A 60,948-nucleotide genomic window follows, 5' to 3' on the forward strand; every position below is an offset into this window, starting at 1 on the left:
CACTTGGATATTGCAAATTTAGGTCTTACTTTAGCCTTCCCTATTTTAGATAATGACATCATTATCCCCACAGTTGTTCGGACCCCAAAGCTAGAAATCATCCTTGTGTCTACCTTCCTGGTCACGTCTCATCCAATCCACCAGCAAGTCTTGTTGATTTCAAAATAAATTCTGAATGCAATCACTGCTTACCATCCCGCCACTGCCTGGTCCAGACCGCTATCACCTGTCCCCCAGACTACTCCAGAACCTCCTCATGGAGCCCCCTGCCTCCACTCTTTTAACCCCGCTGCAGTCAGTGTGCCCTTTTAACGGTGTCAGTTGTCAGTCACGTCCCATGATTTCTCAGGCCTCAACCTTCCAATGTCGTCCCACTACACATGGAATACAATCCATACTTCTGCCTGTCCCCTGTCACCCAGGGGACATCTGGCAGGCTCTGGAGATAAATTTTAATGGTCACAAGTGAGAGGTGGGGGTGGTGACACTGGCATCTAGGGAGTGGAGTCCTGGGATGCCCTAAATATCCTACAGTCCATAGGACAGCCACCTGCAACAAAGAGTTACCCGGCTCCAGGTGTCAGTAGGGTTGAAACCCTACTGGGAGAAGCCCTGCCTTTCCATGGTCTGGACCCTGCCCCTGTCTCCAACATCCTGGATCTCTCCTCTCCTTGACTGCTATGTGGCAGCCACACTGATCTCCTGGCTAGGTCTCTGGCACACTAATCTGTTTACTGTCTCAGGGTCTTTGCGCTTGCTATTTGGGACTCTTCTGCCCACAGGTCTTCTTTGCATGGCTAACTTTTGTTAACCTCTGTTCAGAGGTCACCTCTTGATTGCCTAATTTAAAATATCTATTTCCACTCCCTACCAAACCCAGCCACCAGTAGACTCTAGCTAGCCCCTTCCCGTGCTTTATTTTACAGTACTTAATTCTAGTATTCGTCTGTTTGTGTGCTGTTTCCTCCACAGGAATGTAAGAATGAGGGTTGGAGCTTTGCTGTATTGAGCTCAAAAAGCATTGGTTGAATGCATGAGGTTGGTAAGTGTGGCATAGACGTGGATTATGACAGAAGGCTAGGAAAGGAGATGCGTGGGATCTGCATTTTGGAGGAAGGCTGCCTGGAGGAGGCATGACATGGGCTGCACAAATAGTTTGTGGAGTCCCTTTCAGCTAAGGGGTCGCAGGTAGAGCAGGACTGTGGAGGCTTGGCTGCCTCTGGTAAATGCACGGCGGCCCGGGGAGCTGTTGTAGACCAGAGCTGGATGTGAGCTTTAATATTCAGCAGGACAGAGAGCGAGGCTGGAAGGCTCTGAGACGTGTGACTGAAGAGAGGAGTCAGAGAAGGGAGGTGAGTGGGGGAAGGACAGGAGCAGGAGGGAAAAATCTAAACTCAAGTGGGTCCTGGTCAGGGGCAGAGCCTGACCTCCCTTGCTCCCTCTACCTGAGGGAGGCTGAGACCTGGGAGGGAAGAGCGGCCATCTCCAGGGGGAAATCTCTGGATCCTGAAGATCAATGGAGAAGGGCCACTGGTCATTCCTAGGGAAGGAATGGGGGATCTTATGCCATCACTTTCAGGAGCTCAGTGAAGGGCTGAGTAGGACCAAGTGTACCAGAAAGGCCAATGAGGGGTGAAATCAAGCATCCCACACAGCCCAGCAGAGACTGGGTCCTGAACAGACACACTGGCCTGTATTGAGTTAGTATGATTATCATGCGATAATTATGAAAATTGTGGTTCCAGGAGAGCCTTCAGTGTCAGACATTGGTCCTATGCTTCAGTTAAAAAAAAAGGAATTCCCATAATGCCACCTGCAATGATGGACGGTCCGTGTTTAAAACGTGGTAGATGAGGCAGGCGTCCCCCAGCCCTAGGTCAACCCCTGTTCTTGAGGTGGGGGTGGGGGATGTTTCAGACCACGGATCCTTTTCCTAGGTCTCAGGATCCCGAGGGATGTAGACCATGGAGTCTCCTGTGGGAGGGGAATGCCCGGTCCCAGATACACAGTTCTGGTCATCCCACTACTCCAAGTGACACAGGATGGTCAGGGTCTGTGCCCTCAGGGCCACCTCAGGACAATTACTCATAACTGGTTCATTTTGCTGCCTGGATACTTCTGAGGATATGACTACAGGGGATTAGCTGGCCGACACCTCATTTTATTAGTCTGTTAAATGTAGGTTTAAAGTAATACACCTCAGATGGAGACAGCTTATTCCAGCCTACCAAAAATATCATTATGAACATTTACAAGGTCTAAAGGATGATGTCATGGTGATGAAAGTCAGATGTGTTGCCTTACCCTAATGTCTAATTTAGCCCTGACTCAGTCCATAGAAATATGTATTTCCCCACAGACGTGGTCTCATAGCTGCTTTGTAGGGCTAAGGTGATGAGGTTGTCTGTCACATAGCTTCGGAAGTCATAAAACACTCGAGCTGACCAACCCTTTCCGACTCCCTCAGAGAACTGCTCACTGACTTTGGCTTTTTGTTTACAAAACCTATCGGCCAACTTGCCGGTGGGGCCCCCCTTCCATCATTAGGTCCCCTTCTTGGTATGCAGAGGTTTGATGCTTTCAAACTTTGGCTCCATCAAAAGGTGATCTCTGACCCTTCATCGTACTAAGAAATGCATGCTGGATAAGGCTCAGCCTGATGCTTCCGTTAGGGGCAAATGCTTTTAGCAGCCGTCAAATTGTCTCCATTGGAAGGCAGTGAACCACTCACAGACAACAGCGCAAGCAAAAGGCTGGCCTTGGTCCTTTCTTCCTACTGATGGGTGACTTTAAATACATCACATACTCTCCCTTTGATTCTCAGCTTCCTCAACTGTACAATTGGAATATAATAACAATACCCCCTTTTTGAAGTGGTGGTTCAATGAGAGAAAATATGTAATCGTGCAGTATTTGGCACTTAAAAGCTCTTCAACAGACAGCAGATATTCTCCTTGAATTATTACAATCTTAGAAAGTTAAATTTCAGACATCAGTCAATGACTCATGGAAATATTTTGGAGCTTAAGGTCTTTGTAAAGGGAGACGGAAGGGAATGGAGCTTAAATCCCCAAACAAGGAAGACAGAAGGTCAGTGTCGTGGCGTTGCTGTGACTTACTGCTCATTTGTAGAGTGAGCCTCAGTTAAGCCATCTGTAAGATCAGGGTAGTAATGCTTATAAAATGGCTAACATAGCACCTGGCACTTAAGCCTTGAAGGGTCTAGCATTGTATGTTACCACAATCACAACCTGTGTTCCTCATGCCAGTATCTCTTTCAACCCTTTCCTCAGGTCCAGCTTCTACATACACAGTTGCAACCAGGTTCCTAAGCCCCATTCCAGAATTTAGGCCAGGACCGCTCCCCACCACCCGTCGGGGTCTGTTCCTGCCACCGGGCATTTGCAGCCAGCTAAAAATCACTCCCATAGATTTCTGGGATCCACTCCTTGCTGCCTCCATGTGGCTTTGTCCCATGGAAAGGCAATGTCATGTTCTGCATACATGGGGAACAGCCCCTTGTCTTTTCTTTCCTACCAGGGACCTGGGGGTGGTCCTACCTGGCCCTCACCTCTCATTCCTGGGATGGTCACAAAAGCAAGGGAGCCGTGGCCCCTGAAATGAGCCAGCAAAGGGAAAGTGGCCCCAAACTTAGCTTTTGCCTTTGGCTTTGCCGGGAAGTGCTGGGACCGGGACAGAAGAGAAATCCCAGAGACAAGCATCTTCTGTGTTTCTTAGAGTCCGGGGAGAAATACATTGTAGGTGGTCGCCTTTACGATCAAAGCTACCAAAACCTATCAAATGTTCTGGAGATGTTTCTGTTCATGTGTCCCTAAGCAAACATGTAAAAAATGGTGGGACTTTTTGTTCCCTCCAAAACTGGTATTGAGGACGAATTTTCACTGCCAGGGTGAGGTCTGTCTCGAAGCTAAGTGTTTAGCAGGTGCCTCTGAGTTCTCACTGTGTGCACTGCCCTGTTCTGGGCTTTAGGGGGCCGCAGGGCCATTTAAGACCTAGACCTGCCCACAGGCACTTACGAGCTGATTGGCACCTCTTAGTTCCCTTTGAATTCCAAGGAAGCCTTGAGTCTTTTGGGAAAACAATGACGGAGATTAATCTAATACCGCAGGGCTGGCTGTCAGATGGATTCTTCTATGACCCGGTGACCTTGGACATGAAAAGGAAACAAAAACATTTCATTATAAGATTTTCTTCTTCCCTTCTTCTCTCTCTCTCTCTCACACACACACACTTGCAAACACACATATGCTATATGCACATCACACATACACGTACACACATCACACAAAAAAGTGGACACGTTGCTAAGGTGGGCTGCAAACATTTGCAAATCACACTGCCCTTCTGAAATCTTGCATTCTTTTTAAAAATATGTATATGCAAATGGAGGGCGGAGGGAAAGAAGGAAAAAAAACCAAAAGCTAGAGGATAAAGTGCCCTGGTTGGGTAAGATCACAGAGCTCGGAGCAAAGCCCAGGACAGGCCTCACCTCATTTCTTTCCTTGGTCACCAGCTGTTTACTAAACACCAACTTGGTGGCAGGCGCTGTGCTGGGCACCAGCGATCCAGGGACACAACTATAGAGTCCCCTCCCTCGCAGGGCTCACAGACGAGCAAGGAAGACAGGGATCAACAGTCACACGAAAAGAGGTTCACATGCCCCTAGAGAGGGTGCATTAGCAGGGCAGGGGAGCTCCGGCAGGAAGGTATTTGAGGTTCGTTTGAGACCTCCAAGGCAGGCAGGGGGAGAAGGGGAGGTGCCTCCAAGATAAAGGAAAGTCCTCTTTCCCCGTCCAGGAAAACGCTTCGTTCGGACGGTGTTGGGCTGCGGCCGGCTCACCCGGGCTTGCACCTGCTCCCCTGTGAGCTTCTCTTCCCCGCTCACACTCAGTGAGGTCACACCGGTAGCTGGCACTTGGCCATGGTGGGAATAGTCACATCACGGGAAGCAGCAGGCGCTACCAATCAAGACGCCTCTCTCTCTCTCTCTCTCTCTCTCGCTCTGGAGAGCCGATTTTACCAAGACACCAGGGCTCTGCCTATTTCCACCTGCTTCCTCGCTGTGGGTAGCACAGACCCTGCCCTTTTAACCAAATGCCCGATCCCCTTCCTGAGAAACTCCACCAAGAGCCTATTCCCAGGAAGGACTGTCAACAAGCGACTGGAGCCTCAGGGCTGTTTATCTCAGACCCTGGGCCATCTGGCTTCTCCTGGGATCCAGGACACCCCAGCAAGTTAATAGCAAGCAACTAGAAAGCAAGAAAGAGCCCATTCTTGTGGTCTTCGTCACGCCCCCTGCCATCTAATGATATTTTATCAACCACCCACGCCGGCCCAGCTCTGCATGAGACACTTGGCCAGGCAGATTTCAAGTCAGGCTTTGACCCCTCAGGAATTCGGGGCCTGCCCAAGGCTGCTAGGCCGACATTGTTCTTCCTTAACATAACTTGGTCTGCTCAGGACCCGAGAACCAGGCGCTGAAGGAGACTGAGAGCTGGTACCACTGCTCTTTCCCCTGCTCTGTTCCTGGGCACAGGAAACCCCGAGTGAGCAGAGAGAGGTCGGAGTTCACCATATAGGTGACATGGCCAAGTTTTAAACACAACTGATGCTGCCACCCCGGCGCCCTCACTGCCACGCCAGCCCTCTTGAGAGCTGCCAGAAGAAAAAGTGGGTTCTGAGCAAGGCCGGGTGGGCGTCCCGGAGGGTGAGATTTGCCGGAGAAGCACCTTTGTTTCCCGGGCGTGTGTGCACCTGTGTGTGTGTGTGTGTGTGTGTGTGTGTGTGTGTGTGTGTTGTGTCTGCTGTGCGTGCAGAACACAGGGGACAAACGGTGCCTGTGGATGGTGGTGCAGGTGCATGTGAGGCGGATGGGGCTGTGAGATGGAGAATCCCAAAGGAAGAGACCAGCCGTGGCATCCAGTTAGGAAAAGAAGCTGGGCACTGGAGATGGAGGGAAGCCCCTTCCCATTGATCTCTCCCAGTTCCTGGGCAGGAGCCGGTAACTACCACAGCTGGTCCATGCTGGGGAAGTACCCCAGGTGCCATGCAAGTACTTCCTTGACCTCTAATCTGACTCGAAAGCTCGGTGACACCAGGAAGTCTCCCGGCCAGGATTTGCTGTGAAAGCCGGGCCTGTGCACGCAGGGACTGAGTCCCGGGGTGAAGCCACCCAACATTATCTGCCCGGAGCCCCGCTCCAGGCAACACCACCTGGGTTGACAGTGAGCCTCCAGAAGGCTTCCATTCAAAGCAAAGCCAAAAGTGATGAGGGCAGCATTACCTACTACTAACACCAGGTATCGGATTCACTTCTCAGAGGATCAGGCTGCACACCGAGGGAGACAGGCCTCCGGAAGCGGGTGTGGGAGGGAGGCCAGCAGGGGGGCTGCCAGGGTGGTGGGGAGGGGCTGCTGCTGGAGCACTTGCGTTTGTAGGTGCTGTGTGTTCAGAGTACCAGGGAGACCGCGAAGGAGAGGGTGGCTGGGATCGCAGAAGTGGTGGGGAAGGAGGTCTGCACCAGGGGAGCCGCCCCAATAACGCAGGAAAGGCAGGTGGATGTGAAGCCCGCAGCTGCCCTGCAGAGAAGCTACATCCGCTTCCCCCTCCCCCCCACCCCCGTAGCTTTCCTGACACTGCCTTGGGGCCCAAGGATGTCTAGTGGTGCTTCTGGCCACTCGAGGGTCCGGGCCCGGGTACCGCGAGTCAGAGAGGAAGTCCACAGGGGCCCTCTGACAAGCCACCAGTGGAGGGACAGCAGGCAGTCTCCGGTACGGTTGTGCAGGTTGTGTCTCGTATGGCGTGTCTAGCCGAGGGAATGAGTGTGGACTCCGCGTACCCAGCCACCCCACTGGCCTGGGGCTGCCTGTGGAAGGGGCACCTTCTCCTAATTCACACAAAGGCTCCATATGGCCCCGCTGCAGCCTGATCCCGGGAAACCCCTCGGACCCCGCAGGGGAGGCCTCTGGAGAAGATGGAAAGTCCAGAGAAGGGGGAAGGCAGGTACCTCAGGGGACAGGGAAGGGGCCGCCTTTCTGGAAGGGAAAGGTGAAGACCAGTGTTGCTCACTTAATGACTCCTGGAGCCAGAATAGGCTTATCTGTTTACTCCGGCGAAATGCAGGCTGAAGGGTGGCTTATCCCCGTTAACAAGGAAGTAGTTAAGTTGCTTATATCATTATGTTTATTGTCTAAATATTATTAAATAAAACATCTTCTTGCTGATAATTATCCGGAGATCACAGTGAACACGGGGCTCCTGCCAGCGGCAGGGATGCATTTCCAGTTACAGGGCGAGCCCCCTTCTCCGTGGTCAGATCCCAAAGTATGTGGGTGATCAACACAGTGGCATTGTGTCCTTGAGTGAGTCTTGTTTTCCATACGTGGGAGGAATTCCAGACTTGAGAATTCTGCATCCAGACTTCATAGATTTTTTTTTTTTTCTAATTGAGACGACATAACTAATGATAAAGAACAATGCTAGCCTGGCATCTAAGCTCCTCAAGGCCCTGGGTCAAAACCTGACCTCCGTAGGGATTGGACTAAATCCAACAGCAACTACTGTCTTCTCTTGTCAACCCGGACCCTGGGCTCCACGAGACCAACTTTCCGTTGGCTTCTGGAGTGTGGAAAGAGAGCTGCCCACTAACGCACTGTAGGATGGAACCACTCTCCAGGCTTATTGAAATCAGATGTCCAGCCCTCAGGGCTGCCCTGCAAACAGATGGTAACTCCACGCAAGCGCCACCACTTTGGAAAATTACAAGAGCCATGACTACATCTCCTCACTGCCATGTGAAACTCCATTTTTACCAACTGGGCAAGAAGAAAGGACTTCCCTTCTCAGCACACGCTTGGAGGGCCCAAGGCTGCGTCAAAAAGAAAGAAAAGAAAGTCCTTCTAGACAACTAAAGTAGTACAAAAATGTGAATGCCATAGATGATTCTAGAAGATTGTGCCATAAATGTTAATATTAGTTATCTCTGAGTAGGTGGCTTTGGGACAGAAAACCAAGATGGCATATCTGGAGTTGCGCATACTTGTTCGAGAAAATTCCACTCAATCCCCAAAGAGTTTTCCGAGGCTTCCTGGTTTTTTTTTTTTTTTTAATATGCAACATCCTTCAAGATAAATGTAGCATAAAATTCTAGCGAGTTAATAAATGATTTCAATTGCTCTAAGAATTAGAAGTGTAAGTCATATTGACTTTTCTTTGAGATTTTCTAGGTTAAAACTATGTAATCTGGGTAAAACGTGAAGTTGGTGGGACTCTGTTGGTTATTTGGTTGATTTTTGACATTTACCTAAGCAAATACATAAGTAGCCTCAGTTTCCTCCTCTGTGCACAAAGCAGACAACTGCACTCATACAACTACTCTGAGCATTGAGGAAGATGGTCTACTTAAAGTGTTTCTAATACATGGCACATACCAGGTATTTGGTAAAGTTTAGCTATCTTTAGCCATATATATGTATATATGAAAATTTCATTTGGATGAAAGGAATATACGTATTTCGTTTTAGTTTCCTTTTAAAGATGCTACCAAGAGCCGCGAAAAATAAGTGAGCCAGAGAGCAGATATTGTTTCTTTTTCTGAATGTCTCTCATCTGGAACAGATGTGAGTGTAAAACGAATATCCAGAGCCCAGCTCGAGCCCTCCGGACTCCGTGTAATGCTTAATCTGGGGAGGCCAGAATTTAGGACCACAAGGAATCTTAGAGATGATCGATCCAGACCATTTTCCAAATGACACTGACTCCCCACTGATGCCTTGTACCACTAGGTAATATTGCACAGCGTTCAGCACAGCCCTGTGCGTGTGTATGGTATATGGTCTTGGTATGTGGTCTGCTGGTCCAGTTCAACAATGGTGCTTGGCTTCTGAGTTGCCAGGTACTTACCCCTGCAGTGTAAGGGATAGGAAGCTAAATAAGACAGTCTCTGCTTTCAGGAAGCTTCCAAAGACGGACTGGGGAAGGCACAGCAGGGGGTGGCGGGGGGGGGTGGTCTCAGAGAGGGGAGACTTGTTTAATTTCCTCTACAGAAGATTGAAGGTCAGAAATCAAATCACATAATAAACTTCAGTGCACTTCTCCAGGCTCCTTATCCCAGATGAGTTCCACAGCTAGATATTTCCAAAATGTATACTTACAGCCCTTGACGTCTCCTCTGAACTCCCGATTTCTGTGTCAGCTGCCCACTCAGACTTTCCACTTGTAGACCCCATAGGGATCTCAAGTGTAACATATCCAAACCGAAACTTTTGGTTCTGTCCTTCAAACCTGCTCCTTCCACAGTGTCTTCGGCCCAGTTGGCAGCTAAAACCTCGGAGCCATCCTCGATTCTCCTCTTCCTCACTCTCCCACCTCACAGTCCAGTAGGGAATCCTATTTGCCTCTCTCCTAACACACAGCTCACTCCCAGTGACCTCTTGCCGCCCCTACACCGTTATCCTAGCCCTGACCGTGAGTCACCACCTGTCACCCAGATGATGACAGGCACCACCTGAGCCGTCCATCTTTCCACTTCTGCTCTTGTTTTCGACTTTGCAGGCTCAGCCAGAGTGCTCCTTTAAAACCTGAACACCTCAGCTCACTTTCCTGCTCGAAACCTTCTAATGGCTTCCTTTCTCCTTTAGAATTATGTCCAAAGCCTCACCAGGGTCCATAAAGTTCTAGAAAAGCTAGCCACAGTTGTGTCTCAGAGCTCATCCTCAGCATTCCCCTGGGCGAACATTCCGCCCCAGCCACAGGGGCATGTTCACGGTTTTCTGCCAAGCACGCTCCTGCCTCAGGACCTTTACACGGGCCATCCTCTCTGCCTGGAATGTTCTTCTCACATTTCTGCACAGCTCTCTCCCATACACACAGGTCTCTTTGTAAACTTCACCTCATCAGAAAGACCTTCTCTGACCAAACTAGGACTTTCCTGACTTACAGTTCCCACGCCTTACCATGCATTGTTTTTTCCATCACTTACCACCAAGGGACATTTTATTGGCTGTTTTTTTTTTCTTAGTTCTCTGTCCACCCCTACTAGAATTTAAGCTCCCTGAGAGCAGAGAACTTTTCCACTCTGTTCACGACTGCATTGCCATACCTGAAGCAGCGCCTTGCCAGACAGTAGGTGCTCAGTATATATTTGCTGCATCAGTGAATCCACAATATACTTTGTGTTTCTGTTTAGTTTGTGTACTTCTCTTCGTGCCCCGACTAGACCAGCCTTATTCCCCTCTAATTCCTGCACTTCTAAGCATAGTGCACCTGCATGGAACAGGTGCTCCTGACATGTTTGTTGAATTAAATGGAACAATTGCCAACCACTAGCCACAAATTATGTGACTTAAATCCAGTTCGTATCATCTCCAGGAGGCCTTTTGCCCAAAGGCTTTGTTAATTTTCCTGAGAGACGGTCCCGGTATTTCGTTAGAACTTGGGGCTCTGGGGGCCTGGGGGGCAGGGCGGGGGGGGGGGTATGGCACAAATGGAGCTTTGTGTGATCGAGAAAACAGGGAGGTACAGACACAGCACAGCTCTTTGCAGCGACCTTTTGCCAGGCCTGAGCATTCAGAGCCAAGCTCTGGGGAAAGCAGCAGAAGCAAATGTGACCAAAGGGGCTGATTAGACCTGAGCCACTAGGGTCACGGGGTCCGTCTTGGAGGGGAAGGGTAAACCACACAGCCGCCACAGCACCATGCAGACAAACCTCGGTGAGTCAGACACACCAAGATTCGCGCTCCTGTCTTATCCTGCTACACTACTGCGGAAGCTGACAACTTCGTTCCTCGGCTTTGAAGTCTCTCCCATTTATTTGCGGTAGGGGACTGGGCCATTCCACAATGCCACCCTCAGGACCCATCCCCGGAGGCCCTGGTATGGGTGAGGCTGTGCTGTGATGAGTCCCCTTTCCCAATAACCAGCGCCTTTGGAAGGCATCCAGAAACAAAATTCAGGATTATAAGTTGGGATAGAACATGACACAATATACTAGGAATCGTTTTACAAATTTATCTTAAAATCAAAGCTACTTGAGAGAATGGATTTAGCTCTGCCTCGACTGTATCCTCAGGCTCAAATGTTTAAATAGAAATAATTCACAAAATGTGTCACTGCTTGTGTTTTTTCTCCTGGTGGGAGCAGAATGTTACTCAACCCTCCAGTTCACCGTCAATTATTTTTAAACTGCTTTGACTTTGAATAAAAACCCTTTGGGATCTGGAAGGCTTGTTTCCAAAGTTAATGAGAAGAGGAAAAACAACTATACATTTGAAAGGTATATTAAAGTAAAAAAAAAAAAAAAAAAGGAAAAGCTTTAATAAGGTAAAGAAACTTAATATGCTAGGTATTTTTGCTCTTACCTTTTTAGTGAGTTGGTGCCCGTAAGTGATCCTTATCATTGGAAACCGTGCAAGGAAACCCACCAAAATGAAAGCAAGTGCAGATTTACAGAGAAACAAACAGCAGCTGTCCCAAATCATCCAGGGCTCCAGGGCCAGCAATCTGCTGAGAATTTATCAAGTCCAATTGAGCAGTTCAGGGCAAAAGACATTTAAAAAATAAAAGTACAGGCCCATTGGGAATATTAAGAATAGATTCATCCAAATTTTTGAAAAATGTGCATCCAGGGCTCAAGCCATTACAACAAGCCAAAGCAAGACTTTATAAACCAGAGCTGCAAAGAGGTGACTTAGAAAAGCTACTTAAGGGCGGCGTAAAAAATAGCCTGGTCTCCCCTTCACATGGGCCTGGCTTAGAACAGCAAGACTTCCTTTTTGCTCTCTCTAGAAAACCTGCAAATCGCAATTTTCGAGGCTCCATTATACTGGTGATCACAGCATTGGTGAATTCAAGAAGCCATTTTCTTTGGATAGTTTAAGCTAATTATTCTCAAACTGAATTTTTTGGCATATTGATTCAAATTTATGTTACCAAATCTTCAGCAAAAAATGTTTCCATGATCAAGTAAGTTTGACCTCACATAAGCGAATCCTTCTGGAGAGTCCCAGTGCATGCTGGCATATGTAATGCTTTGATAAAGAGAGCTGTTTCCAACCCAATAATTCCAAAATGCCTTTGACCATGGAACCCTTGTTTTACCAAACCTCTTTTGACATCCTAGGGGTGGGAACCCTGGTTTAGACATTCTTGTGACCCCAAGGCTGAGATCAAGGTCCACTTCTTACCAAGATCATTCATTCACTGATTAAGTGAACACTAATTTAATGAACTCTCCAGGTCAGACTCTGTCTGCACTCCAGGACAGTTACAAAGAAGAAAGTATCTAGGTCCCTGCACTCCGGTCAATGTAATGGGAATGATAAATGTGACCAAATATGAACAATTTCATATGATACAGTCTTCTCTGCACCCCATTGCTGCTGACAGTCTATGTAGCACAATTTAGAACCCAGGTTATTCGCTAAATATTTCCTGTGCACTGGTCTTATCTCCTTCCCTGTGTTGTGTACTATTTGAAGGCAAAGCTCATGCTTTATACTTGTCTGTATTTATGGTACTGAGCATGGATTTGGACACATAGTAGGTCATCCTGTGAATACTAGTTGATTGATTAACTAGTTGATTTCATTAACCAAATGAAAACAAATAAAAAAGCCTAAACTAGATGATCCCTTAGTCTTTTTTAGTTTTGCAGAGTTTTTAAGAGCATTTGTCAAATATTGGTATAACCCTATGCCTACAAAATTATGGTGAACCATAAAAATATTGAATAATTCATAGCTCTAGTTTTCCAGGAGCTGTCTTAATGCCATAGAAGTATCAAAATTAATGTGTGCTACCCCTCCAAATAAGCAAGCCGCAGCAAACTAAAGCCATTTACTCTCTGCTTATAGACACATCTTAAGTGTTAAAATTTAGTGCCTCGACCTCGTAATCGGAAAACAGCCAAGTTTCTGATTTTACATATGGGAATCCTGACACTCAAGTGAATGCTTAGCTATTCATTGTAGAATTTAATACAGATTAGGGTTAAGCCACAATTGGTAACACTTGGGGAGTTGTTAATTTCTGGCTGGCAATTTCACTGTAAACTCCCTTCATAAATTTTAGATTTAAACTTGGCATTGTTGTCTAGATTTTATGCACATTTATTTGATTTATGTATGCTGAGTGGTTCCTAATTGTATGATCAGTCAACAGACAGCACCTCGGATGCTTTGTGTATTTCAGAATTGTTCAGAACCACAGAAACTTAATTTCGTAAGTGAACAAAGAAGTGAATGTAGTGGGGATAAGTTACACTGGGCTCTATTACGACATGGCACAGCTTCTCAACCTCAACACATTGTGGCCCAGATGATTCCTTGTTGTGGCAGGTGGCCTTCTGCACAATAGGATGTGTAGCGGCATTCATGGCCTCTACCTACAAGATGCTAGCAGCAACCCCCCACCCCATTATGACACCAAAAATATCTCTATAGGTTGCCAAATGCCCCCTGGGATAGGGTTGGGGGTCAAAGTCACCCCTGCTTGAGAACCACCGATGATAAAAGAACCCCCTGGTGATTCAAGTCAGTTCTAGCTATTTTTCATTTTGTGGATTGTCCGTTAGTATGTGCCCAGAGCATGGAGACCAAGGCTCACTGTGCTTTGGAACTAGATGATTCCTTTTTTCTAGCCTGTGTGGCTTAGGAGAAGTTACCTGACCTCTCAGAGTCTCAGTTCCCTTGTCTGATGAATGTAAGTTAGCAGCATGCTGAAAAGCCCCTAGTATAATACCTGGCAAGTTGCAGGCATGTATTAAATGTCGGTAGCTCCCTTCCTCCTCCTCCCACGCTTCCCCCTCCTCCTCCTCCTTCTGCTCTTCCTCTTTCCCCAAAGTCAGGGGTGAACAGAACCAAATGATGTGCACTACAAATAGCTTGGTGGTTTGTTTCCAATTCTTTCCTTCCATAGAACAGATAATCAGGAGCTGACATTTTATCCAAACCTTATGTGAGCTTTGGAGGATGGAACTGCCTAAGTCAGCAAGAGATAAAGGAGAATCGGAGTCCTCCTTTGCATCCATGCCCAAGAACTGCTAAATATAGGGAATGTGTCCACACACATCGGAACCATTCATCCATTTCTTATTCTCTGTTCAACGTGATAAAACTGTAACTTGAGTAAAGAAAGAGCCTGCTCACAGATTGAGCGTATCCCCAAGCCGCACCTACCCAAAGCCGTAGAATAAGCCTGGGGGCTCAGTCAGTGACACTGACAGCACCAGTCTAGAATGAAGAAGCCCAGACGAGCCACCACGGTGGGGGGGAGCACTGACATGGGAGCATATCTGGTATCGCTCCACACCTGAAGGGTTTACAGAAAGAACACCTGGAAAGGTTTATGGACTTTATTCTCATTATACAGGCATTATAACAACATTACAAACCACTGGCAATATGGAGGAGAAGAGAAGGAGGTCCCCCAAAGTTCTCACACTCAGTGCGAGTGTTCTCATTTTACATATTTACTTCTAGGCCTGGTTCCTTTGCACGTGTGATTTCCCTTGGCTGCAATGATTTCATGCATAGTCTTCTCTGACCTGTTTGCCCCCCATATTGTACTAGATACACAAGTGTTCCCCTTTGTTCTTTTGTGTATTTCTTTCGAGTGAGAGAGGGGGGCAGAGAGAGACATGGGGGAGAGAGGCAGAGAGATGGACAGAGTGAGAGAGAGAGAGAGAGAGAGAGAGAGAGAATCCCAAGGAGGCTCTGCCCACATGGGGCTCAAACTCATGAACAGCAAGATCATGACCTGAGCCAAAATCAAGAGTCAGACACTCAACCGACTGAGCCACCCAAGCGCCCCACCCTCTGTTCTTATTACTTTCAGTTTTCTTATTTAATGACTACTGAGACATTCTTTTTTTTAATGTTTTATTTATTTTCGAGACAGAGAGAGAGACAGAACATGAGCAGGGGAGGGGACAGAGAATCCAAAACAGAGAGGGAGACACAGAATCCAAAACAGGCTCCAGGCTCCGAGCTGTCAGCACAGAGCCCTACTCGGGGCTCAACTCACGAACCGCGAGATCATGACCTGAGCCGAAGTCAGATGCCCAACCAACTGAGCCACCTAGGCGCCCCACTACTGAGACATTCTTGGAAAAGGTTTTCCACGAAGTAACTAATTACCCTATTGCTGAAGAACACTTGGCTTCTGATGTTGCAATTATAAATCATTTAGGAAAAAAAAATCATGAATATAGCTTTTTCCCTTTTAGGATTACTTTCTTAGGATCAAGTCTCAAAGGTGGGATTCATAGGTAAAATCTGTGAACATTTCTCTGCAGTGTTAAATATGATTGTCCAAAATTTTAAATGGATCATTCTGATTATAAAAGCTATCTGTGGCGCACTGCAAAATATTCAGAAAATAGAGGAAAGTATACAAAAGAAAACAAAAATCATTCCTAATCCTTTAACCCAACTGCTGCTAACATGTGCTGCATTTCCTTCTAGTGTTTTCCGTGTCTGTCTTTAATATGTGCAACTATTTAAAATTAGTTTTGTGGTAATATTGTCAAGATAGGGCTTTCTGAAGAAGCAGTTATAGGTGATTCTGGCCTCAACTAAGACAGTCAGAGGAGTAATTCAAGTTTTCAATATTCGAGTAATTTTCAGTATTCAAGTAATTCAATATTTAAGGGGTCTTGTTTGAGTGTGAAGGAGGCTTGGGGGTTACCATAATTGCTTCAGTACACCCGAAGCCTCCTCCACATCATCCACCTTTTGTGAAAGGCCATCTATCTGCCCTCCTTGCCAACCTTCTCTAGCATGGGCACTCCTATCAGACAAAGCCCTGACTGCTTTCGTGCAGGGGCTGTGTTCTAAAGTCAGTGTGGCATCGACTGATGAATGGACAAAGATGTGGTTGGAATATATAGGAACAAATCTCATATATATGAATATATATGAACTTGGCAATGAGAAAGAATTAAATTCTGCCATTTGCAGCAACATGGACGGAACTGGAAGGTATTATGCTGAGTGATATAAGTCAGTCAGAGAAGGACAGATATCATATGTTTGCATTCATATGTGGATCTCGAGAAACTTAACAGAAGACCATGGGGGGAAGAGAGGGGGGAAAATAGATACAAACAGAGAGGGAGGGAGGCAAACCATAAGAGACTCTTAAATACAGAGAACAAACAGGGTGGATATGGGGGGTGGGGGAGAGGGGAAAATGGGTGATGGGCATTGAGGAGGGCACTTGTTGGGATGAGCACTGGGTATTGTAGGTAAGCCAATTTGACAATAAATTATATTTTACAAAAAAAATAAAGTCACTGTGGAAGAAATCTGTGAAGTATAGCCACATGAACCTTCAAAAACCCCTAAGGAAGGGGTCTTCTATGTTGGGGAATAACATAATGCCCCCAATAAGTCCAACCAGCTAGTTTTCCTCTGGTGTGAGAACAGATCGCTCTTCCTTTGGTTGAGCACCAGATGAAACAGTTGACTTGCAAAGGGGTCGTACTGTGTAAAACATACAAATCTCTGGGGCGCCTGGGTGGCTCAGTCAGTTGAGCGTCCAACTTCGGCTCAGGTCAAGATCTTGCAGTTCATGAGTTTGAGCCCCACATCGGGCTCACGGCTGTCAGATCCTCTGTCCTCCTCTCTCTCTGCCCCTCCCCCCTCTCAAAAATAAATAAACATTAAAAAAAAGCATACAAATCTCTGACAGTAAATTCACACACAGGCTCACAGAATGAGAGGTCACTGGGGACTGACACTGATGAAAGAATGGTCTCCATCTCGTGTGTTCATTGGGTGGGGCCATGTGAAGAATCACCCTCACTGGGAAGGGGTCATCTGTTCTCCCTCTTTCCTTCTTTCCTTCCTCCCTCCTCCTTTTATTTGTTCTAATTGCTTACAACTGAATCCACACAGGTTTCACGCTTTTGTAATGAGAGGCCATTACAGTTATGCAGCCTGCATTGAACACGGCTCTTGACAGGGAATTTACCTCAGCGGATCACTCGTTGTGTCTCCTGGCGCGATGGAGAGCAGCTCCTCGCTCCCTGCCCGCGAAACCCTTCCTGAATTTGTAACATCTCTAATTCCTCCAGTCATTTTTGTTCTGGAGTGGTTTCCAGTTGCCTCGCCTTCCTGGTTTGCCTTGAATGCTTGCTGCGCCCAGGAGAGGAGGGACTGTGGGTCCCCTCAGTTCGTTGGCGGCCTAAGCAGCAGTAACAGGGAAATGGCAGGGCGTGAGCGGAATGACTCTGGTTCCTCTCTGCACCTCTCGCTCCAGCAGCCCGATTTCCAGATTTGTGGATGGCACCTGGGGAAGCAATGATGCAAGCCCATGTGAAATCCAAGTACATCACCAGTTGTCTGTGTTTGGATTTGGTTTGGGGTTTTATTAATGACAGAGGATTTGATTAAACAAAGTTTCCACTATAACCAGCTCCAGCTGGATCTAAGCATCAATGGGAAGCCCCAATTCCCCTGATATTGTCCTCTCGCCCTTCTCCCTCACAATTTCTTTTCCAAGTCATTTGCTCTGAATCTGATAATGGTGAGGTCATCCAATCTCATTTATTTTAAGGGCCAGTCTGGCACTCCCAGCACGACGGCCCTGTGATGAAGGATTTTGTGTGGAAGATGTTGTGTACCCTGGGATGTGGCCTTATCCTACCCTATGGAATGAAATCACTGGGTCATTCTGCCAAGGCAATGTTATCATTGGGTTTGGGCTCATATTTGGAAGTTTTCCAGCAAAAATCCTATTGTAATAGACTGTTAATTGAAACACTGTCAGGATTATCTTGTAAGGTTACCAGAAGCCAGTTTGATGAAATCTGGGTTCTTTGGGGGGACTTGCTAATTAGAAATGGCTCTGATTACCTGTTGCTTGGATTTTTTTCTCTAGGGTGAGGAGTGTGAATCTGCTTGTGATTTGGCCGGGGATTTCTTCCACCTCACTACAGCTGAGCCTGAGGCCATCTTGAATGCGTTCTGTCTGTCTCTCTCTTTCTTCCATTGCTTGCCCTCTCTGGTTCCTCTCCCAGGCTACTCTCCCTCTCCTTGCTGTTGCTGTTTTGCCCTTTGGGTCTCCGTCTTCACCCTCCTTCTGTTTTGCCCACTCCCCTCCTCTCCTGATTGCTTTTTGCTATACAGTTGACCCTTGAACTGCACAGATCCACTTATACATGGAGTTTTTTTTATAAACACAGTATGGTACTGTAAATGTATTTTCTCTTCCTTATGATTTTCTTTTATTTTTTAAGTTTATTTATTTTGAGAGAGAGCGAGAATCCCAAGCAGGCTTCATGCTGTCAGTGCAGAGCCCAACACGGAACTGATCTCAAAAACCATGAGATCACGACCTGAGCCAATACCGAGAGTCAGATGCTTAACCGACTGAGCCACCCAGATGCCCCAGTCTTCCTTAGGATTTTCTTGACTACAATCTCTTTTCTCTAACTTACTTCATTGTAAGAATACAGTACGTGATACATGTAATGTACAAAATATGTGGTAGTTGACTGTTGATGTTATCGGTAAGGCTTCTGGTCAAGAGTAGGCTATTAGTAGTTAAGTTCTGGGGGGTCAAAATTCCGTGTAGATCTTCAGCTGCACAAGGGGCCCTCGTGCCCCACGATGTTCAAAGGTTGGCTGTAGTTAGTTCTCTCTTTCTCACCCTGCGTCTTCAGTTCCCCTCCACAATGACATCAGGTTTCCTCAGGGTAGGGCGAATCCCAGCCCACTTGTGCCAATTTGTCCCACTGTCTGCAGGTGTTTGGCTGGTCTGATACCATCTGTTCAGGACTCATCTATTCATGCCGCAAACACCCTTCAGACTCCCAGCTGATGGGAAATGAGAAAGGCGTTTTCTCCCTCTGTCCCTGACCTGGGCTCGGCCCCAGGTTGGCCCCTAATTGGAAACAGCAGGTCCAGCACCAGAGCCAGGGCCATCCCCGTGCCAGCATTATTCAGATCCCCCATGGTGCCCTATGGGGACTGGGCCAAGCCACTTAATTCATGGCCAGTGTGTGCCTTTCTAATGTGTCTGCCAAAATGTCACTGTCAGTCTATAGGTGACAGCCATTGCTCATTGGTGAAGAGCCTTCCTGTGATTTGTACTTTCCTGCTCATGCTATTCTTGAGAAGTTAAAAGAAGACAGAGACCCTGTGTCTTTTCAAGAGGGTCTCTGGAGGCAGTGGGCTGGTGAGCTAAAGAGACTATCAGATTTTCACTCTAGAGCTTAAGATGGAACCCCCGCTCGGCTGCACACATAGCAGCAAGATTCCCAGTAGGTATCCTGTTTTTTCCTAGTGCGAGATTCTCACTCGCCCAGGAAAAACCATTTCACCTGCTAACAGTGAAAACAGCCATGTCTGCCTAAAAACAAAACAAAACCAAACAAAACACAAAAACACTGGTGGTAACTCAACCTCCTCTTCTTTGCCTTTTGATTGACTCCTGTTGTAAGAAGTACTTACTGCTGACAGCATGAAGCCTGGACAATTGAACCCTGATTGAGTAATTCACACAGTTCTGGGAAATAAAGTCAACAATTCACAGACTGAATCCACTTTTGAATGCTCATTCACCAAGGACCCTTGATATTCGATCTCTTTGCATTTCTGTTCAGTGTTTATTACTTTCCACCCATCCCTCAAACCAAAGTCATAGGTTGGTAATTTCTTGTTTTAGAAAGTGACAAACAGAGCAGGCAGAGAAAACACTGTATATTTTGGACTAAAAATGAAATCATTAGGGTAAGTTTCTATTCTTGGCGACTGGAATTTTACTCTGGTTCTGATTAAGCTCCACAACGATATTATATTCGATGTTTTCCTGTAAATGTATGAGATGGTTTTCTATTGCATGTCCATGAATGGAAATATTAACAGACTCCACTTGGCTCCATTGGCCTCTGGCTTGGTCTTCACACCCAAAAAGCCAACTAACAGAGAATCACATCCCAGCCCAGATTGAGTAGTTCTTGTCCTGCCTGTGGTTTTTGTTCATGGTCTCACAATGAAGCGTAAATCTCAAACAAAATATATGAAAGTAAGTGCAATAACTCCATTCCAGTGTCTGTAAATTACTCAGGAAGAAACGGCTGCCTACTCCAAGCATCTATCTTCTGTGCCTACATTTCTGTCAATAGTGGGTCTTTCCTGAGTCTATTTCTTGGTGGTTATTTTCGTGAGGCGGGAGTATGGTCTATGCGTTCTCTCAAGTTTGTAAACAAGGAGAGTCTCGTGACAGAGAAGTGGAGAAGTCAAGGTATTTTATAATTGGAAAATTATAGATATCAGCACTAGATTTTTAAAAGCAGTTAGGTAAATTTGAGAATGAAAAATATGTGGGAAATAATAGAATAACTACATTCCACCTATCCATTACCCATGTCGCAGAAGCAGAAATCGACCCTCAGTCCAGAAGCCAGAGGATGAAGCTGTTGCCCCTTTGGATGGTCAGACTTGTGAGCAATCTAGAGTAGGTGTGGAGGAGGGGATCCCAGAGCAAGAGGGCCAGGCTCTTGTCCATAACACCATCCCCTAAGCAGGGTCACCTTGCACTTCTCCACCTCATGCTGAGTTGGAAGTTACCTTATCTGTACAATGGGGATAATACTGATCTCAGAGGTTTTTAATAGGTATTTTAGAAGTTGATCTATAGAAAACCCTTAGTAGAGTGGCACATAATACACAATAAATGTCATATATTATCGGTGGTAGCAGTTATACTCACTTCTGGCCCACAGTTTACACCAGTGAAGGGCTTGACATATTTTAATACATCATATTACATTACATTTAATTTTACACGTAACATATAGGCAGTGCTATCTTTATTGATGCCTCTCAGACAGCCTAAGAGAGAGGCCTAAGGGGAATCTTCGGGGGTATTTCTATCCCACCCTTGCCTTTTCTCCCCGCAAAGCCCAGACTCAGATTTCCAGTATTGGTGTGCTCACCCTTGTGGCCGAGGAAGAAGCATGGCAGGGAGTTGGCCAAGCTTCTTCCTGGTCCAGCTGATGGGCCTCTTCTCATTCTGGCACAGAAGGGCCAGGAGAGAGCCATACATGGGCCCGCAGGGAACTCCCCTCTTGCAAGTGGGAGCCAATCACCTCTATGGAATCAAACTAGTCAGAGGAATACCTCCTTCTGGAGGCTGCTGGGAGGGGTCAGGGAGGCCTGCATGGGCCTAAACACAAAGTCCACTTGGCTTCAAATGTGAAGAAATAGAAAAACTCAAAGATGGCTAGCAAAAATTGTACACTTATCCTTAACACATTGCATTAGACATATGGAAGCACCCGCCTCATTTTGGAGGGCCAAGGTACATAACTCCTTATTTACCTTTGTGAATTTGTGTGTGTGTGTGTGTGTGTGTGTGTGTATAATGTCATTGTGACAAAAGATCTTCCTCTTTTGATATAATTTTATCAAGGTCTAAACTGAATAATGTTGTCATCTACATTATTAGAAAAGCAAAGGTAACAGCAACAGCAAGACAAACAAGAAAATCTCAGGAGAGGGAAGGGGAAAAAAGCAGTTTCCAGAATAGGTGCTGGAAAACAGTATAACAGAAGAGATGGGAAAGCAGGAATATTGATTTCTAGACGTGGCTCTATTCACCACTCCATTGGAAGCAATATGGACCTAAACAATTCATTTAACAACTCTGGAGAGAATAAATGACCCCCGGGTGTGGCTGTCTTCTGGTTCTGCTGGTTTTCTTGACAGCCTAAGAGGAGGTCTTGGGGGGAACATTGGCAAGACTTCCCTGACTCCAGAAAGTTCTTGGAGTCCTCTGGTGGTGGTGCTGGTGGTGGTGGTGGTGACGGTGGTGAGGAGGTGTTGGGGAAAATGATGGTAGTGATGATAGGATGGTGGTGGTCATGGTGATGGTGGAGCTGGTGGTGGAAATGTTGGTGGAGGCGGCGATGGCGGTAAGGGTAGCGGTCACGGTGTTGGAGGTAATGGCGGTGGAGCTGGTGGTGGAAATGGTGGAGGCGGCGATGGCGGTAAGGGTAGCGGTCACGGTGTTGGAGGTAATGGCGGTGGAGCTGGTGGTGGAAATGTTGGTGGAGGCGGCGATGGCGGTAAGGGTAGCGGTCACGGTGTTGGAGGTAATGGCGGTGGAGCTGGTGGTGGAAATGTTGGTGGAGGCGGCGATGGCAATAAGGGTAGTGGTCCTAGTGATGGAGGAGGAGCTGGTCATGGTGATGATGGTGGTGGGGAGAGTGGTGGTGGAGGAGGTTGGAGAGAATGCCGCCGTGCTCCACGGGTCTGAATGAGAGACATGACTGGGGCAAATGCCGTGATGGGTTTGAGAAAGGGGCAGATCGAGAGGTGGACAATTAGGCACTAGGACTTCACGGGCCCAAGTGCACATTACTGTAACTACAACACACGTCTTTCGAGGCCATTCCTCTCTCTGGGATGATGCAAGCACCACAAACATGCTCAGGCAGATACACACTGTGCCACCGGTTGTAAATTGGGGGCGGGGGGGGGGTTGTTGACACTTTTTTGTTTTCGTTTTAAATTTTTATTTTGCTTTTTTTATCCTAAAAACAAAGGTGTGAATCTGTATTTTGGGAATATGGAGATCAGGTCTGTGGAAAGAAGGAAAAGTAGAACAGCTCAAAAGGAAGCGGGGACTGCCGGTGGACACAATGCAGGCAAGGGGAGAGCCCTTCTTACAGCAAACCGCAGTCTGGCTAAGGCAGAGCTGGAAACTGAGGTTAATGCCCGATTCCACAGGGTGGGGGAGGCGCCTTAGGACAGAGGTGCAACTGGAGCCAGGCCCAGTCTAGGCTGTGGCCCAGAGGGAGCCGGGACAGTCAATCAAGTGCCCTCCTCTCTGAGGACACGGCGTGACATGGACTGGACATGGTGAACGAGCCCCTGGAAGGTCTTAGGGGTGCAGCTCCCTTCACAGACAGAGGCCTGGTGCCAGGAACTCGGCCGATTCAGAAAGAAAGGAGCGAAATCCTGACAAATGGTTTTCATTATCACGCAGCCTCCACCCTCGTTCTGTGTGTGTATGCTCTGTGTTTTTCTTTCTTTCTTTTTCATCCTTTCATGGGTCGTAACTAAACAGCGAGGTAACTGCCATCCCGCTGGATTGCACAATGGCACCAGTGGCTGGGTTGGAGCATAGCTTTCCCCAAGTAAATTCTGGACGAGAAAAATGAGCATGCTGGGAGTGAGGAATTTGTTCTGCACGACACCTGTGTGTGCTCTTTCGTGCTGCTAACGGAGGCGGGATGAGGGTCCGCTGAGAGCTAAGACAGTTCCTCAGCAGTGCACCTGTCAGCCTACCAATGGGGCATTCTTCTTCTTAAATGAAGCCTCGCCATAGCGAAATGGGGGGCTTCCCCAGGTATCCAGGAATATAAATTGGGATGACTTGTTATTCCCCAATGTAATATGAAATCATGATTTACTTTGAATAAACTGGTGCAGCCGTGGGAAGAGTTGTCGATTCTGTTGAATACACACTCGTTAAGTGCCTACCCTGGGACAGCCCATGGTCAGAAAAAGCACCTAAGACCTCAAGAAGTCAACAGTCAAGCAGCTGCCTGAATTTGTCCCCAGTGCCTGGATAGTGGAGCGTGAATCTGACCATGAGGATACCTCCGTGTCGTATTCTACTTGTGATCCATGCTCCCTGTAAGGCAGCAACTACCCTAAGTGAAGATGCTGTTAACTCTGCGGGGCCCGGCACATTTTCGTGATGGCCAAAGAGCGAGCGGGCACTGTGCTCCCCAAATGCAGTCAAAGCTGGAGCAGCTTCCTCCCTCCGACTGCCACGTGGCTGAGGAAAACGGATCATTCCAAAAGCGCACGTTTCAGTTCGTTACTCAGCGTTTTCGCTGGGAAGAGATTGCAGATAATTGTCCTGCAGCTGCAGACGGGGCCACTGAGCCTGTGCGTGGCCAGCCATTCCGTCCAAGACTGGGACAAAAAGCAGGGTTCTTCCTGCCAGAGACAGCCAGGTGGGGACGCAAGATGGACACGAGGCATCACTTTCAGTTCTGCACCCAGCCTGCCACTAACTGATTGCCTGATTCTAGCTGAATGTCTTCAGTGGTATTCATAAGAATAGCTACGATGCTAGCTAATAGCCAGGTGCCAAGCACTGGGCTAAATGCTTATTTTATTTAAGCCTCTCAATGACCCAGTGTGGAAGATAGAGTTACTGTAATTTTTGAGAGGAGACCCCGAGGCACAGAGAGGTTAAGGCACTTGCCAAAGGTCACACGGTTGGTAAGTGGTAGGGCTAAAATACAGCCAACCCCAGGCTTCAGGGCATCAGTTGGCCAGCTTGTAAGGGAAGCACCTGGACTGCAGAATCACCAGTGGCCCTTTCTCTACAGCTCTAACAGTCTATCATTAAGATAACAATTGAGAGTCTAAAATAAGGTCATGTATAGTTCTTTGGATCTTAAACATCCAGACTTACCTCTTTAGAAACCGCGGGACGAGCTTCTGGTGTCTGTGCGTGTGTAGGTACTTGTGTGTGTGTGCACACACCTGTGCCCATGTGTGGTGAGCGAGCGGGAGAAACCGTCTGCCCTCATCTTTGGAATTTCTAATTACCCACAGTGTTCCGGGTCCCCAGAGACAGAGGTGTGCTGTGGGTCTCTTGTTAGCTCCAGACTGAAATGCACCAGTGCCGAGTTTTTCTTTTGTTCATGATGTCATGGTCAAATAAAACCTAAAAAAGAAACATTAGAAGATTGGGAATGTTCTGAAATATAATTATATGTGAGTCAAATGACTTTAGAAGGGGCAGCAGGTTTTCATCTCCCCTGACCTTTTTCCTAACATAATGAAAGAGCTAGATGGAATTCCTTCAAATAAGCTGAAAAAGGCCCATCAAATAGCCGCTCATTACAGTTAACCACCCTAGTGACGTTCCGACATCCCCCATCAGGCATGTATGTGTGGTACGAGCCTGCTCGGGACTGGGATAGTTAAAGCCACACACAGGAAGTAGCTAAAACAGCATAAAGCCCCCAGACAAACACACACGTGGAAATCAATTCTTCCTTCCCAGTTCTTCTCTTAGCCTCGGGTTACCCACGATTTGCATGTGCTGCATGCCTGGGCAGAGCTGGGCTGAGCTACCTCTCTCGTGCCTTGAGTCAGATTTTCTGGGTGTGAAATCAGTGAACAAGCCAGGAAATGTCAGCACGGAAGAGCGAGGGAGCAGGAGAGACGGTGGCAGCTGTCACTCCAGGGTGTTGTGGTGTGGGAAGGTGGCCAACCCATCTTTGGGACTCAGTTTCCCCTTGTGATGTGTTTGGTGCTGGCTACCTGTGATCCAGGTTTTTGTGGATGCAGGGGGATTGAGGTGCGGCAGTTTTTGCAGTGAGACTGAAGTCCAGCTGCTCAAACAGAAGTGGCCTTGAACATACTTATGGACAAGTGTGTCTCAGGGACAAGTGTGAGTGTCTCGTGGACAGTGAGGGTGTCTCAGGGACAAGTGTGAGTGTCTCGGGGACAAGTGTGGGTGTCTCATGAACAAGCATGGGTGCCTCATGGACAAATGTGTCTCGGGGACAAGTGTTAGTGTTTCATAGACAAGTGTGAGTGTCTCATGGACAGTGAGGGTGTCTCATAGACAGTGAGGGGTCTCAGGGACAAGTGGGGGTGTCTCATGGACAAGTGTGGGTGTCTCAAGGACAAGTGTGTCTTGGGGACAAGCGTGAGTGTCTCATGGGCAAATGTGTCTCATAGACAAGTGTGTGTTTCTCATGGACAAGTGTGTGTTTCTCATGGACAAGTGTGAGTGTCTCATGGACAGTGAGGGTGTCTCAGGGACAAGTGTGGGTGTCTTGGGGACAAGTGTGGGTGTCTCATGAACAAGCATGGGTGCCTCATGGACAAATGTGTCTTGGGGACAAGTGTTAGTGTCTCATGGACAAGTGTGAGTGTCTCATGGACAGTGAGGGTGTCTTAGGGACAAATGTGGGTGTCTCAGGGACAAGTGTGGGTGTCTCGGGGACAAGTGTGGGTGTCTCATGAACAAGCATGGGTGCCTCATGGACAAATGTGTCTTGGGGACAAGTGTTAGTGTCTCATGGACAAGTGTGAGTGTCTCATGGACAGTGAGGGTGTCTTAGGGACAAATGTGGGTGTCTCAGGGACAAGTGTGGGTGACATTTTACCAGGACCCTTACATTCAAGTCCCATAGCTCATCTCTTATCCCTCACCAATTGAAAGATGGCCTGCCTGCCTTTTTAAAAGCCCTAGAATGTTCTGTGTCTGTTAGGCCAGGATATTTGCCGGTCTGTTACAAGACTATAGATCTTTAGCTTGTCTTTATTTCTGAAGTTACATCTGAATTGCATTATAGACTTATGTGCTGTAACGTTGCTTGACCTATTGCTCGGAAAACATACCACACACTGAGAGGAAAAGGCTAGCTCAAGAGGAGTTGAGGACATTTAATCCTATAAAGCAAATAGAAGAGTGAGACTTGAATCTGAGCTGTCGCTCACTGACAATGTTTTGTTTTCGTTCACGCGTTCCCTCCCAGGTGGCCACCCGAGGTCTGCAGCGGGTGAGAGACCTCGCTAGGTGCCAGGATTCTCGAAAGCAACCTTTGACTCCAACCAGCCTGAGAGTGCTTTTTCCCCCAATACTTCTGTCTGCTCTTAGTCCCAAGTATGGGAACGGCAGGCAGGGAAAGGCCAAAAGCAGAGCTGAAATGGATCTTTTTCTTGTGGTTTAAGGATCAGCCAGTTGGAACCAAGGAGATGTTTTCTTAGGGTTGCAGAGAAGTTTGAAAGCATATTGGATTGTTTTTGGCACTGAAGCATAGATTATAGATATATCATTAGTATTGCTAAGCCGATGGGCTATAGTACAAGAACTGCTATTTAGAAGTGCATTCTTGCAAAAGTACGCTGCCCTCAGCTCTGTAATGGAAGGCCGCTGTGCATTTAGATGTCTTATCTCCTACCACCACGTTGACGTTGTGATTACCCACGCTATGAAAACCTCTCTGCGGTGTGGGCATTGCACAGCTCATGAATCTAGGCAGGTAAATACCACGCGGACTGTGGCCAGCCGCACACACCAAGAGGCCTTGCACATGCATAGCAAATGCTCTTTGGTTCTGAAGTTCAAGGTCAGCCAACCTTGGTGGTTTCTTCCTTAAGCTGCCTGTCTCTCTGGAGAAATGCTAGGGTTTTGTAATTTACCTCAGAATCTCCCAAAGAGCCAGAGGCCCATTTCTCTTTTAGAAAAATGTGGCAGGACTCTTTAGAATTGTTAGCATTGAATACTTCCAGTCAAAAAGAATAGCAGTTTTGCTGAACTTTAACGTCTTCCTAAGTCCTTGGTGCCAGATGTACAATTTTCCTATTGGACTTGCCAAAACCACTAAATAGTTAAAACACATCAAATCATCTCTAAATGGTCAAATTGAATCCCCTCCCCACCGCCACCCAAACAAGAACTCTTAGTCAGCAAACCTCATGGTTGTATTCCATACTAGAAAATTTCTGATTAGGCTAAAAATTAGGAAAACAGACTTACAACGCGAAAGACTCCAAATTTCCTTTTTGTGTGCAGGCGTAGAGCAAGAACCACCAGAGAAAAGGAGAGAATCAAGGGAGAACAGTCATAATGATGACAATCACAGAGAGAGCACCAACAGTGATTATTATCACGCCCGCAACTACATGTTCTTAATGCCCAACATCCCCCGTGAGTTTCCCCAACACAGGCCTCTGGCAGGTGGAAGCTAGGGGAAAGGAGACTGTAGTTCATGCCAGGGGCTCTGGCATCTTTGATGTGGCAGAAACTGCTCTTGGGACCAGCCGTCGCTTCCGAGCACGTGCGAGGAACCGTCCAAGAGTTCTTTGTGGTCGAGCATCCCCAAATCTTTGGTATTAAAAATGCCAGCAAATAATCCCTGGGCTTAATAAGAAGCTAACCGTAACTCCAACCATCAAACAACATGTTAAGTGGCTTGCAAGGAGTAAAGAGGAGACCTTCCAATTCACATATGTCAATTATGTCTAGATACTTGGCAGGGCAGAGGGTGGTGAGAAGGGGTTCACATCCCCCAGAGAGTCTGGACACTGTATTCTTGTTGCCTCAAAGTGACCGTACCTGCACTTTGCGTTTTCTGAGCTATATTAATTTCTTCATAATTTCTCTTAATTGCTAGCTCATCAAAGCCAATGTCAAGCTTCCTGTTCATCCTGTATGACAGTTGTTCTCAGCCCTTTTCCTTGGGATCACCTTGAGAGCTTCACAAAATACTGATCCCCAGGCAGCACTCCAAAACGGTTGAGTTGAGGGGTGCCTGGGTGGCTCAGTCGGTTAAGCATCTGACTTTGGCTCAGGTCATAATCTCACGGTTCACAAGTTTGAGACCCGCATCGGGCTTGCTGCTGTCAGCGTGGAGCCCACTCTGTCCTCATCTCTCTGTGCTCCTCCCCTGCTTGCTGTCTCTCTCTCTCTCTCTCTCTCTCTCTCTCTCTCAAAAAATAAATAAACATTAAAAAAAACCAGTTAAGTTGGAATTTCTGGAGGTGGGACAGGTGTCAGGACTTTGTAAACCTCCTCAGGTGGTTCTAGTGTTCAGCCTGGGTGGAAGGTCACTGCCGTAGAGGATTGGGGATGGGGGGAGAGCAGCAGAATGGGGGAGCTAGGAGGTAGATGAAATCTTCCACAAAGTTCGAGCATGGAGAACTTCGAAGGATGCTGATTGACATTTAGCAGGTTGCAATTGCTATAGCTGATGCCCCTCACTCCCCAGTAACTCTCCAGCAGAGGCATGGGTTCCTCCAATTGTATATTAACTGGGTTTTCAACAGTTTGCATTCCTCTAAGCTTCTTGGCTAAAATTGACCAAAATATCACTGAGACCTTAAGAAAGTGAAGGGGTCACTGACATAGGCATCAACAGAGAGAGCCATACAAATAAGCTAAACCTCAGGAGGTCCTCAGGAGAACCTCTAATTCTAGCTGACTCGAGGCTGGTTGTTCTGGGGTTCTGGACCCCATGGTCATGGTCATGGTCTAGACATAACATGGACTATAATATGGAAAGTTCCATCAAGCAGGTTGCCCAGTGCAGTAGACTTCCTCTGGGTTGGCTCTCTCTTGGCCCTGGCTCCCTCACCCCATGGGTGATTCTCAAGCTTAGGTGTGCACAGAACCACCTGAGGGGTTAAAACACAGATGGCCGGGTCTCACTCAGCATTGCTAGGTCTATGATGGGGCCGAAGCATTTGCATGTCTAAGAAGTTCCAAGACATTGCTGATATTACCATGGCTCCCACTTTGAGAATCACTGCTTTAAACAGGGGGCCCTCGATGGACCAGGGTTGTCCTGGTCTAGAAGAAGTACCCTAGACTTCAAGAGCATTCCATCATGCCCTGTAAGAAGGAATAGAACACGGGTCTGCAATGAGCTTGGCTTTATTTTCATGCATTTGTAAAAGGGTGAGAGCCATCTGATTTAGTGACTACCTCATGAGAACAGACAGCATTTTAAAATAGATATGCACTGGGGTTAGTTGCCCCTAATATCTTTGCATCAGAAATCGGGGATATTTAAATCAGATTTAATTTTACAGCCCCAACCCTCACTAGCATAAGACTAAAAACAATGATAGCAGTTTCTGTGAAAATCATTTAGGGGTGCCTGGGTGGCTCGGTCGGTTAAGCATCATGACTCAGGTCATGATCTTGAGGTATGTGGGTTCGAGCCCTGCATCGGGCTCTGTGCTGATAGCTCGGAGCCTGGAGCCTGCTTCATTCTGTGTCTCCCTCTCTCTCTGCCCCTCCCCCTCTCACGCTCTGCCTTTCTCTCAAAAATAAACATTAAAAATTAAAACAAAAATCATTTAGTGTTTCAGTATTCTTGACAGTGAATTGTTCTCTCCAAAAGCAAACTACTTATACCTATGCTGATCGAGAGAAGGTCAAAAGCATAGGAGATGTGAGACGGGGTCTCAAATCCACCGCTCAGGCATCTAGATGTGATTGGCAGGTAACCCTGGTGCACGAGGGTGGCTTGGCCCAGGTTGCATCAAATTTTTGTGATAGGTCTAGGGAAAATCCCCAAGAAGGTAGCTCTGCCTAGAATTTGGGGGATTTTTTATGCAGATCTAAACTGGAGGCCATCCTGGCTTATAGTAGAATATCCAGAATATTTCTAGCGGAAGTCACTCTTCCCTGGGTGGAAAGTGGAGGCCTTTTCTGTCACACAGGAAGTTACAGTCAGTGGGCAGGCCACTGTGGTGGGCTCTCCAAGCTCACAGGCACCTACTGATATATACGGCCCATCACCACTTCTTACACCCAACCTGAAACCCCATCCTGAGCTGTGTTGAACCTCCAGCTAATTCTTTTTCTTTTTTTTAATTTTTATTTATTTTTGAGAGAGAGCATGAGCAGGGGAGGGGCAGAGAGAAACACACACACACAGAATCCAAAGCAGGCTCCAGGCTCTGAGCTGTCAGCACAGAGCCCGACGTGGGGCTTGAATTCATGGCCCGTGAGATCGTGACCTAAGCTGAAGTTCCTCCTTCCACAAGGTTTCCATTATCATGTCACATACACATCATACCTGTCACACTGTGCTTTAAATGCATGTTCATATGCTTGCTTTTCTGCACCTCTAGATTATTTGCTCTTAGAAGTTAAGTCATATTCTTCTTTGTGTCCTTAGCACCTAACAGAGCGGCTGGCACAGGGTCTGCGAGTTTTATTTAATTAACAGGAAAAAAAAAATGAGTTCTAGTGTTGGGGTGGGGGAAAGCATTGCTTAAGAATCCAGGAGGGATACGGGCCCCAAAATGTTAACTGAGCTCGGAGAACTACAGATGATCAAAGCTGGAGACCTTAGCTATCACAGCAGTTCGCCGTCAGGACAAGGAAGCCCAGAGATGCTTAAGGATACTAAGTGATTTACCCGGGAATCAGAGGGAACTGGACCCAGATGCAGCTCTGTGGGCTCCACTAGTGGTCAGTCAGTGTTGGCCAAATGGCCAGCTGAACAATTTGTGGACTGGATCCAGACCCTCTTTCCTGGGAGCGATGGAAGGCCCCACAATGCCCACCTCTTAACCCTGGGAACACGTCATGCTCCTCCAGGGCTAAACCCAACCCTGAGAGAGCGTGACTGTGTACTTTGCCACGGAATCTAACCCTTTAAAAGGGCGTTCGGGTAAATTTCCATCTCTAGACCTGAACCCCAACTGAGTATTGGAAGGTTTTTCTGGTGCTTCTGCGGCAAGAAGGATATTTTGAGCTGAGTGGGTGAGGAAGAGGAATGAAAGCACCTCGGTCCTTAATTTCATGACATCTAGTAGCGGGAAAACCACTTCAGATGCTCTCTCTAACCCTCTGTCCTGTGCCACCTCCTCTATGTGAGTAGCAACTCGATGGCTTCCTTGACATTTGCTTCTATAGTACAAGATGAGAGGGGGTTGAAGGAGGATGAGTGGTGGGGTCCACACTGGAAAAAAACATGATGGGGCAAAGGGGTTGGGGAATTGGAGAGAATATAGACAGGAAAGCTACAGATGTCATTATTGAATTTTTTTTTTTTTTAGTGGGGGGGGTACCTCAACCCTACAAGTTCTACGATGGACATAATAGTTCATTCATTCATTTATTAAAAATGTGATGCCCCTCTCTTGCTTAAAGCCCTCCACTGCCCCTCCCCGTTACCCCTAGGATAAAGCCATAGCTCCAGCTATGTCCTTGCAGACCTGGTTCCTTCTGCCTCTCCATTTCATTTCCCTACATGTTCAGCAACTTTGACCTGTTCTACCTCATGGCCTTTGCACTTGCCATTCCTTCTGACTTGCAAGTTTTCTCCCTCATTCCTTTTCATCCTTCCGATCTCAACCTGAACACCATTTCCTCCAAGCACTCTTCACTGAGCAGCCTGTCTACAGGATGACCTCATTCCACCTTGCAGTCAGTCACCACCCTTTGTCATCTTGCCTTGTTTATTTCCTCCATGACGTGAAAAGAATCAGAAGGTACCTTGTTTGTTTACATAAGACTGTGAGCTCCATAGGACAGCGACCTGTGTGTCTTATTCAGTGCTGGGTCCCCAGCACCTAGATCAGTGCTTGGCATGGAGCACGTGCTCAGGAAATATTGTTGAATGAATGAAGGAAGCACCTACATGTATGAAGTTTATAGAAGGGAGAGGAGAAGAGAACCCTTCCACTATTCCTAGGAACCACAACCTAAACCTGAAGAGCATTTTTTTTCACACCGTATCATCTGTGTATCTTCCCATTGATAAATTTTGACTTTTGGCTTGGTTCTCTGAGAGCCACAACCTAATTTGATAAGAGTTTTCTGTTATCTATCAAGATTATCATATTTGCCACCATAACTTCTCTGAATCTTTATCAAAGGACCAACTTGTTCTCAACTGTCAGGATGTTTTCTTCTGTATAATTTATCTGTTTTTTTTTTAAGTGGACCCATGCAATTAATGTTTATTTATTTTTGAGATAAATAGAGAGAGAGAGAAAGTGGAGGAGGGTCAGAGAGAGAGGGAGACACAGAATCTGAAGCAGGCTCCAGGCTCTGACCTGTCAGCACAGAGTCCAACGTGGGGCTCGAACCATGAGATCATTACCTGAGCTGAAGTTGGTCGTTTAACCAACGGAGCCACCCAGGTGCTCCTTCTGTATAATTTATCTTAAGTTAGGCTTGTCCAAACTTGGGTCTGCTACATCTGCATGTGTGTGTGATATACAGAATAATTTCCATTTTGATGCTGGGTCAGGGGTCTCCTGGAGCAGGACTCTGGTGTAGGACTGCAAGCATCTCACTGGGACCTGTGGACTATATCCAGGCAGAAACCAAGGGCTTTGGCACAAGAGTGGGAGGCAGGTGCCACCGTAGGTCCGTGCAAGGACAGCCCGTGGCAATTTCGGGAGCCAGACACTCTCTCCTGCCTGGGCTCTGATGCTGGTAAAGTCCCAGAACTCAGGGAATCGGGTTTGTCCCGCTGGCACATCCCTCCCCTCCTGCCTAGGGTACAGCTATCCACCCGCTGCAGAATACGGTGAAGTGCCCATCTAATGCCAGCTCTCTCCTCCCGCAGAGTCCTGGCCCGTGGTCGTGCAGTCCAGGGGGCTGGATGGCATGCTGGACCCAAGCTCAGCTCAGCGTCCGGGCCCAATAACGGCTTTTTCAAGGGAGCAGCTTTCTGTCCTGGCCACACTGAGGTAAGCGCCTGAGGGGCTTCTGCCTCGCCAAGGCTCCTGGCTCTGGAGCATCTAGGACAGCTGGAAATGAGCCCCAGGCTGAAGAAGGGAAGTCACATCTAACTGCTAACTAGCAGAGGCCTGGGGTGGGTCCTAGTGATCCAACACATGTGGCCCTCCTAGCCCGACTGGAAGAGAAATCCCCCCGGGCTCCCAGTCTGGCCCCACGGCTTCCAGGAACATGTTGAGAGTCTGAGCTGCCCACCCCTGAAATAGCAGAACACAGGGGCTCGAATAGACAGACAGAGAACATCAGTCAGACCCTCCACACGGCTCCTGGTCTGTCTGCACTGGCAACCCTGTGAGACGAAATGTCCTTGATCACGGTCATGCTCTTGGCCATGGAGCTCCAGGTCTGGGAACAGAGGCCAGCTCTGAGTTCCGCTCCTACCGGGTGTGCGGCCACATCGCGTTCCTTCTCCTGCGTCTGTGTCCTCCTCTGTACGACAGGAAGAATAAGGCCTCCTCCCGGGCTTGTTGTGATGGTTAAGGAGATACTTGTGCCCCATAAATGCTAATGATGATCATTATGATCTCACCTCCTTCATTTAAGGATGTGTGTCTAAGAATTCAGACCAGCAGGTCCTGGTCCCAGGAAAGCCACAGGTACCTGCGAGTGCTTTCTGGAGGCATATTTCTATCATGGGCACTTTAAGTGCTCTTGGACCAAATCTGCCTGATGCCCGGAAACCTGATAAGCCAAATGTAAAAATAATTGACTATCCAGGGGTTCCCCGGTGTCCAGGTTTGTGGCGCAAGGAAGGCAAAACTTACCGTCTGTTGAACGGAATTTTCATTTTGATGTTGGTGATTGGGAAGGCGCAGCCATCAGTTACAGCCTGCGTGCCCCCTCAGGGCTCTCTCCTCTGGAAGGTGCTGGGGCTGAGCAGCGCCAAGTGCCCACAGGCAGAGCCTGCCACTCAGCTGCAGAGTCCCAGGCCACCCAGAGCCCCCCCCCCCCGCCCCGCCCCAGCCTCCCGACACCCATGTCTCTCCTCCGTCAAGTTCAAGGATCGGACCGGACCTGTGGTTCTCAAAATGCAGCCCCCGGAGCTGCTGCAACACTATCACCTGGGAGCTTGTCAGAAACGTAGATTCTCGGGCCCCACGCTAGACCTGCTGAGTCAGAAACTCTGGGAGTGGGGCCCAGCAGTCTGCTGTTTGGCAGACCCGCCAGCTGCTTCGATGCCCCGAACCTCTGGACTTGATCATCTTGGAATGCCCTTCCAATCCAAGCCTCCCCCCGGGAGATGCCCACAGAGGCGCTCACTGGGCTCTATCCTGTCAAGGCTTTTCTCTGCTGCGGCCTCAGGGGTACCTCCCCGGGGAGCTGAGGAGCCACAGGACGCCTCTTGCACTCCACACAGGCCCTGACAACTGGGGGCGTCCCAATCTTCACAGCTGAAGTCAGCTGCATGTTTACATTTAGAGCAAGGCCAAGTGGACAGCGAAAATGACCCTTGACCCACTGGCACCACTGGAATAGACATAGCACTCATTTCTTCTTTTTTTCTCTATCCATTGATGGCTTTTAAAAAGAAAAACTTCTTTAACTTATTTTTTAAGTTTATTTATTTATTTTGAGAGAGAGAGAGAGAGAGTGCATGTGTATGGGGAGGGGCAGAGAGAGAGAGAGAGAGAGAATCCCAAGCAGGTGTTACACTGTCAGCGCAGAGCCTGACGTGGGGCTCAAACTTAAGAACCGTGAGATCATGACCTGAGCCAAAACCAAGAGTCAGGTGCTTAACCAACAGAACCACCCAGGCACCCCAAGACTTGTTTAATTTAAAAAGAAAGAGGTGATGGGGATTGAAGAACACACTGGTCACGATGTATAGAATTGTTGAATCCTTGTATTGTATACCTGGAATTAATACAGCACTGTGTGCTTGCTGGAATTAAAATTAAAAAGCATGGGGAGCCTGGGTGGCTCAGTCGGTTAAACCTGACCCTGGGTAGCTCAGGTCATGATCTCGCAGTCTGTGAGTTCGAGCCCCGCGTAGGGCTCTGTGCTGACAGCTCAGAGCCTGGAGCCCGTTTCAGATTCTGTGTCTCCCTTTCTCTCTGTCCCTCCCCTGTTCATGCTCTCTCTCTGTCTCAAAAATAAATAAACGTTAAAAAAAAATTAAAAAGCATAATAAAAATAAATAAATAAAAATACAGATATTTGATATTGTCACTGCATTATGAGATAATGTCAGGCATGGCAATATTCTCATTCGGAAAAAAGAAAAGCTAGGAAGTGTATTTTAAATATTTTTTAAAAATGAATAAAAATTTTTAAAAGATTATGGTATAGGGGCATGCTATGATGAGTGATCCAATTAAAAAAAAACCAAAAACCAACTTTTAATCCAGAGCCCAAATGTGAGCACATATTTGCAACGTTTTCAAATCTTAATGAAACAATCTGTCCCTGGTGCAAATCTTTACGGTGATTAAATGCCATCAGCTATCACGTGTTATCCTGACAGCGAATTGAGAAGTAAAATTTGACTTTATGAACTTTGTGAAGTCAATTCAGTTGAGCCTGCAGAGTGCTAGGCAGCGCAGCAACCTTTATGGTTGCTTAAACTCGAAGAATGTCGGAGTTGGAAGATGCCTTAAGCATCAGCAGTCACGTGGAGAAATGAAAGAACACAGAAGCAAGGAGACTTGTCCACACACTCGCTGATTCTTAGAGGTCACCTGGACGCGCCAAAGGTGAACAGGAGGCCTTTCGGCCTCCGGGCAGTTTGCCTGTAGGTGGGAGGATACGAGAATGCAATGGCCCTAAGACAGCGCGAAAGAAATACTCTACAGAGGTGGAGAAGGGAGAGAGTTTATCTGTTTAGAAATAGAAAAAGGTCCCCAGGGGAGGTGGTATTTAAGTCGGGTGTTAAAAGGTGACAGGCAGGACTCCAACCAGCAAAGGTGGGGAACAGGAAAGGCACAGGGAGGGCGTGAGGGAGTATCTGGCAGAGAAGAGTCTGAACCAAGGGCAATGGTGGGAAAGCGCAGGGCAGGCACTGTGACAGGAGTTCTGTTTGCCTGGAATGCAAAATATGGGAGGGGAGGGGCACCTGGGTGGCTCAGTCAGAGCTCACGGCTTGTGAGTTCGAGGTCCGCATCAGGCTCTCTGCTGACAGCTTGGAGCCTGGAGCCTGTTTTCTGATTCTGTGTCTCCCTCTCTCTCTGCCCCTCCCCTGCTCTCTCTCATTCTCTCTCTCTCAAAGATAAATAGATATTAAAAAAATATATGGGAGGGGAGTAGAAGGAGGGCAGGGTCTGATGGGTTCCTGGCTCCCTAGACAATTGCTCACCACTGGACCCTCTGAGCAAGGTGATGGGATCAGAGTGGTGCTTCAAGAGGTTGAATCGGGTGGCCAGGGACAGGAGGAACTGGAAGAAGAGAGGTGGGGGTCCAGGACATCAGTTGGGAGACTGTTCTGTGACCTGAACTAGGAACAGAGAGGTGAGAATAAAACAGAATTTCAAGAGATGCTACGGAAGCAGAAGGCAAAGGGCTGGAGGGGAGGCCAGGAGGAAGGAGCTGAGGCCAACGAAGAGTGGAGTTTTGGAGCTGGTGAACAAAGGGATGGTGGTTCCAGTGATGGAAAAAGGAAGAGGTTGGGGAAACACATTTAGCAGTATGGGGGGAGATGTTCATAAGAGATAGCAGCTGTGGAACTCCATCATAAACCGTCAAGTGGTTGTTGAGTAAAGCCGGGGGCAGGGAATGATCGTCCTAACAAGGAGTATGGGTGTGAAGGTTTTTGCTTGGGATGCCTTGCATTTAAAATGTCAGTATCCGGGGCGCCTGGGTGGCTCAGTTCGTTGAATGTCCTACTTCAACTCAGGTCATTATCTGGTGGTTCGTGAGTTCGAGCCCTGCGTTGGGCTCTGTGCTGACAGCTCGGGGCCTGGAGCCTGCTTTGGAGTCTGTGACTCTCTCTTTCTCTGCCCCTCTCCCACTCATGCTATGTCTCTCTCTGTCTCTCAAAAAACAAATGTTAAAAAAAATTTTTTTTTTAAATGTCAGTATCCATGGAAAGTTGCTCACAAGGAAGCTGGAGGTTCGGAACTGGCTTCCAAACAAGCAGTTGGGCTAGAGGTCCCGGTATGGGCGTCAGCCCCACAGAAGACGGGACTCTTTATAAGAGGATGAGCTTACCAAAGGGGAGACTGTAGGAGTGGGTGGGGACCTGTGGTCATGGGAGAGAGGGAGCAGTAGGTCCCTTATTACCGTCAAAACCCTAATTCTTAGTGGTTATTTTTTCCCATTTCCCCAACCAAATTCTAAGTGTTACTAATTTGGTTATAAAGGGATGAATTTCGGTTTCCTTTCTTCTCCTTCTTGTCTGAGGAGAGCCACCATGTGTTGAGAAGAAAGGAAGGGAGCCAACGAAGGGGTTTGACTTAGCTGCCAACAAATGATCAGTTCTGTGGCCGTTGGCTGGACTATCACACCATTAGCCGGCAGAACCAGCGGCGGTCAGAAGCCCGGCTCTGCGTGGCCGGCTGGAGGCCTGGAGGAAACACCGATGTTTTCCTAAGTAACCCAAGAGAAAAGAATTTGGTGGTTTTCTTGGTATCTCACCAAAGAGCTGCCTATTGCCAGCTGAAATAAAGCACAGTTGAGGAGAAGAATGCATCCCTTTGAAAACAGATTAGGAACGCAGCACGTAGCCATAGCCACAAAATCCAAAAGGAGGCGTGCACCGCAGCGAAGAGAAGGCAGGCAGTGAGCCTCTCGGGCCATCCCCGTTCACTCTTCCATTCATTTTCCTTTTATTTGTTGTGTGCCGGAACTGCGCATGGTCCCCGAGATACTTAACTTCAAATGGCACACCGTCTGACGTGCTCTTATGAGACAGACATGTTCACGATTGCCCACAGCGCGAGGAGAGGTGAGAGGGCTACGCACAAGCCATCATGGAAGACCAGAGAGGTGCACACTGAGGGATGGAGTGACTAGTGCGTGTGGAGGAGACGCGGCTCTGCGCTCCAGGTCCTTGCAGCCAGTGGGGAGACGGGCTCAAATCACTGGGCTTGAAAAACAGCCCAATCAGGGTGGTCAGTGCTATGAAAAGACGTGAATGGAGTAGGTTTGGAGAGTGAACGAGCAGCAGTGTGACTGAAGAAGACAAAGTCCTTGACCACAGGACATTGGGAGGACCCCAGACTAAGGAGGTGTGTGGGCATCTATCAGTCCTCAGGACAACCCTGCGAAATCATAGTTTTTGCCTGCTTTTTTATCAATGAGGAAACTAAGGCTCGGAAAGATTAAGTGACTTCCCCTTTGCTAACCAGTTTGGAATCCACACAAGGCTTTCTAACCCCAGATCCGATGCAGAGTTCCTGTCATTGCACTGATTTAGTAGGAGAGAACACACACGTGTGCACACGCACTTCAGAAGTTGAGCGTGGAAAGAGATCACTTTTCCTAGGGTGATCTGAGGAGCCTCAAGGAGAAGGTGGTGTCTGTGGCAGGCAGGCTGGAAAAGAGGGCAGGTCACAGAATGACCTGTGGGAGTGGGGAGGAGTGGGGGGAAGGGATGGAATGGGAAGTTTGAGCACCCTCTCCAGGGGATGCCTCTAACCCTACCAAGAGAGGGGGTGACACTTGATATATATCTGCAGGTGTGACTAGGACCCCACCAGAAGTGAGTTCAAGAGCAGAGGTAACTCCACAGTTAGCTGCCTGGGGGTGGTCACTCGACTGCAGTGTAGAGCCCTATCTGGCCCAGGCTCTAGGGGAGGCTAGTATTGCCTCTTGGGGACAGACGGATTTCTGCCATTTGGTCTATACTCACATAAAAGTAAATAATAAAAAGAAAAGGCATGTTTAAGAATGAAAGAGAAAGTGAGAAGGAAGGAAGCGAAAGGGAAGGGAGGAAAGAAAGGAAAGGGAAGGGAAGGGAAGGGAGGGAAGGGAAGGGAAGAAAAAGGAAAGGAAAAGAAAGGGAAATAAAGGGAAGGGAAGGGAGGAAAGAAAAAGGAAAGGAAAGGAAAGAAAGGAAAGGAAAGGAAAGGAAAGGGAGGAAAGAAAGGAAAAGAAAGGGAAGAGAAGGGAAGGGAGGGAAGAAAAAGGAAAGGAAAGGAAAGGAAAGGAAAGGAAAGGAAAGGAAAGGAAGGGAAAGGGAAGGGAAGGGAAGGGAAGGGAAGGGAAGGGAAGGGAAGGAAAGGAAAGGGAAAGGGAAAGGGAAAGGAAAGGGAAGGGAAGGGAAGGGAAAGAAAGGAAAGGAAGGGAAAGGAAAGAAGGAATGGAGGGAGGCGGGGACAGGGAGGGAGGAAGGGTAGATTGGCTTAGTAAGGTCAGCTTTGGCGTCTATTCTGAGTCTAGTTTGTGCCGATGACTTTAGGCCTGTTCATTAATTTTGTGTGGATCACTCTCTTTGTACATGACAGAAAGATGATGAATCCTAACCTAACTCACAGATTAATGAGAAATTCGAAATGAATGCATTTGAAAAGTTTAAGAATGTCCCACGACCAGGAACTATTATCAGTATCAGTATCTGTGTGTGCTGGCTGGCGGCTGACTAGGCTGGCGATGACGGTCCCAGAGCTCTATACCTTTTTGCCAAATGTGATGCCTCATGGATTTGTAGCAAGGGTTCCGAGTCACCAGATCTCAGATCTGACCCAGTACTGCTGTCTGAAGAAAGTGTATTCGGTGCCAAGGCTTCAAGATACGTCCCCGGCAGCCCTTCCCACAGCCTTCCCAGGGGAGCCAAGCCTTCGGGCAGGACACAGTGCTGGGAACAGGTGTCAGACATATACTGCCCGCCCACAGCTGCCCCAGGCTGGCAGGCAGACAACTCAAAAGACTCGGTAAGAGCTGCTGGCAAGTTTGGGGGCTCTGTCCCTTCCCGAAAAAGCCCACCCCTAGATGGCATGACCATACCCCTAGGTCATCTGAGCCGGCCCGTCCATGCCTGCTCAGATAACTGTAGCTCGCAGCCCCTGTCACTCTCAAGGGTATCCCGGTTTGAATGGTAAATCCCAGGTCACCTTGCCCTTAGACTCCCAGGTGAAACCTCATGATCCTCTAGGGAGGTCAAGACCCAGAAGCTGCCTTTGTTCAAAACTTAGTGCACCGTGGAATAATCCTTGTTTCTGTTTCATTCCAGGTGCATAGCGTAATGTCCATGTTGTCCTACACTCTGATCACAGCTCTTTTGATCGGCATACAGGCAGAACCACACCCAGAGAGCAATGTCCCAGCAGGACACGCCATCCCCCAAGCCCACTGGACTAAGCTTCAGCATTCCCTCGACACAGCCCTCCGCAGAGCCCGCAGCACCCCGGCCGGGGCAATAGCCGCGAGGGTGGCAGGGCAGACCCGCAACATCACTGTGGACCCCAAACTTTTTAAAAAGCGGCGACTGCGTTCACCCCGCGTGCTGTTCAGCACGCACCCCCCACCTGTGGCTGCAGATACTCAGGGTCTGGACTTGGAGGCGGGTGGTGCTGCCTCCTTCAACAGGACTCACAGGAGCAAGCGGTCGTCGTCGCACCCTGTCTTCCACCGGGGGGAGTTCTCGGTGTGCGACAGCGTCAGCGTGTGGGTGGGGGACAAGACCACCGCCACGGACATCAAGGGCAAGGAGGTGATGGTGCTGGGAGAGGTGAACATTAACAACAGTGTGTTCAAACAGTACTTTTTTGAGACCAAGTGCCGGGACCCCACTCCTGTGGACAGCGGGTGCAGGGGCATCGACTCGAAGCACTGGAACTCATACTGTACCACGACGCACACCTTCGTCAAGGCGCTGACCATGGACGGCAAGCAGGCCGCCTGGCGGTTCATCCGGATCGACACGGCCTGTGTGTGTGTGCTCAGCAGGAAGGCTGGGAGAAGAGCCTGACCTGCAGGACAGCCCCCACCCTCCCCGAGCTCCCCCTCCACACCCTCCTGGGCCCCTCCCTACCTCAACCTGTAAATTATTTTAAATTATAAGGACTGCATGGTAATTTATAGTTTATACAGTTTTAAAAAATCATTATTTATTAAATTTTTGGAAGCATCCCTTGTGCCGGAGCCCCAGTCATTTTACCCCACTGTGACCACCTACGAGGCTTGGGCCGTTGCAGGGTGAATTGCCCACAGCAACCCCTGGCTGGAACCCTCGCCCCACTCCAGCCAGCTCTGCAAAAACTTCAGGGAAGGCTGACTGGGTTCAGATATTAGCCTAAGCCGGACATGATTAGAAAGGGAAGTCTGCTGGATTGCAACTTCGCTCTGCATTCCAGAGCCAAAGCTACCTAATCCTTGGATTACCTGTCCCACCGCCCCGATGCAGGAGCCTTGATTGCTTCGAGAGGGGAGGTTTGTGGAGCCTCATCAGAAGCAGATCCCCTGCCTCAGGCCCAGCCTGGGTCCTGGAGGCCCTCACCATCTAGATAGGAGGAGACGTGCACCAAAGACCTGTGAGGTAGGCTTGTTCTTAGGGGGAGAACTGCTTTTTGCAGAAATGCTGACCAGAAGAGCGGTAACGAGATAATCTCATGAGAGCTGTCATGGTGGATCTGATTTCATGTTAAGATTGCCTTAGTACTACTGGCTGGTCCTCGATTCATCCTCCAGTGGCTTCCTGCAGAAAGATTTCATTATCCGAGAAAACAGGAGGGCCTCCAACACTCTTCCCACCCACTGACGGCCCCACGGCAACTTCCAGGGGCCCCAGCGTTGGCCTACGAGCCAGGGAGCCAGAAAGAACTTTTTGATTTCTAACTGGGTGATGTCCACAAGTGACCAAAGGTGGACGGGGTCATGGGACCGGCAGAGAAGATGGCGGGGGAGGAAAAGAAACAGAGTGAGAACCAACACAAAAGCCAGGGAGACGCATAGGAAAGGGGGGTCACGCCAGGAGGGAACAATGGCTTCCTGCCTGCCCTGATGGGAAAGCTAACGGGAGAGAGGAGAGGAGAGGCAGGCGAGGAGGGGGGCGATGGAGCAGAAAGAGGAGGAAGGTGTGTCATATTTACCAGCATCAGGATCCCGGGCTTCCAAGAAACCCAACACCGTGAGTAGTCATGTTTTGAGGGGGTTGTCCTCATCAACACTGACTACTTCAAGTGTCAGTGTCAGAAAGAGATGGGGGTGACAGACAGACCCCAGGGGGCAGCCTGGCCCAGGGCTCCACCCATCCTCAAGCTGCCACCTTCCCCTGCCATTTTTTAATTTTTTCCCTGAAGGCACAGTTTTTCCCCCAGAAGAACACATACACTGAAACCAAGTTTTCACTTCCCTAGCCATCCCCTTCCTGCACGGGGTGAAAGCCCTGCTCTAGTTTTTAGATCCAGCTTGGCCCTCTGGTTAAAAAAAAAAAAAAACAAAAAACAAAACAGCAAATGGTCCTATTCTGTCCCATCCGCCCCCAACCCAATCCAAATAGGGCAAGTTAGACACGTCGAGAGCATTGGCAAGAGAGACATTTGATTAGGGTAAAAGCACGATGAAGTGTGCCCTGTTTTTTTCCATCAAAGCTACTGCAATTGGAATAAAGATTTATGTTCAAGAAACACCAACCAGAACATTGTGTGCCGAGATACTTGGTCAGATAAAGACCTGGGGGAGGGAGCCTCCCACTGGCCTGTGTCTGCGGCTTTTTGCTGGGCTCCAGTGCCCTCAGCCCCCCTGGCCCCGCCTGCAAACAGTTCCTGGGGGGCCTTCCTCCTGGGGCTGGCAGGCCTGAGAGGGAGGCATCTAGGAAGCTCCCAGCCGCGAAGCTTCGTTGGTGAGCAGCTTGGCCAGCACGAAGGGTCTGGGGAGCTACTCCCGGCACTACGGGCCGCTGGGACCTCTCAAGAAGATATTTTGGGACTCTCCTGGCCTGCCCGGAGGGCTGACAGCCTCCAAACCTCTAAGGAAGGACGGAGGCCAAGGGTCAGGTAAAAGGAGGCCCCCCTCACCCCACTAACGCCAAGGCCCTCCCCGAAGGTGCCGGGGCTCCAGGCCCACCTCTGGAGTCACGGTGTGGGAGTCAGGGTTTTCACACCATGCCTGGAGCTCTCGGCTTGGCTGAAGTTTGGCTGAACAGAGCTGCAGCAGTCCAAAATCAACCCCGAGACTGGTGGTTCTGCAGCTTGGACTCTGCACCGCCCCCCCCCCCCCCCCGACACACACACACAGAGCGGGGGAGCTCTGGCTTCCGGACCCAGCCGGGCCAGCCTCCGAGAGGCTGGCCTAGGTCATCAGGGAGCCAGACACACTCGAACACGTTGAAACAACAGCTCGAACCCACCCATTGTGTTCTACGGGGGCGGCAGCTGCAGATCGCACAAGCCCTTCCTTCACTGGCCTCACTGAGGTTTCCCACCCCAGCACCCCCAAAGCCGGGAGGGTCAGCGCAGATAGCCTCCCCTCGCAGCCTCATCAGAGGGCCTCCCTCCGGCATGCCAGAGAAAACTAGTGCAGACCCTGGCTCATCCTCAGCCCGACACGGCCCAGCCCTCCCAGCAAAGCCAATCTCCTGGTTCTGGGAGACAAGAGCAACATGGTGCCTGACTCTAGTTTATATTCCGAGCCTGTCCTGCTGGCCTCCCCTCCCCCAGCCAGAGCACCAGCCTCCCCTAGATCTGCTTCCGCTACTAGCAAAACAACCTACGCACAGAGATACAGATTTTCAGCAGCCAGCGCACGGCTATTTTCACCCCCGTGAGACACGGGAATGTTCTTCATTGGTCGCCCCACTTCCTCCTCAGTATAATCTGCATTATGGGAGAAGGGCCCACCGCAGACCTGGAGGACAGAGGACACAGGGGCAGGGTCTGCCCCCTGCCCTGGGCCACATATTGCCTGCTCCTTGGAGAAAAGGGAAGGGGGCGGTGCGGAACTGAGTGCAAGTGTGGGCTATGAAGATCACGAGGGGTCCAGCTTGGCAGTGACCTCAGTCTTTCTTCCAGCAGCCTGAATGGAACCATGGGAGCCCCCAGGCCCCTGGTGCTGAGGAAGCAGCTGGTGTGATGCCTCAAACAAAGGACTTGGTGTCCACAGAGCTATCTCTAGGCCCCGCTCCCCCATTCCTATCTGTGAACTTTGGCAAGCCACGGCTCCTCTTTGACCTCAGATCCTGCAGCTGTGAAATGAAAATAATCATTCCTATCTCCCAGAGTTAGGACCAGGAAGCAAAACCACATATTTGAAAGTAAACAGCCACATCCCATGCAAGTGTAAGGCAAAGTAATTTATCCTACACTTAACAATTCCTGTACTGGGTGTAGGAAAGGCACACACTAAACATTGGTTTATTGGCAGAGGCATGGATTGGGTAAGGGAAACCCTCTGGTCAGCGGATGTCATGGAAAATGAATATGGGTATGGCATAGCCAGGCCCGGAAGGTCAAGAGCAAGGACAGCAGTCCTTCAGCTTCAGATTCTGTTTGAATCCAAGCTCAGGACAGCCCCGTACATTCCAGAGGTTCTAGCCTTATGGTAAAGGGTATGGGCTCTGGAGCCACACAAGCAAAGGATCTCTACTTAGGCTGTGTGACCTTAGCCAAGTTGCTTCACGTCTCTGAGTTGCAGTTTCTTCATCCGTGGAATGGGGATAATAATAGCACTTTTCTCGGAGGGCCTAGAGCTGATTAAATGAGATAATATATAATATTCAATGAGATAATACATAAATACACACACTGCGCCTGGCACTTGAGAAGTATGTAATAAAACTTAGTTTTGAAAAGTCGAGTTGGCTGGGGACCCCTAATAGGATGTTAGAAGAGGGTGGAACAGCTTTCAACCAGGCGAGGAGGTTTGTGAACAGACAGTTTTGCAGATGTATCACCGGTTCGTTGCGTGACATGCCATAGTGACTGTGAGCATTTACTAAGAGCTTGCTATGTGCCAGCTCAGTACCGAGCAGCTCGTGCGGATTAGCTCTGAGCAAGTGTCTGGGTTCTAACACGAAGACCACCTTAAGAAGAGTGCCAGAAGTCTGCGCGTTTTGTTTGCCTGCCTCACTGCCAGAGGGCTCCTTCTCGGTTCTCTGGGATGGGTTTAATCCTCCAGCCTCTGGCAAGTTGAACCACCACCGGCTCTGAGCATTTCCGCGTGGCAAGCACGTATGGGATCTGTTTCGCTCCAGCTCACTTGAGTCGGCCACAAAAAAGGCTGTGACCTTCTCAAAATTCACCTGGGTTTGTGGAGGTGGCTCAGGAGGTCCAGAGCCAAGATGAAACTGGGCGGGCCCTCCTGCACCAGAAGCCTGAAGAGAATCCCTCCAACCCTGGACTGCTCCTTAAAATCAAGGATGCGTTCCATCTGCGTCCCCGTGGCACCTGGCCCGATCTTGCACGTGACAGCCGCTCGATCAGGGCAGTAGTGCAGGTAAAACCATTTAATTCCTTTTTTTTTTTTTCTCTACTGCCGCCACCCCCACCCTGTCTGTGCCTCCCCTGTGTCAGCAATAAATGGGTTAAGGGGTTAAAGACAAGGTCCGTCCTGAGGCCATTGCAGGAGAGTTATCCGAGAAGCTTTCAGAGGGTGGTGTCATGGCCACGAGGATAATCAGACTGCCACAGTCAAATCCTGGCCTCACCGCAAGCCTGACTGAGCCATATCAGACAAATTACCTTCTTTCTCTGCACTTTGGTTTCTTATACAGAAGATGTGGATGATAACAATAGAATCTACTTTGTTGAGTTGTAAGGCACTTAGCTCAATGCTGGGCATGTTGTCAATTGTTGTATGTAAAATATATACAAATACATGCACAAATACATACAAATACACGTACATGTATGTCCACATACAGACACAACATACAAATACACAGAGAGCCCCCGAGAGCTAAGAAGCGGCCAGGAAGCATACCTCTACACTCACATGCACCCACACACTGACTTGAAAACACAGAGCAACAAACAAATCAGTGCAGATAAACACTCAAAACCAAAGCTGCACTGATAAGAGGCAACCGGGTGGAAAGAGCGAATCGGGGAAGACTTCCTGAAGGAAACAACTTTTAAAACTGTGTTTGGAAAAGGGAGTTGAATGAAATTATTGTTTGTGCTAGGAGGTTTTCCAGATTTACAAACAATGTAAAACCCACCCAAGAGGTCGTCCGGCCCCAGGCGGGAGAGACGGAAGAACCGCCCCTGTTCTCGCGCCTCATTCTGAGCTACAAGCTGGCAAAGCAACTAGTTTCTCCTGCAAATACAGACCCTGGGGAAACCCGAGGAAGAACGGTGTGAAATCCCGCGGATGAACACAAGGCTCACAAGGTTCATGCTACCCACAAAATCTTTGTACTGAGCCCAGATGCCAAAGAGCTGGGCAGGCAAATAGCTTCTTGAAGATGGGACCCCCTCCAGCCTTATCAGCTGGGTTTCCTTAACCCCCCAAATAAGTAGGAGAAAGGCTGGCCCTCAGAGTGGGCCCAACGAGCCCCTGGCTTTGGGGACAGACCCGGGTCGGAGGCCTGCTAGGCGCCTGGGCTGACATTTGGTGCCACAGCTCGGTGCCACAGCTCAGTGCCGTCTCTGGCCTGGCGGCCTCCCCCCCTTTATTTCGCCCTCGCTATTCCTTTCGCTTTGACATAATGAAAGTGCAACTTGCACACTGTCTCGAGATTGCGTATGATAATTGGAAGCATGTGTCCAAGCTGGCATCCCTTCAAAGGACTTTGGAACTCTGACTTGGGCCGTCTTCTGATTGCAATAGCAATCCCCCGAGCCGGCTCTGCCGCCTTCGCATTCTTTCGGCTGCACCTTAGCGTTAACTCTTGCCAGGAGAAGGCCGCGGCAAGCCGCGCTCATTCCTGAGGTTCTGCAGAGGCTGGCACTCACGATCCCCCCCAGTGCCCAGCAGGGCTCTGCCTTTGGCGTCCGGCACCAACTCTTCCAGAAATAAGAGCAAGAACCCGCAGGTCCATTTTCCGTTGTGCAGGGGTGGCACGCTGATGGGTCTACACCCGGGTGGGAAGCTGGGTCTTCTAGGCACTGCCTGGGCTTTTTCAAGGGATATGATGCTGGAGCCTCTCTGATCCATCTGGATGGTTTTTGCTGAAGAAAATACCAAAACGTCTTTATCTTAGCAGGAGAGCCCTGGGGGATATGCAGAATCAGTGGCGACTCTCCACTACAATCACCCCAAGCTCAGGAGGGGCTGAGGAGGCCTATTCAGTTCAGCAGGCACCAGCTGCACATCTCTGATGTGCCAGTGCCATGCTAGGCCCCGAGGAGACAGAGGGTAAGGTAGGTCGCTACCCTGCAGGCCCCTACATCCAAGGTGAAAACCAAAAAGAGCATTTAGGCTGGATATATCCACGTACCCCACACCACAGCACAAGGCGGCAGGCTCAAATACCCCTGGTGTCGGCAGTAACCACCCTGCCCCTCACCTTGGCCCCACCTGCTTGTCCTGACCTACGCTTACTCCCATCTCACCCCCACTGAGTTCCAAACTCCTTGCCTGTGCCCCTGACCTTGGTCCCGCCCTGGGAAGTGTTTCTCAGACTTTAATATTCACCTGAATGACCTGGGGATCTGATTCGGCGCAGTCCTCCTCCCTTGATGGGGAGAAGTCAGAAGGGAGCAGACCTGACTCACACATATAATACTGGGAAAAGCGCAACAGGGGCTCCAACCAAGCCTTGAGGAGGTAGAAATTCATCCCAAAGGGAAGCCAGTGGCCAAGGCAGGGTCTCATGAGGCAGACCTCAAAGGGGTATGTTTAGCGGCGAGGCAGAAAAAGAGGTATCTGCCACCCAAAAGATCCTGCCACCCAGGCTGGGTCCTACTTGCAGAAAAACTCAGTGACAAGCAAAGCACCACAACAGAAGGTTGATGCAGAATCCTTCCCTCTCAAAGTAAATCTGAGTGAGCGTCCTTTCCTTTCTGACCCTCTGTTTCTTCATCTTGATAACAGAGGGATGAAAAGGCATCCTCAATGGCCTCAGACATACTGGTCTGTCTTAAAGTTTCCCCGAGGGGCTGTCTTTACCACACCCGGGACAGTTTACATAACACTCAATATAACTATCGGCAATGGCTGTAAAAATGACAAATGTCACAGTTAAGTGTGTAAAACAAGCAGCTCCCATTGGTCTCAGGATTTGTCTCCCTTGAATAGATGAATTCCATAGCCCAACCGTGCCAGGAGTACTCAAAGCATTTGAAAACCCCAAGCCAGATCTCTGGATGGAGTTTCATATGTGGAGTTTGCACCTCTAGGCCCTTGCCCTTAAAGGGCAACATACAACTTACAGTTGGCCAACATTGAAGACTATCACTTAGAAACAACAAGCAGTTCTAGTCTTCTCTCTTTAGGGGGCTCCTTGCTGGATCGCTAACGGTTGCTGCTATCATTACAATCTCTCCTTTATCCATTAAGTAAAAAGATCACTATTTTGAGTAAAATATCATGAACACACAAAGAAATGAGGCTTTCAATGGCCCGAAGAGAAGCTTCGCTGGAAAAAAATTTTTCAAAGAATTGAAGCCACCTCAAGTTTATCAGAACAGATGGCCAGTTAGTTCTCTCTGAATTAATAGTTGCTGGAAGCAATAAAATCAAAGCAAATGTTGTACGTGTATACCAAGATTGTATATTCAGGTAACTCAGTGAACCTTTTGGTATTGGGACTGGAAGCCTCAGGTGGTAAATATAAATGTCTCTCTGGAAAGAATTTTGTTTCAGACACTGTTTGAAGGGTGTTTTTTTTTTTTTCTTTTTCACAACATGATTCTACACAGAACAAGAGCCAGAAGATGAAAATGTGGGCAAAGCTCCCTCTAAATCAGTCTTGCTCACTTATTCCAGCAGCCTCTGGATTCAGCACAGGCAAGGATGCCAGCTGGGAAAGCTATCCATTTGCTGCTGATTTTCTTCTTCTAGTCTTACCTTTCATTTGGGTCACTTTCCTGGTTTTCCTCCAATGTTCCAGGAAGCCTTCCCTCTGTGCCTCCTGTTAGACAAGACTTCTTCTCCACTGAGAAATCATATGGGCATAAGATTCATGGCTGGGGAAAGTGATGATAGGACAGAGGTCTATGAGCAAGAGGGCCCAACATACATCAAAGGGTTTCGATGACTTGTGGTAACAGCACGCAAAACTCTGCTCATTGAGGGATTTATTCGACATAGACTTTAATCATGGCTTTATTGAGTTGTGGTTTGAGTGTATTTGGTGAGTCATAGAGGCTTTTAAGAGGAAAGAGCTTTTCAATTGTCTTATTCATTATAAAAGACTTTGTCTTACGTAAAGCAATAAAGACACAATTAAAATGGAATACCCAGATCCCCACAGAACCGGGGGAGAGTGTCAGAAAAAAAAAGCAATGTTTAAATCAGAATCCTGGCTGTGCCACTGAGTAAAGAAGGTCCAGCCTGGTGACACGTGCAGGCCATCTGGACTACGGGGTGGATCTGAGTACCATTTTCTTTTAACAAAGACCCTCTGCACCGTCAAAGTAGCAAGAAGTGGCAAGTCTGGGAGAACACACTGAGCACACAAGCTACGTATTTATGTCTGCCATGTGTTTCTGCCCCTAATTCACTGGGAAAAGTATTCTACTCCATTAATCCACTTAGGCTCAAACTTCTAATCTACCTGTTTGTTGTTTTTTTTTCCATGAGTTTATATTTTGGTGGAGAAAAGGCATGTATAGCAGGAAAAGGCTGGGAAAGTAGAATTTCTGGGTTCAAATCCTGGCTCTCCCATTTCCTGACTATATTACTCAGCTTGGGCTGCCTTAACAAAATACCATTGACTGGGTGGCTTAAACAACAGAAATTTATTTTTCACAGTTTTGGAGGCTGGGAAGTCTAAAATCAATGTGTTGGCTGATTTGGGTTTTGGTGAGGGCTCTCTTCCTAGCTTATAGATGGTGCTTTGTCACTATGTCCTCCCTTGGAGGAAAGAGAAAGACAGAGGAGGGGGGGAAAGGGGAGGAAAAAGAAGAGGCCTTATAAGGACACTGACCCCATTGGATCGAAGTCCTACCCTTAAGACTTCATTTAACTAATTTTTTCCTTGAAAGCTCCATTTCCAGATACAGCTACACTAAGGGTTAGGGCTTCAATGTATGAATTTAGGGGGCACATCATTCAGTCCATAGCACTAGGTATGTGACTTTGCACAAGTTATCTAAGCTTTGTTTCTTCCTCTATACAATGGAATGATGATTATATTTATTCCATGCTTTGCACTAAGCAATCAATATCACCTCTGTAAAGTGCTTAGCATAGTGTTGGTTGTCAATATTACCATTCACTCACACAGAAGTAAATTGTAAGGCCTCATTCCATCATGACCAAGAAAAATGAGGGATTTGAGATCATTAGGGAGGAAAAGGGAACCTGCAAACCAGTTCTTAAAAAGAGAGGCAGACGGCACCTGAGTGGCTCAGTCGGTTAAGCGTCCGACTCTTGATCTCAGCTCAGGTCATGATCTCACGGTTCTTGAGTTCGAGCCCAGCGTCAGGCTCTGTGCTTACAGCACACAGTCTGCTTGACATTTTCTCTCCTCTCTCTCTGCACCTACCCCACTCACGCTCTCTCTCAAAATAAATAAACTGTAAAAAATTAAAAAATAAACTCAAAATAATTAAATACACTTAAAAATAAAAAATAAATAAACTTAAATATATTTAAGAAGAAAGAAAGAAAGAAAGAAAGAAAGAAAGAAAGAAAGAAAGAAAGAAAGAAAAGAAAGTAAAATGCTGAGAAAAGAGAACACCCGGTCCACCATTGGACAGCTTGGTTGCTACAAAGCTTCTCCCCATGTCAAACTAAAAATCTTTCCCTAACATCTCCACTAGTTCACCCAAGTGCTATTCCTGAGAAGTGTTCTCTATAACAACACATGGAGTTGGCCTATGCCCTTTTCTGTATGACAAATCTTTGAAAATAGCTATTATGTCCCCCACCTAAGTCTTTTATTTCCCAGCCTAAACATTCCCAGGTCCTTCAATTATCTGTGTATGATAGGGTTTCCAGCCCCCTCACCATCCTGGGCAGCCCTCTCTAGACACACTCTAATTTGTCCGCGTGTCTCTTCAGATGTGGTGTCCAGAAGGAAACACAATATTCCAGATGTGGACTGACCAGCACTAATTACAATGAGACTATTAACTCCTTTGATCCACATAGTATATTTCTATTAATGGAGCCTAAAATTACAAAAACTTTTGCAGCTGCCACATCACTCTAGATTTTCATTTTGAGTTTATGGTAAATTATAATTCCTTGGGGTTTTGTTGTGTTTTGTTTTCTTACTATTATTAAACCAAGACTCCTCCATCTTGCATTTCTGCCAACGATTATTTAAGTTAAACACGGGAGTGTGGCGGACTAAACCAGTGAGACCGAAAGCCTCTGTGGGCAGGAACTATGTCTAACTCATCATGGTGTTGCAGAGCCTAGCACAGTGCCTGGCTCACTGACATGTTGGGTGTGTCTTCTACGGGCTGCCTCTCCTCATGATGACAGCTCAAGGCATAAAAGCACCAAGAAGGCACGAGGCAAAAGCTTAATCTTTCCTCCTAATTATAGCATTGCCCCCCAAATCCCTATAATGTCTTCCATCCTGGCAACCTTGACTGGAGCATCTCTGGCTTTTGTAGAACTTATGTGAACTCATCCAGACAAGCCCATCTGATGACAAACACAGGACAGCAGAAAAGGAAAATACACCAAGAGCAAAAGCAAACTGTGAAACAGGGAGGGTGGATAAAAGGGCATTTGCTCAGTCCAGCTCCATTTATAATCACATTATTCCTCCCACTGGGAGCCCCACCCCTTCTCCTTTGGTCACCTGGTGAGAGGAGAAGCCTTGAGCTCCCCCTAGAGGTTAGAGTGTAGGACTGATAAGAGACGCTCAATGATTTGAAGGATCACTGGTCTTGTGTTCTTTCTGAATACTGATCCAGTGATCATACTGACAACATAGTGATCAATTCTCTCAGCCTCCAGAGAACTGTGACTTGAGGAAGAATCACAGCAACCTGGAACTTTTAAAAGAAATACCAATGTATGAGACCTTGGTCCAAGGAATTCACTGCAAACTCACTTTGTCTGAACACTCTCTTTATTTGTTTGCTTGTTCCTGTCAGCTTTGGACCCCGGGCAGCCTCCCACATACTTTCAGAGCTTGCATTTGCTTAACTTGGACTTTAGCTTTCCTATTCATTCTTTTGTTCTTGTTCATCCAAGCCAAGGACTTTACAGGAACTGAGAATGCACCAGTAAGAAAACTCAGACATGGGAAAAGAAACCTCTCCTTAGGATGTCATGAAGAAGAAAGATAACCCACAAATAAATAAACTGTAGCCATGAGGAGTGCTACAAATAGAAGTGTGTGGGACCAGGAGCACTACAATAAAGGGATTGGACCTGGGTGGGGAGGAGGAAGTCATGTGTGAGGTGAGGGATGTGTGGGACAAACCAGGTGAAGAGAGTGAAAAGGTTTCCAGGCAAAGGCCTTCTACAAAAGATCTGGTGGTGAAGAGAGCCCAGAAAGTACTGGAAGCTGATAAGAGGCCAGCATGGCTGGAATGAATGCAGAAAAAGGAAGCCTACAGGAAGATGAGGCCATGGAAGACAGCCATTGGCTTGTCACCAAGACCTGCCTCCAGGGTAGTATCGATCTACAGCCAGTGCTCCTTAAACTTGACTGTCATAAAACTTTAACCCACTTCTTTTTCATCCTCTCTGCAAGGATTTCATGAGCTACGTGGTCAAATGCCTTGAGGAAGTCAAAATACTTTACGTGTTTATCACAACCCTGAGAAGTTCCATCACGGATCTTAGAGATAGAGCTTCAGGCATAGTTAGAGGTTACTTGTTTGCTTTTCTTGTTTAACATGGAACGTATGAACATACTTAGAAGCTTAGGGAAGGAGTCAAAGAGGGAGAAGCTACGGATGCTAGAGAAGCTTTGACGTGAGTGAAAAACAAAGTCCTTCCTGACTAGGTGCCTGCCTGATATCTTCTCTGAATAGTTTCACTACTCCTTAAGGATCACATCACTCAGCAGTGCTTTCCATTTGTTCAATGTTTTTCCTTGTTGGTAAGAAATATCAGCTGGTGACCAAGCAACTTCAAGCTCATTTTCCTTCATTCCTGGACTATTGAACACCGGCTACAAATCTGTAACTGGGCAGTAACATCCCCTACTTTTATTGTTGTTGTTTTTTTTATTTAATCAGCTATTCTTTCAACAAACATTTATTAAGTTTCTACCATGTGCTAGACATTGGGGGGAAAAAACATGAATAAGACAGGGTATTTGCCCTCTGAGGGCTCACAGTCTAGTGGGAAAACCAGACACAATCTAATTAGTGAGTAATGGAATCGATGTGGATGTGATAAATGGTAACATGAGGTGAGAGAAAACTTTTAACTCTGCTTATGGAGGCCAGGAAGGCCTTTTACAAGAGAAGGAATTTGAGCTGAGGCTCAAAGGATGAGTAGAAGCATACTACAAGGACAAAAGCAAGTCCCAGGCAGAGAAAACAGCATTTACAAAGGCATGGAGGCAAAGGGGAGTTTGGGATTGTGGGTAACTGGAGGAAGGTGGTTTGAACAGCGTCCAAGATGTCCTTAGGAGTCAGAAGAAAGATGATGCTGGAAAAGCAGTTAGGAGTTGCTTGTGAGGAGCCTTGAACACTGTTCTCTGGAATCTAGATTTTGTCCCATAGGCAAAGGCAAGCCTGGGAAGCCCCAATTTGCACTTGAGAAGATCACCCAGGCAGCCGTGTAGAGACATAATTTGTGATCATGAAAAGTCACAGAGAACTTTAACCCATCTGACATCAGTGATTGGTTGGCCCATATACATTTGGCTGTTCACATGAGCTGTTACCTTGATTTATTTGATAGAAAATCTTAACATCAATGACCATCCCAGACTCTCCGGAAATACAGTTACAGTTGGCTCAGTTCTTCCCAGAATGTGCTCTAGTTGTATGGGGTGTTACTAGGTGCTAAGTAGTGGGGGCAAGGGGGAATATCTGTCAATTATATTCTAGGAAATGATATTTTGGGTTACTACCCATAGGGAGTAGAGTGGCCTTATAGGTAACCCAGAGGAAATAAAGGAAAGAAAGTGCCTCTGTGTTTCTCCAGAAAGCATCAAAGAAGACAAAATGCAAGTAGCTACAGACATAAACATAGCCGCTCGCTTCTCTTTCTATGATTGCTTTCCTTGGACCAGTCCTAAAATGGGCTGATATTGGTAGTCTCTGAGCACACAGCTGCTCCCAGTAGGTAGAGCTGTTCCGGAGACACAGCGACATAGAGATACTTCCACATGCTCACTCCCACCAACTCTCCTCTGGAGTTCTATGAGTTCCCTGTCAGAGATGCTGTCCAGGGAACCCTCTGCTCAGGGACACTCCCGGCCCTGCTCAAAGATAAACAAGGAGAGAAATCACAGCACGTAATGTCTAAGGAAGAATTTACAAGGGCAGACTTGCAAATTCTCCAGCTTCAGATGGTGGAGACACTGCCTAGTGTCCTTGTCCAACATTAGTGTTCAGGTCTGGCTGGGAAGAGGGCTCTTTAGGCTCATTCTTTTCTCTAAAATCTCTAAAATCTTCCCTTTTCTTTTAAATCTTCCTTCCAACTCGACAAACATTGATCAGACAGGGACCCCATGCCACGTGCACGATCCCAGGACCACATAGAGAAACCAGACACTCGTGGTCTGATTGTGGTCAAAGCACTGGCAACCGTCAGACCTTCTGTGTGCAGGTTTTGGCCTCTCCTGTGGGGATCTAGAGCCCAGGGGGTATGGGGGGGTGGCTTCAAATCAAATCCACTGGTAAGTATGCGTGGCACTGTGCTATTCATCCCTGGTTCCCATGAGCCTCCCCTGGGACCCTCTTCTCATCCTTTTGCACCCTCAGAAGCTTCATCCCATTGTATTCGTTCCCTCTGTCCTTAGCCGAAGTCTGACATCTCCTGAGGATACCACCCCCCCACCACCACCCTCTCCAGGGTTTCTCAGGCTAAGGTGGGAGCAGAGAAGGAGTGGTATTGGGGTCCCACTGCTCCCAAGCCATTACACCACTGCTTTGCCATAGTGCCTCGCTCCCCCTTGGGACCACCAACTATGGATCACTGAGGTAGTGAAGAGAATTTAAACCACCTTAAAATGCAGCTCAGAATCAACAATCATCCTGCCAGTTTTAGCTTCTGGTTTTCTCAAACCTGTTCCCTCTCTCCCAGCAATTACTGCCCTGTGGTAAGCCTCATTATCCCTTGCCTGGAATATGGTAATAGCTTCCTCCCTGATGTGTCCACATCCAGTCTTGTCGCCTTCACACCTGTCCCCTCCCCCTCCCAGCTCACACTATCTAAACCACAAATATTACCGTCGTAGTTTCCAAGTGCTTGTGACCTCATAGATGGTGACAACATTTATTGAGGGCTTACACTGTGCCAGACGCTGGACTAAATGCTTTACGTGTTACTACTACTGTTGCCATTTTACAGAAGAGGAAACCACAGTTGAGAGAGATTAACTCAGTCACGATCACGTGTCTCGGATGGAATTCGAAGATATAACTGTCCAACTCCAGAGCCTACGCACATAACCACTTGCCACTGAAGAAGACACAGCTGGTGTTTATCAGTGTTTCCAGTTCCCTGCTCCCTGGATTACACCGCCCAGCCTCCGTAAAGTTAGGAGCAGTCACCTGACTTGCTTCAGTCAATGAGACATGAGCAGAAGTGACGTGGGTCATGTTCCGCAAACAACAGGGTGTAGCTCTCGATAATCTTCTTCCCTAAGGAACTCCAGAGCTTTCTGGAGACATGGTGGAATCATAAGAGGGTAGGGCCTTTGTCGGCCTAGGTCTTGAGCGACCAAGCTGAGCTGAGTTCCCCATCAACCTACAGGGTTGAAGCATGAGTAAGAAACAGACCTTTGTTTTATGAACTTTCAACCACTGAGATTTGGAGATGCCACAGAAATGTGCATGCACACACACATACACACACACACACAGCCTATCCTGATGAATACAGATATACTGTCTCACTCCAGTTACTACAACCAGGCCCTTGTCTTCTTTGTGCAAAAAAACCCTCTTGTTCCATGCAGTTTTAGTTCACTGCATTTTCTAGCTATGCAAACTCAAACGTGTCACTTAACCTCTCCAATTCTCAGTCTCCTCATTTATAAGGAATTAAAGTATAAGTTAAATTTTATGCAACAAACACCTATGGAGATCGTGGCAGGTGCCAGGCACCATGTGAGTGCTGGCCGATACGAAAAGCCCCTTCTGTATCTGAGAGTATAAGTTTGTCCTAACCAGCTGCCTAGAACTGTCCTCCGGAGCGGACTGCTGAAAACAAACCGGGGGTCAAACCCTGCCTCTGCCACTCACTAGATGCAAGATGATGTACAAGTTATTATTTGATCTGTCCGTCTCCATTTTCTCATTTGGTAAAACGATGATATGATTTCCCAGCTCCTAGGTCTGTCTGGAGGGTTAAACAAAGTGCGTGTATATGACTCTGTAGTTAAGTCCACTGGAGATAGAAACAGATCTGGTACAGGCCATCAGGTCACCTCTTATCTGCTGTGTGACCTGGAGCATACTACTTAGACACTTTAGGCCTCAGTTTCTCCATCCAGAAAGAGAGAGTGGTAGTGGTATCTCTATATCCCTTGGGTTTTACTGAGAAATATTTATTTATTGAACTCTTGACACATAGTGGCTCTCAGTCAATGTGAATTATTCCTAAGAAGGATGCTTTACAGCTATAAATCTATAACAAATGTATTTAACATTTAATAACTAAAATATAACAAAGATATCTAATATTTAATAACAAATATACAGTATATTCATATAGAATGAATAACATCTACATATTGAGGCATCATTATTTACTGAATGGCTCTTTCTTCCCCCTTGAAGACAGGGGCTGTCTTATTCCTCCTCACATCTCCAGCCCTTGGAAAGTAGACAGGTTAAGAGATTGTTTGGGGGAGGAACTGAATAAATTCCTCACATTTTCTATTCTCTTCTTTCTAGTCTCCTCCAGAAAACTCAATCTCTTGGCCTCAGAAAATCACATGCTTTTCTGGGGACTGTCCAGCTGTCAAAGAAGTTGCACATCACCAGCCTTCATTCTGACCCTGCCTCATGCCTCCTGGACTAACCAAGTGGAGGCAAGGGCCGAGGCAAGGGCAGAAAGAAGTACCCAGCCTCCCCGTATTGCCTAAGTCTCTGGGTCGTGTTTTTCCACCGTCTGAGAGGTTTTGTTTTTGATTTAAAGAAACAAAACAGTTTCCAAGGAAAACTCATTTTGTTATGGTTCAAAACCATTTAATTTGTGATATTGTTTCCTCTGCTGAGCTTTCAACTTTCTAAACTCCTCTGAGGCTGGAAAAGCTCCGAGGCCGTGAGTGCTCTGGAGGGTGAAAGGCCCCGTGCGGCTGCAGAGTCCGCCACTGGCTGCAAAGCCCAGAGATGCAGCTCAGGGAAATAAATCACCATCCCCCGGGCTTCTATTCAGGCCCGTGTCAGCAGCAGCCTTGCAAGCGGACCCTCCCGTGTCTTTTTAATCATGGAACTTTCCCTGGAGAAAGCACAGGGGCTGTGGCCAGACACAGCACAGCTGAGATCAGGGCCGATGAGGTGAGTCGCTCCGTGTGGTTTTGTGGCCATCAGTTGAGGGTGCTTTATCACATCTGTGGGATGAATGAGTGCAGTCCCTCATAGTGACTATTTGTGCTAACAATTCATAACCACAGAGCACCCCACTTTTCCTCAAACCCCTGCCAATGTGCTGTGCAGTTTGGGAGAGGCCAAAGAAAAGATCTCCCTTCACATGATGGGAGATATGCCACAGCAATACATTTGAAAGCTGTTCCACAAGCGATCTGGGGCCTTTTGAAGCCTTTCTTTATAAGGCTTCTATATAAAAGCTGAGCTTTTCTAGCGTAATTTTTTTTTTTTTTTAATGAATGGAGTCTCCAGTCACTGGAATTATTTAAATAGACTGAGCACCAGGCAGAAAAGTTATAGAAGAGATTCAAACAAATAAGTGTTGACGTTAGATGACCTTAGTTATCCCTTCAGTCCTAAGGTGGGATGATTGAATGAAAGTATGTTCCTTTAACCAACACTAAGAGCCTGGTGTGTGTGCGATATTCTCGTGATACCACGAGACACACAGAAACAAGTGAAGACTCCAGCCTTGTGCTTAGTCTTACTCGGAAACAAGACACCCCGTTAGGCTCATTTCAGAAGCTTAAAATGACCAGTGCTTAAGCGCTCATATGTGCTGCATGTTTTCGTAAGTCGTGGAGGGGGTAGGTCTCTACCCCTTGTCATCCTCAGGCATCCAGGTTGACAGAGGCTCAAACTTGTGGAGAGTCACAGGTCACTGCAACGGCAGGAGGAGAAGAGGGAGAGTCCTATACTGACTCTTCCTCTTCTGTCTGAACGTGACACTTGTCAATTCTGCTTGACATGATCGGCTAAAGCAAGTCACATGGCATGACCAACTTTAAGAGGCAGCAAGTGTGATCCTACGGGGTCCACAAGGAAGAGGACCAGAAATACGGATGTCCATCACCAACACAGATGCATCAAATACAAATACAAATGTCCCACAAATACACGCAACAACTGGACAACAACCTAAGACGATGTTAGTCAAGGTCTAAATGAAGAAAATGCTAAGTGAATGAAGAATTAATGAATGAACGAGAAGTCCATGCGAGTTGAACGTAAGGGAAGATTTTGCAGCAGAGGTAGGACATGATCACACCATTAAAAGTGGGAAGATGATGGGAATGCAAGCTGGTGCAGCCACTCTGGAAAACAGTATGGAGGTTCCTCAAAAAGCTAAAAATAGAACTACCCTACGACCCAGCAATTGCACTACTAAGCATTTATCCACGGGATACAGGTGTGCTGTTTCAAAGGGACACATGCACCCCCATGTCTATAGCAGCACTATCAACAATAGCCAAAGTATGGAAAGAGCCCAAATGTCCATCGATGGATGAATGGATAAAGAAGATGTGGTATATATATATACAATGGAGTATTACTCAGCAATCAAAAAGAATGACATCTTGCCATTTGCAATTACGTGGATGGAACTGGAGGGTATTTATGCTAAGTGAAATTAGTCAGAGAAAGACAAAAATCATGACTTCACTCATATGAGGACTTTAAGAGACAAAACAGAGGAACATAAGGGAAAGGAAACAAAAATAATATAAATACAGGGAGGGGGACAAAACAGAAGAGACTCATAAATATGGAGAACAAACTGAGGGTTCCTGGAGGGGTTATGGGAGGGGGATGGGCTAAATGGGTAAGAGGCACTCAGGAATCTACTCCTGAAACATTGTTGCTCTATATGCTAACTAATTTGGATGTAAATTTTAAAAAATAAAAAATAAAAGTAAAAAATAAATAAACAAAAGTGGGAAGATGAATTAGGTCTGGGTCACAGAGAGGAAAATAGCATCTCCACAAGAGAGGAGAATCACGGAGAAAAGTGGGAAGAGAACTAAAATTTATATATCACCTATTTTGTTCTAAGTACTTTGTAGGAAGGTTTACATTTTATGATTCCCATTTTATAGATAAGACTGGGTCTCAGATTGACCATGAAGTTTGTTCTCCCCAAAGCATACCTCCAATAATTATAGAACCGACCTTCGAATGCAAGCGTCCTTCGTTCCAAAGCCTGTGAAATTTTCTACTCCGTGACAAAAAGGCAATAAGCACTATTTTTTCCCAGGACCACAAGGAGACAGGGTTGCCTAAGGCAGCCCTGGAGAACAGCGGAAGATAAAGTTAGTGAAGAATTTCGGCCGTGGGCTGAGTTTGGAACTAAGACAATGAGAAATCACTGAAGTTCAGGTTAAGTAGATATAACATACTTTTGAAGCACCCTACTACTATAACATTATGGGAGGCACAAATATTAGCCAAAGACTCCTGGCCTTCCAGGACCTTATGAAACCTGAGGAAATAAAAGAGTTACTCTGTAGTAGGGGCTACATAGCAGAAACAGAGGCACAAAGTGTAAAGCTGGGCAACACCCTGTAAATGTAGGTATTCCTGATGTTCCCAGGCAGGTGCTTAGGGGAACGTTCCCTCCCTTGAGTGTGACTGTGCCTCCCCAAGCCACAAGAGCCACAGGAGGACCCAACACGAGAACAAACTGGTATTTCCCACCAAATTCTTCTCAGTCATCTCATGACATAACCAGGGAGTAGCTCACTCATTACCTCAAACACGTCTTCCTGTCTCCCGCAGGCAGGGGTTTCCATCTCCTTTCCTGCATTAGCTCTTTACAGTGAGTGAATTCCAGGGGGTGGCTGACCTGACCCTTTAAGAATAATATATTAACAATAATAACAACTATAAACCCCATGTTTACAGAAGACCAACGCGATAGGTCAGTCAGGCACATTATCTCATTGACATCTTACAGCACCAGATGAAAAACTCGAGGTGCAAAGATTATGCGTCTCACCCAAGATCACTGAATGTCAAAGCCATGATTCGAACTCAGATCTCTCCTACTCCACAGTACTGCCTTGAGACCAAGGACTATGTCTTGTAGAACTCTGACTCATCGACAGCACACCATGCCTGGCAAGGAAAAAAAAAAAATCACTTATTGAAATGGTTAAAGGAATAAAAAAAAAAATCAGACAGTTGAAGTCACATTCCTGTGGTGGCAAATCTGTTTCCTTTTTAA

General features: G+C 47.6%; 1 protein-coding gene across 1 annotated transcript; it reads left to right on the forward strand.

The window, feature by feature from the left end:
- The first annotated feature begins 33,202 nt into the window (after positions 1 to 33,202).
- Positions 33,203 to 41,180, forward strand: NGF (nerve growth factor). The gene is made up of 2 exons (XM_047085812.1): positions 33,203 to 33,230; positions 40,385 to 41,180. Exon 2 carries the CDS (start codon positions 40,397 to 40,399, stop codon positions 41,120 to 41,122), a length of 726 nt encoding a protein of 241 aa, XP_046941768.1. The 5' UTR covers positions 33,203 to 33,230; positions 40,385 to 40,396; the 3' UTR covers positions 41,123 to 41,180.
- The last annotated feature ends 19,768 nt before the right edge of the window (positions 41,181 to 60,948 follow it).

This window comes from Lynx rufus, unplaced genomic scaffold (genome assembly GCF_022079265.1).
Source record: "Lynx rufus isolate CCGP_SWC_20201006 ecotype Redwood Valley unplaced genomic scaffold, mLynRuf1.p SCAF_2, whole genome shotgun sequence".
Lineage (NCBI taxonomy): Eukaryota > Metazoa > Chordata > Mammalia > Carnivora > Felidae > Lynx > Lynx rufus.

Excerpts from the sequence above, each read along its gene's own strand:
- NGF (XM_047085812.1), top strand. The coding sequence starts at position 40,397 with ATGTCCATGTTGTCCTACACTCTGATCACAGCTCTTTTGATCGGCATA.